This window comes from Aegilops tauschii, chromosome 6, assembly GCF_002575655.3.
Source record: "Aegilops tauschii subsp. strangulata cultivar AL8/78 chromosome 6, Aet v6.0, whole genome shotgun sequence".
In the NCBI taxonomy this organism is placed as follows: Eukaryota; Viridiplantae; Streptophyta; class Magnoliopsida; order Poales; family Poaceae; genus Aegilops; species Aegilops tauschii.
Window position 1 is genome coordinate 190,494,738 of NC_053040.3, and position 72,089 is coordinate 190,566,826.

Sequence of the window (72,089 nt, forward strand, 5' to 3'; positions counted from 1 at the left end):
CCAAGGTTAAGTCCATCACTAATTGGCTATCACCCACCTCAGTAGGAGAGATCCGCAGTTTTCTTGGACTCGCAAGATATTATCGGAGATTCATCAAAAATTTCTCTAAGATTGTGAAGCCCATGACGGAGTTGTTGAAGAAGGACACCAAGTTCAAATGGGCAGATGAATGTGAGGCAAGTTTCCAGTTGCTGAAGAAACGTTTGGTTACAGCCCCAGTGCTGATTCTGCCGGATATACGCAAGGATTTCCAAGTGTATTGCGACGCTTCTCGCTTAGGACTTGGAGGTGTACTTATGCAAGATGGAAGAATTGTTTCATATGCCTCACGACAGCTTCGACCGCATGAGTTGAATTACGCCACGCGTGATTTGGAGTTAGCAGCCGTAGTGCATGCACTCAAGACCTGGAGACATTTTCTTATTGGAAATCGTTGTGATGTGTACACGGACATAAGAGTTTGAAGTACATTTTCACACAGAAGGAGCTGAATCTCAGGCAAAGGAGATGGTTGGAGCTTATAAAGGATTATGATATGAAGCTGCACTATCATCCAGGCAAGGCCAATGTCGTAGCAGATGCTTTGAGCCGGAAGAGTTACGCCAATACCCTCGTAAGCGGAGGATTACCAAAGGAGTTAGCCGAAGATCTCAGGGAGCTTCGTTTGGAGATAGTCTCTAGAGGTTTTGTTGCAGCATTGGAGGTTCAGTCAACATTATTGGGAAAGATTCGAGAAGCTTAGAAGGATGACAAGGAAATTGCCGAGATAAAGGAGAGAATGAGTAAAGGAAAAGCCAAAGGTTTTCGTGAGGATGAGCACAACACCTTGTGGTTTGAGGACCGTGTTTATGTGCCCAATAATGCTGAGATCAGGAAGTTGATACTACAGGAGGCTCATGACTCGCCATATTCGATACACCCCAGAAACACCAAGATGTATTTGGATTTAAAGGAGCGTTTCTGGTGGACTGGTATGAAGAAGGATATTGCGAGTATGTAGCCATATGTGATGTATGTCAGAGAGTAAAGGCAGAACATCAGAAACCAGCAGGATTACTGCAGCCTATGCCGATACCCAAATGGAAGTGGGACAAGCTTGGCATGGATTTTATCACCGGATTACCCAGGACCCGGCCGGGATATGATTCTATTTGGGTAGTAGTGGATCATCTGACCAAAGTAGCTCACTTTATCCCAGTGAAAATCACTTATACGAGTGCGAAGTTGGCCAAGATATATATGACTAGGATCGTATGTCTGCATGAAGTTCCAAGAACCATCGTATCAGATAGAGGGACCCAGTTTACTTTGAAGTTTTGGCACCAGCTGCACCAGACTTTGGGAACCAGACTAGAGTTCAGTACAGCCTTTCATCCGCAGACCGATGGACAGACCGAGAGTGTCAATCAGATTCTGGAGGACATGTTGAGAGCTTGTGCGCTAGATTATGGATCTAGTTGGGATGATAATTTGCCCTACGCGGAGTTCTCATACAACAACAGCTATCAGGCCAGTTTGAAGATGACACCTTTTGAAGCTTTGTATGGAAGAAGATGCAGAACACCATTGATGTGGGATGAAGCTGGAGATCGTCAGTTGTTAGGACCAGATTTGATCAAAGAGTCCGAAGAGAATGTTGAGCTGATTCGAGATAGACTGAAGATAGCTCAGTCCAGGCAGAAGAGTTATGCAGACTCGAAACTCAAGGAGGTAGCCTATGAAATCGGAGACAGAGCCTATCTTCGTGTGTCAGCTTTGTGAGGAGTTAAACGTTTTGGAGTCAAGGGAAAGTTAGCCCCGAGATTTTTAGGACCATACCGAGTCTTGGAGCGTATGGGAGAGGTGGCCTACAAATTGGAGTTACCCGAAGGACTGTCAGGAGTTCATGATGTGTTTCACGTTTCCCAGTTGAAGAAGTGTCATGCTGAGATGGCCGATATACCTCTAAGAGATACAGTGCCACTAGAAGCAATTCAGTTGGATAGTGATCTGACCTATGAGGACAAACCTGTAAAGATTCTCGAGTTTGCGAGCCGAGTCACACGCATCAAGGTTATCAAGTTTTGCAAAGTTCAGTGGAGCCACCATACCGAGGATGAAGCCACCTGGGAACGAGGGGAAGATCTGCGGAAAGACCACCCACACCTATTTTCTAGCTAACCCGAATCTCGAGGACGAGATTCATCTTAAGGGGGGTAGGTTTGTAACATCCCAAAATTTCAATTTGGAAATGTTATACATAGGACATCATTTGCATATCATATTTTATTTGCATTTTGGCATGATTCTAAAAATCTTAAGCAACTCAAGGACCCACAGAGAGAGTTGGGGATTTTATTATTTTCATATTTTAATTTCCTCAAATATTGAAAAGGGGATCATTTTGGTTTTAATTATTTTTCTCTCCAAAAATATTTCAAATTAAAATATTTGAGAGGAGATGATATGACTTCTCCAAAATAAATGAAATATTGGAGTAAAAATGTTAAAATCAAATAAATAATTTTATCTGGATTTTATTGTTATTTTATTTGAATTAGAAAAATATGCATTTTTCAAAAATTGCATTTTAGGCCAAGAAAATGTTCACTAAGTTCTAAATATTTTATTTAGACGCTGAAAAATTGTTTTGGCATTTTTAGATTTTTAGTTTTATTTATTTAGGATTTTCTCGGCGGAATCTTAAAAAAAACTCTTCGCCTGACTGGGCCGAAGGCCCAGCCGAGCCGGCCCAACCGCGCGCGCCGCCGCCTTCCCCGCGGCGGGAGTCCGCCCCGCCGCCGCCGGCGGCCGTGTCCGCCTCAGACACGCCCCCCGAGGGCGTGCCCCCTCCTGCAAGCCGCCGCCTCCCCTCCCCCTTAAAAGCCGAGCTCAGGGCCCCCCCGGGACCCCAAGCCGAAGCCGCCGCCGCCCGCTTCGCCTCCCGCCGCCGCTGCCGAACCGCCGTCGTCGCCGCTGCTCCGCCGCCGCAGCCACCCCACCCCGCAGCCCCGCGCCACCCGTGCCGTCGCCGATGCTGCCGTCGCGCCGGATCTCGCCGGAACCACCGCCGTTGACCCCGCCCGTTGACCGGTCGGTTTTTCTTCGGTTAACCCCGGTTTTTTTAGTTTCACGGTTTATTATTTTAGATCGGTTTTCGTTCGGTTAAGTTATATAATACGTTCTTCCATTCGTTCGTTTTAACGAACGTTGTTCGCCGGTTAGGTTCAGACAGCGAACGTTCGTTCGTTAGTCTTTTCTTTTTTATTTTACTAGCAAAAAGGCCCGTGCGTTGCAACGGGAAAAAAAGTATTGATGTACTCCCTTTGTTTTTATTTACTTTGCATATTAGATTTGACTAAAGTCAAACTTTATAAAATTTGACCAAGTTTATAAAAAAATATGAACATTTACAATAACAAATCTATATCATGTGAAAGTATATTCAATAATGAATCTAGTGGTGTTGATTTGTTATTGTATATGTTACTATTTTTTTATAAACTTTGTTAAAATTTATAAAATTTGACTTTGACCAAAACTAATATGCAGAGTAAATAAAAATGAAGGGAGCACTTGCTTGTCAAAGAAAAGCTTAAAGCACCAATCAAGATCTTTCACTTGTCAAATTGAAATTCTCTTAATAACATTCCAACTCTATAAGATTAGTAATAACATTTATAACTCGTAAATACATTTAATTCAATGACGCTTCGCTACAATCAAGCACCATTCACAATGTACTTGGGTTGACCGGGTCGAGGAATTGGATGGAAGAGCGCCTTTCGTATCCCATTGGCAAGAGCAGGATAAAGATACTCCATCCTTGGGCTAATATAATAGGGAAAATTGAGGAGTTCATGTCGCTGATCTGAGCCGTTAACTCTGTTTTCCATTCGATTCCGATTCCCGCTCCATTTTCTCATGTTGTTCATCTTGTTCACACCACATAAAGATTCTATGTTTAATTGCGTATTTGCATCTCGGCTTCTGGTTCTATTTGCAATAAACAGAACAAAATATTAGGTTGACTCATAATAACTTCAGTATAGAGACCCTACTATGTCTCTGATCATCTGAAAGTCATGCAATTTTGTGCTCTCAGACACCGAAATTAAGACATGGCCAAGCATGTTGTCGCTGCTGTGCTGCAAAGGGTAGGCGCAACAAACATGTATGAGGCCACCAAATAATTATTTTGTGCTATGAGTGTACTCCAAAAGGACCAATCATACTAAAATATCATGTTAATTTTTAACAGAATGTATTCCTCTCCAACTGAATTAAATGAATATATAATTTAAAAGACTTCACGCGCCACCTTCAAACTTCAAAGAAACGATTATCATGTATAATGTTTGGTCCCATTCAATCTTGTACAATTAATCTAGTTTCACAAGAAGACTTTGGGCTTTCCCTTGGCAATGTTCTGGATCCGGTTCTTTAACATGTGTAAGACAAATATGAAAATATATGAAATTCAAGATCCAACAAATACACTAGCAAAAGTATCTGCAAAACTCCAGACTACAAAATATTAAGTTTCATCTTGCTGTCTGGACATGAAGTAAGAACATGAATCAATTTACCTGATGGGGATGTGTCTAGTTTCAGCTTATACTCTCATCGGAAAGGAAATGTTATGATTACTATGAAAAATCTCGTCATGCACCAAACCACCTGATGAAATTAGAATGAAACTTCAGGGTGTCACTACTTGAGAACTTGCCCGGCATTCCAAATTACAAACCTTACCTACACAAAATGGGTGAGAAACCCTACCCCGTTTGTCTATTATATGCTAATCTTTCGCTAGGCGATACATTTAGCTCCATCAATTAACATAAGCAGAAAAGTCTAGCCCAATTTTCCTTCAATCTGAACCACATGACGTGCAAAGGCAGCTCCTATTCAACGGCCAGTAAACAGAGTGCATGTGTGCTCCCAGGCTCACAATACCAATGAAACTCGATTGACCATGTGTTATGGGTAAAGTAGCAATGCCAACACGCTACAGCAAATCTAGAGCCAACGAAAATTCAACCTCGTCCTTGGCTAACTTGACGTACTAATGTATTTCAGAGTTAGACCAAAAAGGACCTACAGTCGCATGGCACAGGCACAAAACCAAGGCTGCTCATGGCGATGTCGAATTGCAGTGCAAATTGGAGGGATCGCAAACTCACTGTAGGGTCTCGGGCAAGCTAGTGATGGTAACGTGCCACTTGAACACTTGCTAAATCAAATCAGGATCGAGCTGGGGCTGACCCGGTTGACAGAGCAAATTCACTCTATTAATTGCTTATACTACCAAATTTCATGGAATCCTCCTGACCCGGTCGAGCTGCCGCACTCACCTTCGACAGCAGAGTGGAAGATGCCAAGCCAGCATCAGTGGACGCAGTTACTTAGCGGTGTCGTCGCATTAAGCGCCACCAGGTACTCCCCGTCGCCACGGCCTCACCGAAGATCGCTCGCGACGCACACTTGTTGTGGAGGTGCTGGGGCGCGAGTCCGGCCTCCGCATGTGCTCTGCCCCATCCCCGACGACCAAGGCCTCCATGAGCCGCTCGTTGTGCCCAACTTCCTTGCCCGGCTCGAGGCGACCAAGTGGATGCTCGTGCGCGTGCTGCATCTGGCCAGGTTGCGCCGATGGGCATCCAGCCGAGGAGAGGATGGGCTCTGGTGGGTGGCGGCGCTAGGTCGGGTAGGAGGGGATTTGGGGTTGCGGTCGAGCAAAATCCCGCTGCACCGCCGGTGAGCCTTGTGTAGCGGGCAGGAGAGGCTCTTGCGGAACCTGCGGCGCATCCGCTGCTGGTGGTGGTACGCCGCCACGCTGTCCAGCACCGTCTCCCGGATCGGCCACGGCGGCGGACGGGCGGAGAAGAACGGCGGCCGGCGGCGTACTGTACAGAATCTGGAGGGAAGGGAGCGGATAAGACACTGCGGGTTGAATATTCCGAATCACAGGGGTTTTTCTGACAAAACGAATCGTTTCTAGATCTATCCACTCAAAAACGGACCGCGGGTTCGTTGTCAAAAACTACAGGGACTTCTCTGTAAAAATAGCGCGACGGTGAACACGCCAGACTCAACCCGTGCTTTATTACTAGCGAGAGATTTTCGACCAGGGACCTATCCGCGATTATTTTATCGCAAATTAACCCCTGATCTTCAAACCCTCGCCGTTTCTAAACCGTTTGTCCAAATCCAGTGAAACCAACGCCAAAATCTTCGTCTCGAACCCCTCTTTCTGTTTAATCAACTTGAACAAGGTTTTGACAATTTAAAATTTGGTTTCAAGCAAATTTGAATTTGGGGTTCTTTTGACCGTAGTTTCAGTTCCGTAGCTACTATTCGATTGATTCTTTTTGCAGATCGAATCTTTTCAGTTGGACTTTCAGATTTGATCTTCTTATTTGAGTTTTACCTGTGCATCTTTGCTTGATTGCTTATGTATGCTATTGTTTGTTTGCGATAGAATCCCGGAGTGCGAAGTGTGCTACTACGAGTCTCTAGGGTTTGCAGATCGTTAGCAAGGCAAGTAACACCTTGATCATACTCTTTTCATACCCAATTTTTACGCATTAGTTTCACCCCTAAATCATTGCATGAGTAGGATCACTTAACATGTGGGTTTGGGAAGTAGATTATGAGGTAGATCCTATTGCCCTTTATTATCAAACCCTTGGAAGTTACTTCTACGCTATGCTTATATTGCCATGCTATGCTCGTAGACGTGGATTGGGTTTGAGTGTATCCATGACAGATGTGAGATTGTTAATTAATGGTTAACTTAAGGTGGCTACTTAAATACACATCTGGGTGGATTGGTTGCGCGCACCTGGAGAATCCAGTGTTTTCCTAGGATATCCCGGAGTACCCGTGTGATCATCCTATGGCTCGCCACCCAGGCTCAAAGGGATCATAAGATTATTCATGCTAGAAACTTCCGTGTGCAGCCACAAGTTATTATGGGCTCTAGCATAGTCAAGTAAGTTGCATGATCTCTTCCAGTGGTAGGCTAGCAGATGTAGGGGATGTAGGTTGGTACTGTCTACCCAGGGTTAGAGCTAATGTTTCTGAAAGACTGTGTCTCGGTCATCCGTTTCTCAAACACCATGTAGTGCGAGAAATCCAACGGAGGAGATCGAGACTTGTGGGAAAAAGTGCGCAAACCTCTGCAGAGTGTACAAACTAATCATGATTAGCCGTGTCCCCGGTTATGGACGTCTTGAGTATCTGGTTCTTGGATTATCATATTGATCTTATCACTCTAAATTAATTTGTTGGGTTATTAATACTGCTTAATTGGGATTGAGTTGGAGGAACCTTCTCAATGTTTAACAACTACCATGATAGTTAAACAAATTATATTCCTTTGTTGTAGGAAAAAATTGGCTTTTCGCAAAACATTGTAACCATAGAGCCTTCACCAGCCAAATATGCATGTAGTGATAGCTTTTATTCTGTTCATTGCTCTACTGTGTTACATTGCCAGCATATTCCATGTGCTGACCCGTTTCGGGCTGCAACATATCATGTTACAGACTTTTCAGACGAAGAGTAAGGTGCGCTAGGTCATTGTCGTGCACTCAGCTATGCTGTTTGAGTTGATGGACTCACTTTGTCTTCCAAGCCTTCCGCTGTTATCTTATTTAGATGGCCTTAAGCCATATTTATTGTAATAAGTTCTCTTTTGAGACATTCGATGTAATAAGTGTGTGATTGCTACTCTGTTATAAATCCTTCGAGTACTGTGTGTGTCAGCATTATTGATCCAGGGATGACACTTATGCACAGAGATTTGACCTTCTGAGGTCGGATCGCTACACCGACGCCAGCCGAAGAAAAAGAACAAGGAACGGTCGGCTACCACGCGCCGTGTCCGCCTCAAGCCGCGACATGGTGTCGACCGCATCCCCTCTCACTAAGGTCAAGGCTACGGGAGACACGGCGACAGATGCACCGGGACTGCCACTCCCGGCCTCAACGCCGCGCCGCCTGAACCTTCCTCTCAGATCCAAGGGAGACCCCAAGGAGAAGCCCGGGGGCTGACCCCGGGCCCTTCCCTTCAGCATTACCAGAAGAAGCAGAGAACCAGGAAAGAAGGAAGAGAGGGATGCAGGGGTGGATGACTTCGCCCTCCTCCGCCCCTCCTTTTAGAGGCCAGGCGGGGAAGGGCAGCTGCTCCATCAACAGGCAACCACCGCCCTCCTCCGCCAATTCAAGGCGGACAGACCCACTTCAAGATGCACTTCCGCACCACGCGCCTCCATTACCTACCCCGCTCTATGCATGCGGCATACGTGGCTAAGGATAAGAGCGCGCTATGGGAAGAGTAGTTTGGCGGTTTCTACCCCGTGCGTTAAAGTCATTCACGGGCCATCACAGCCGCGGCCCCACCACTATTGGCTTTGCACCGCGCACGGAGAAATTGGAAACCACTCCGGAATCAAGACTGCCACAGCAGCAACGGAAAACTTCAAAGGGGCCAACTCCTTCAGCAGCCTGGCATGTGCACTTATTAGGCCCTACCCCACTGATGCTCCGCAGCGTGATCGGGGCAGGCCCGGGGCCTTTTGTCGGTGCAACAGACCCCGGGTATGTTGCCCAACTGTGCACAGGCACAAGATCAAGATTGGAACACCAGCTTAAGTCAGAGGTAGAAGGCCTAAGAGACTTGAAGAACCAGCATGCAACTCAGAGAGATCGAGATCGAGCCAAAGGAACAGGATATCAACAAGAGAAGGGCTCCCTCGCCGGGCAGGCGAGCCCGACAAGGGGCCAGGCCACCAATAGAAGCAAGCAACCAAGACTCCCCGACAGCGCCTGCTGGGGCTTACGGGGCCTGAACCACCCCGCCAATCGCGCAAGTACGACCCACGTCGTCAATCAGTGTGGTGTCAAGGCGCAAGGTGATTAAGTGGCAGCATTTGCCACATGGCAGCCATCTCCTACAGAAGAAACCCACAGGTGACACCCGTCCAGCGACGTGTCAAGAGAACAGATGCAGAGTTGACAAGATAAGCCCGGCAGGCCTTGCCAGGCAGCTAGTGATGTGACACTGAGCGGTGCATTTAATGCACCCTGTCAGCCCACACGGTTAGTTATGATAGCTCTGTCTGCTATCATATCAGTGGGTAATGACTGTTTTACCAATGTGGTGACCCCTTAATCTATAAAAGGAGGCCCATGGCAATCGTAGGAGGGGGTTAGAGGTTTGGAAGCTTGACAAAACCCAAGCCACCATACGCTTGTGGTCACGGTAGCCCTGAGGCATGCCTTGCCGGGCAAGTGTACCACGCACCACCACGTTCATTTCCACCATCAATCCACCAAAGCAGGAGTAGGGTCTTACGCCTCGCGGCGGCCCGAACTTGGGTAAATTGCTTGTGTTCTATCTGCCGTGCGCTGGTCTGCTCTTTGTGCAACGCGATGTCCCCCGCCGAACCAGCAAGGGGACACCCGGTCCCATAGGTGGCTGCGGATATCCCGCGACAGGTATCAAAATTCGCAGAGCGGATTCTGAATATTAGTGCTGGAAAAAATACAACATCAGAAGGTGGGGAGATGGTAAAAATACAATGTGGCATACCACTAAAGAAAGGAAATGATAAAAATAATAATCGTGGAAAGCATATCAAAATTTGCAACAGTGGTAGTATCGAAAGCGATATTTCTTAGAAGAGCAATATTATGTCTGAGGAACGAAAACAGTTCGCGATATAAATGAGTATATAATGGATCGGCTACAATGTGAAGACAAAACTTACTTAAACTGCAACACAGTATGCAAAGCAACAACCATAAATATAGAGACGGAAATGTTATATCCAGCACAATTACTGAATAGATTATTGTTTCCCGGAATCCTAAATCACGAGCTCAAATTAAAAGTTGGAATACCTGTGATGCTCCTGCGTAATATCAACCAAAGTGATGGATTATGGAATTGTGCAAGGATGACAATTTCAACTTCGAACAAAATTCATCAAAGCATAGATAATAACAGGAACACATGTAGGGTATATGGTATATATTCCAAGAATAGTCATGTCACCAACCGAATCTGTACGGCCGTTCGTTCTAGAAAGGAGACACTATCCTATATCGGTTTGCTTTCCTATGACTATCAACAAAGGCCAGGGGCAATCTCTAAACAAGGTAGAACTACATCTATCTAAACAAGTTTTCACACATGGACAACTATATGTAGCCTTCTCAAGAGTCACAAAAAGGGATGGACTGCAAGTAATGGTAAATGATGAAGATAGCAATGAGGATGATGTGGTCAAGAACATACTTCCTCCGTTCCATATTGTCGTTGATTTAGTATAAATATTCTAATGGTATAAACAAATAACACACTTTCAGATGACACTTCTTTCACTAGCTGAGCAGACTAGCCTATTACATAAGAATTGCATATATAGAAATTTAGTGCATTGTAAACTATCCCAAAAGGACAAATTGACTTCACTATGCTAACATGATATGGAAGTACGAATATGGTCTCCAACAGTGCCAAAGTAAACATGAATCGACATTTGGTGGAAATAGTTCATTGCTACAAACCATCGACAATCTATATTATGTGATATCTGCTTCTGCATGCTTATTATTTAGAGCAAACCAATAGTGGGAGCATCGGGACATTGTAGAATGCAATCAGACCTGTTTTCATACCAATTACCATATCTTCATTTGTCTTTTGAAAATATTTAAACTATTGCTAATCACAAATGCTCTAATTTATTCTTAAGTTTGTTGAACAATAATATGGGTAGGGGGCCTAACACTGCCAACACCAGTCCCAAGGCCGAAAAAGTGGAGGGAGCATAAAAAATTAAAACTACACCTTAAGATGTATTTGGCATTCAAGACTTACTATCATCATTTAGCACCTTCACCTTAAGTCAATCCATGTGAATTCCAAGAGCAGCCAGTAGTTAAGATGATAAAATGGATATAAATATAGTATATAAATACACTCTAAACTCATAGTCAATTTAATAAAGTAAATAAATCGATAAAAAAATTATGTCAATCTTCCACAACATTAGCAAATTTTGCTAATTTTTTGGCGGCGACGCAAATTCACTCAGACATGTACTTACATTTTTTAAATTTCACGAACTTATTAGTACCTACCTCATTCAACACTTATAGATGTAACACCCGGATAATTAGGCTACAGTAAAACTCTCCTGATGATGCCATGTCATCTCTGTTACTGTTGCTAATCAAGTGTTAGTTCAAAACATTTCAAATTCAAAAAAATGAATTAGTGACAAACACCCAAAGTTTTCAAAAGTCAAAACAAAAATGTTCGGTGGGTGCCAAATATTGCACTGGTAATTATTGTGGAGAAAACATTTTTTAGAAAGTGCCTAAGTATTTTAAAGTGAAATAAAACAGAAAAGAAAAATAAAGAAAAGAAAAGAAAAAGAACCCCCCCTCACTGGACCAGGCGGTTCAGCTCACAAGCCAGACCGGCCCACCTGGCCCAGCTGGCCAACCGCCGGCCCAGCCCCCTGCCTCGTCTCCCTTCCCTGTTCCCCTGACCCGGTTCGGAACAGGGGCGCGTCGCCACCGGACCTCCCTCGCCGGCGTCGAGGAGAGGATAAGGCCGCCACGCCCCCACCTCCTCGATCCCGCCTCCCACTCGCCCCCACTCTCGCCCTCCGTTCTTGCGCCTCTCCCTCTCCCCTCAGATCCACGCCGCTCCCTCTCTCCCCACTGCCCGAGCGTGCTCGCCGCCGTTCTCTGTCGTCCCCGCGGCCACCGTCATCGCCCTGCACCCCCGACATGCCGTAGGCGTCCGTCGTCGTCCTCCACGTCGACCAGTGCCCGCCATTGGAGCCGGGAGGCACCACAACGCCGGATCCACCTCGTCCCCTTCTGCCTCGGCCGCCGGTGATTCCCGTCGACCGCGGCCTCCCTCTGCGCTCCCGTTCACTCACGGGGCCTCCTTGCGCCCGCACGGTGAGCACCACACGTCCTCCCCCTGCCTCCCCCTCGTTCTGCTGCGCATAACGTCGCCGTCGTGGACGACCGAACGCAGCTCCGCCGTGCCGCTCATCGTCGTTGCTTCCTTCGATGCCATGGCCGTCCGAGCACACCATCGTGCTCGGGGCACTCCAGTGGTGCGGCCTGGCGCTTTAGATTGTTTATGCACGTGCTAGTTCTTCGTTTTCGCTGAGCTACCGTAGACCACCGACGCCGGCGACCTTGCAGCTCCCTGTTCTGGCCATCTCTGGTCGGTCCAGTGGCACCACTCGACGCGCGGCAGCGTCAGCGTTCGAACGCAGGTGGAAACGCGTGATTTGGCGCTCTGTAGGGAAGATCCGAGCCTCTCCGGCGAACTCGCCGTCGCGGAGAGCTCGCCGGCGCAACTCCAGTGCCGGCCGCCGATGTGGCACACCTGGGGCCACCCCATGTGTCACTGCTAGTGGGGCCCCTGGTCCCCTGTTGACTAGTTGACCTGGTCAACTGTGCTGACTGGGCAGGCCCCAGCCACTGACGTGCGGGCCCCACCGCTTAATCCCCTAACAAAAATATTTTAATAATTAAAACTAATTAGTTTAGTTAATTAGACACTGACAGGTGGGCCCAGTAGTTTTACTAACTAAATTTAGATTAGTTTGAACTCTGTTTAACCCACTGTCTATGACAGGTGGGTCCCCTGTGTTAGTTTTGACCAGTCAACCAGATTGTTGACTGCTGACATCACTCATACGTCATGCTGACGTCATATTCCTTTTCTGTTAATTTAAGTAATTCCAGAAAATAATTAAATCTTTAGAAAATCATATAAAATAATCCGTAACTAGGATGAAAATACTTTCTACACGAAAGTTGCTCAGAACGACGAGATGAATCCGGATACGCAGCTCGTTCGTTCACCACACGTCCCTAGAACCTGCAACATTTCACCTCCGGTCCATCTGTCCGAAAACGCGAAACATCGGGAATACTTTCCCGGATGTTTCCCCCCTTCGCCGGTATCACCTAGTACCGCGTTTGGGCACACCTAGCCTCACGCTTTCTCATGTCATGCATCGTTATGCATCTGTTTGCATTGTATTCATTGTTTCTTCCCCCTCTTCTCTCCGGTAGACTACGAGACCGACGCCGCTGCTGGTGCCCCGACCGACTACGCTGTTGACGACCCCTCCTCCTTGCCAGAGCAATCAGGCAAGCCCCCCCTTGATCACCAGATATCGCCTATTCTTCTCTATACTGCTTGCATTAGAGTAGTGTAGCATGTTACTGCTTTCCGTTAATCCTATCCTGATGCATAGCCTGTCCTTGCTACTACTGTTGTTACCTTTACCTGCAGTCCTACATGCTTAGTATAGTCTGGCCATTTGGTCTATACGCACTAACCAACTATGCGGGAATAGTTATGGGCACTCGACGTCGTGGTATTAGCCGAAGCCTTCGTGATGTCAGCGACTGAGCGGCGCGCGCTGGATTGGACTGGAACGCCTACTAGGCTAGGTCTGCTTTCGGCCGCGTTCGCAACATGCAGGTGTGCAATGGGCGATGGGCCCAGACCCCTACGCCATAGGATTTTGTCCGGCGTGCTGACCTCTCTGTTGTGCCTAGGTGGGGCTGCGACGTGTTGATCTTCCGAGGCCAGGCATGACCCAGAAAAGTGTGTCCGGTAAATGGGATCGAGCGTGTTGGGTTATGTGGTGCACCCTTGCAGGGAAGTTTATCTATTCGAATAGCCGTGTCCCTCGGTAAAAGGACGACCCGGAGTTGTACCTTGACCTTATGACAACTAGAACAAGATACTTAATAAAACACACCCTTCCAAGTGCCAGATACTACCCGGTGATCGCTCTCTAACAGGGCGACGAGGAGGGGATCGCCGGGTAGGATTATGCTATGCGATGCTACTTGGAGGACTTCAATCTACTCTCTTCTACATGCTGCAAGATGGAGGCTGCCAGAAGCGTAGTCTTCGACAGGACTAGCTATCCCCCCTTATTCTGGCATTCTGTAGTTTAGTCCACCGATATGGCCCTTTACACATATAACCATGCCTATGTAGTGTAGCTCCTTGCTTGCGAGTACTTTGGATGAGTACTCACGGTTGCTTTTCTCCCTCTTTTCCCCCTTTCCTTTCTACCTGGTTGTCGCAACCAGATGCTGGAGCCCAGGAGCCAGATGCCACCGACGACAATGACTCCTACTACGTCGGAGGTGCCTACTACTACGTGCAGCCCGCTGACGACGACCAGGAGTAGTTAGGAGGATCCCAGGCAGGAGGTCTGCGCCTCTTTCGATCTGTATCCCAGTTTGTGCTAGCCTTCTTAAGGCAAACTTGTTTAACTTATGTCTGTACTTAGATATTGTTGCTTCCGCTGACTCGTCTATGATCGAGCACTTGTATTCGAGCCCTCGAGGCCTCTGGCTTGTATTATGATGCTTGTATGACTTATTTATGTTTTAGAGTTGTGTTGTGATATCTTCCCGTGAGTCCCTGATCTTGATCGTACACGTTTGCGTGCATGATTAGTGTATGATTGAATCGGGGGCGTCACAAGTTGGTATCAGAGCCGACTGCCTGTAGGAATTCCCCTTCCACACTCCTTGGCCGAAGTCGAGTCTAGACATTACAAAACTTTTACTAACATGGCTGTGTGTCTTACGGGCCCACGTCGCCATTGGGTGGTACTAGGATCTTTTACTCCTCGACCTTTACTCTGGGACTCTGAACTCTCTTCTACTCGGGTTAAACGAATTTACTAACTCTAACACTAGGTTCCCGTGACCGCATTCACCCCAAAGTTGGATAAGCCATAGTTATTTCTTAGAATAGTATTTTGAACAATTCCCACACTGTCATTAGACTCCTTTGAAACATCTTTGCTTTCAGATGGAACCCACGAGGCAGGTCGTGCGCCACACGACGGCCATTGGTGCCTCGGGATCACCTGCTGTGCTAGCTGAGATGATGACCTATCTAGGTTATCGCGGGCACCCAGAGCACACCGTCTACGAGGAGTACCAGGACTTTAACCAGGAGCAGTATCGTGCCATCGTCCACCTCTACTCTCGGGAGTATGACTCCACTACTGTGCTGCACACCACCCATGGTGTTGGAGTGACCATCGATATGGATGTCCACGATGCTGCTTATGCTGCTCTGACACGTCTTCGTGGAGAGTATCGGGAGTTGGACACCTCCCCTTTCAGGCACATTGCTATCGCATCTGATGTTGGTGCGGAGGGATACTATACTGCTGCCTACTCCACTGTCACCCGAGAGCCCTTCTACCATCAGAACCTGGTTCTGCATGCTGATGGGCTGGATCGAGCTAACCGAGCTCTTCGCCACGAGTTGTACACCACCCGTCAGCACCTTTACCGTGCTCTGACGCTGTTGCACCCCTTTGTCCGATCTAGAGAGCTGCCCCGTTCTGCGATCTACCCAGCCAGGACTGTGATGCCCCAGGGTGTCGGCTGGCCGGATGTGGGAGGCTACTCTCCCGCACTTGGTCCTCTTCTGCCACCTAAGCGTCAGGTTCTGCACCAGAGTATTCGCGGACCCCAGGTTGCTGACGTGGAGTTCCTGATGCGACACTACTAGCTTTCAGGCTACACCTACCTCCACAGTACCTCTTGGGACTGATGTAGGCTTGCTTGTTAGTGTTAGATGCATTCGCCACGAGCCTGTGTGCCGCCTATGGTGTTTTAGTCTATGTACTGAACTCAGTGTACTGAACTCTATGCATGACCCCTTTTGTAAGTTATGCCGACTACTATGTAGCAGCTATCGTACTCCTTTCATTATGCATGTTTCATCATGAATGATTCTTGTCTTTGCAAATTTCTCAATGCTGAACTACCCCTGTTATATATTAGCAGGATGGTTAGACCAGGTGGTCGTGGTAGTGGTGGCAATGCCCCACCACCACCTGAGTACATGGCTGGTATGATCCAACAGTTCGAACTGAACCGCCAATTCATGGAAAATATGATGGCTCAGTTTCCTCGCCCCAATATGGACCAGCAGCCAACCCCAGTAACTCTGCAGGATTTCATGCGCCTCAACCCAACTGTGTACCGCAGCTCAACTTAGCCTCTGGATGCTGATGACTGGCTCCGTGACATCACCTATGAGATGGAGTCTGCCGATGTAGCCCCTTCCAGCTATGTCACCTTTGCTTCCTTCTTCCTGAAGGGACCCGCAGCTCAATGGTGGGACAACCACAGGCGTACTCTGCCACCTGGAACAATCATCACCTGGCCAGACTTCCAAGCTCCTTTCCGTGCCCGCTTCATTCCTCAGGGAGTCATGGACCGGAAGAAGCGCGAGTTCCGCAACCTCACCCAAGGCAACAAAACTGTTGAAGCTTATCAGCGGGAGTTTCTGGACTTGTCTCGCTATGCTGAAGAGGACATTGCAACTGATGCACGTAGACAGGAGAAGTTCTGTGATGGCCTTCAAGCTGACATCAAGCTCGCACTTCTAGTGCATGACTTTATTGATTTCACCACCTTGGTGAACAAGGCCATCAATGTCGAAACTGGTCTGCAGGAATACCAGAGCTCTCACAGGCGCAACCGTGACACGGGCTCATCTTCGGGCCCGCCCTCGCAGAAGCGTAAGATATGGATTCCCAACAGCATGTACCAGCCAACTGCACCTGCCCCAAGGCAGACCTATGCTGCACCTCGTCTGCCTACTCCTCCAACTAGGCAGCCAAGGCTGCCAGCACCACCACCCCGAGCTCCTGCTCCCACTCCCAATAATGGTTTGTGCTTCAGGTGTGGTCAACCAGGACACCGTGCTAGAGAATGCAACCAGAACCAGAATCAACTGGCCCTTCCAGCAACTGGCCATGGAAGCAACCAGGCCCGCAGCAAAAATGCCAAGTCTTATGGTCGTGTTCATGCCAACCACGTTGATCTCAATGAAGCTCAAGACCAGCCTGCTACTGTGATGGGTACACTCCTCGTAAATTCAGTACCAGCATCCGTTTTATTTGATACAGGAGCATCCCATTCATTCATATCAGCAGAATTTGCATTCATGCATGGCATTAAATACGAAGAGATGAACACTCCGCTAGTGGTACACACCCCTGCGGGCCAATGTCAAACCTCTATGGTTAGTCACGACGTTCCTGTTGAAATTGAAGGACTGGAATTTCTTGTCTCTCCCATCGTACTGAAGTCCTGTAGCATTGATCTCATTCTGGGAATGAATTGGTTAAAAGCGCATACTGCTTCTATCGTTTGCGCCACTAAGACCGTCCATCTGCTACACCCTTCAGATGAAATAGTTACTTACCAAGCTCATCTGGTGCAAAATGCCGAGGCAAGGCTCTATGCATTGAATGCATTGAATGCTGCACCACTCGAGGGCATTGAGAACATTCCCGTCGTGCGTGAATTCCTCGACGTCTTTCCTGAAGAACTTCCAGGGATTCCCCCTGTTAGAGCTATTGAATTCATCATCGACTTGAAACCATGCACCACTCCTATAGCCAAGCGACCCTACAAGATGCCGCCGCATGAACTCCTTGAGCTTAAGGAGGAAATCGACAAATCCCTTCGCAAAGAATTCATCCGCCCAAGTTGCTCTCCTTGGGGAGCACCTTCTCTCTTTGTCAAGAAGAAGGATGAGACAAACCGATTGGTCCAAGACTACCGTCCTATAAACCAAGCTACCATTCAGAATAAATACCCTCTTCCTCGGATCAATGATCTGTATGATCAACTGGCGGGTTCATCAGTGTTCTCTAAGCTCGACTTGAGGTTGGGTTATCACCAGATCCGTTTTCACGAAGAGGATATCCCAAAGACCGCCTTCGTGACTCGATATGGTTCATACGAGTACACCGACATGTCTTTCGGTTTAACCAATGCTCCAGCCACCTTCTCTCGTCTGATGAACTATATATTCATGGATTACCTTGACAAGTTCGTCGTGGTTTATCTGGATGATATCCTGGTATTTTCCAAGAACGAAGAGGAACATGCTGAACATCTTCGTCTTGTGCTGGAAAAGCTACGAGAGCATCAACTATATGCCAAGTTCTCCAAATGTGAATTCTGGCTACCCGAAGTAACCTATCTGGGGCATGTCATCTCTAAGGATGGTATTGCTGTCAACCCTGAACGAGTCCAGGCTATTCTTGATTGGACTCCTCCCAAGAACGTTAAGCAAGTCAGAAGTTTTCTCGGTCTCGCCAGCTATTGCCGTCGATTCGTCGAGAACTTCTCCAAGATCGCCAGGCCTCTGACTAACTTGTTGCATAAGGGCGTCAAGTTCCAATGGACAGACAAATGTCAGGAAAGTTTCCAGGCACTCAAAGACAAGTTGACTTCTGCCCCAGTTCTAGCTCCACCTGATACTAAGAAGGACTTCATCATTTACTGCGACGCTTCCCGTCAAGGATTAGGCTGTGTCCTAATGCAAGACCGCAAGGTGATTGCTTATGCCTCTCGGCAATTGCACCCTCATGAAGAGAACTACCCAGTTCACGACCTCGAACTTGTTGCTGTCATTCATGCGCTGAAGCAGTGGCGACATTACCTTCTCGGTAATCATTGCGAGATCTTCACTGACCACCAAAGTCTGAAGTATCTGTTTACTCAGCCAGACCTGAACCTCCGTCAACAGAGATGGATGGAGATTGTTGCAGACTTTGACTTGGGTATTTCCTATACGCCAGGCAAGGCTAATGTAATGGCTGATGCCTTGAGCCGCAAGTCTTACTGCAACCACCTCCAGGTTCACAAAGTTAAGCCCTCGCTTGTTGAAGAATTCAGAAAACTGAACCTCCATATTGTTCCTCCGGGTGCACTCGCTCCCCCTCCTAAGGAGTTTCGCAAGATGAACCTCCGTGTTGTTTCCCAGGGTTCCCTCAATACCCTGGCTATCGAACCAGATCTCTTAGACTCCATCAAGAGAATACAGGGATATGACTCTGAAGCCCACAAGATTAAGCGCTACCTCGCAGAAGGAAAGCCCTCATTCTTCACTATTGCTGATGATGGCACTTTGTACTTCAAGGGCCGCCTAGTGGTGCCATGTGTAGAGAAAAACCTGGATATGACTCAGGAAGTTATGAAAGAAGCTCATGATACGCCTCTATGTATCCATCCTGGTAGTACAAAGATGTACCAAGACATCCGTCAGAGATTCTGGTGGTCTAATATGAAGCAAGACATTGCGCGTTATGTTGCTGAGTGTGATGTTTGCCGTCGTATCAAAGCAGAACATCAAAGGCCTGCTGGAACTCTGCAACCTATCTCTATTCCTGAATGGAAATGGGACCATGTTGAGATGGACTTCGTCACTGGATTTCCCAAATCACAGAAAGGTAATGATGCTATTCTTGTCGTCATTGACCGGCTTTCCAAAGTTGCACATTTTCTGGCGGTCAAAGAAACGATCACTGCTAGTCAGCTGGCAACGCTCTATATGTCTAGGGTTGTTTCACTCCACGGTATCCCATTGGTTATCAGCTCAGACCGGGGCAGCTTATTCACTTCAAGATTCTGGGCAAGTTTCCAAGAAGCTATGGGAACTCATCTGTCATTCAGTACTGCATTTCATCCTCAGTCGCAAGGGCAAGTTGAATGTGTCAACCAAGTTCTCGAAGACATGCTTCGAGCTTGTGTTATTTCCTTCGGCAAGAAATGGGAGGAATCTCTCCCGTATGCTGAGTTCTCTTATAATAATAGCTATCAAGCTAGTCTGAAGATGGCCCCCTTCAAAGTGTTATATGGGCGAAAGTGCCGAACCCCTCTGAACTGGTCAGAAACTGGGGAACGTCCACTCTTTGGTCCAGATATTATCCAACATGCTGAAGAACAAGTCTGCATTATTCGTGAGAATCTCAAGACTGCTCAGTCGCGTCAGAAGAGTCAGTATGATCGTCATCATAAAGACATGGTCTATCAACCTGGCGAAAAGGCTTATCTTCGAGTCACACCAATGAAGGGTGCTCACCGCTTCGGGATCAAGGGCAAACTAGCTCCTCGCTATATTGGCCCATTCACTATTCTCGAAAGGCGTGGAAAAGTGGCATACCAACTGGAGCTTCCGCCGAACCTTTCTCAGGTTCACGATGTGTTCCACGTGTCACAGCTCCGCCGTTGCTTCAAGGACCCAATCCGAGCAGTGGATCATGAAGTGCTCGAATTGCAGCAGGACCTCTCCTATAAAGAGCATCCGGTCCGCATTCTCGACCAAGCTAAACGCCGCACACATCAGAAGGCGATCAAGTTCCTCAAAGTCCAGTGGTCGCACCATTCTGAAGATGAAGCCACCTGGGAACGCGAGGATCGCCTGCGTGATGAATACTCCGCACTGTTTCCTTCTACCTCCTAAATCTCGGGACGAGATATCTTGTAGTGGAGGAGATTTGTAACGCCCGGATAATTAGGCTACAGTAAAACTCTCCTGATGATGCCATGTCATCTCTGTTACTGTTGCTAATCGAGTGTTAGTTCAAAACATTTCAAATTCAAAAAAATGAATTAGTGACAAACACCCAAAGTTTTCAAAAGTCAAAACAAAAATGTTTGGTGGGTGCCAAATATTGCACTGGTAATTATTGTGGAGAAAACATTTTTTAGAAAGTGCCTAAGTATTTTAAAGTGAAATAAAACAGAAAAGAAAAATAAAGAAAAGAAAAGAAAAAGAACCCCCCCTCACTGGACCAGGCGGCCCAGCTCACAGGCCAGACCAGCCCACCTGGCCCAGCTGGCCAACCGCCGGCCCAGCCCCCCTGCCTCGTCTCCCTTCCCTGTTCCCCCGACCCAGGTCGGAACAGGGGCGCGTCGCCATCGGACCTCCCTCGCCGGCGTAGAGGAGAGGATAAGGCCGCCACGCCCCCGCCTCCTCGATCCCGCCTCCCACTCGCCCCCACTCTCGCCCTCGGTTCTTGCGCCTCTCCCTCTCCCCTCAGATCCACGCCGCTCCCTCTCTCCCCAATGATTAAGTGGCAGCATTTGCCACATGGCAGCCATCTCCTACAGAAGAAACCCACAGGTGACACCCGTCCAGCGACGTGTCAAGAGAACAGATGCGGAGTTGACAAGATAAGCCCGGCAGGCCTTGCCGGGCAGCTAGTGATGTGACACCGAGCGGTGCATTTAATGCACCCTGTCAGCCCACACGGTTAGTTATGATAGCTCTGTCTGCTATCATATCAGTGGGTAATGACTGTTTTACCAATGTGGTGACCCCTTAATCTATAAAAGGAGGCCCATGGCAATCGTAGGAGGGGGTTAGAGGTTTGGAAGCTTGACAAAACCCAAGCCACCATACGCTTGTGGTCACGGTAGCCCTGAGGCATGCCTTGCCGGGCAAGTGTACCACGCACCACCACGTTCATTTCCACCATCAATCCACCAAAGCAGGAGTAGGGTCTTACGCCTCGCGGCGGCCCGAACTTGGGTAAATTTCTTGTGTTCTATCTGCCGTGCGCTGGTCTGCTCTTTGTGCAACGCGATGTCCCCCGCCGAACCAGCAAGGGGACACCCGGTCCCATAGGTGGCTGCGGATATCCCGCGACAGGTATCAAAATTCGCAGAGCGGATTCTGAATATTAGTGCTGGAAAAAATACAACATCAGAAGGTGGGGAGATGGTAAAAATACAATGTGGCATACCACTAAAGAAAGGAAATGATAAAAATAATAATCGTGGAAAGCATATCAAAATTTGCAACAGTGGTAGTATCGAAAGCGATATTTCTTAGAAGAGCAATATTATGTCTGAGGAACGAAAACAGTTCGCGATATAAATGAGTATATAATGGATCGGCTACAATGTGAAGACAAAACTTACTTAAACTGCAACACAGTATGCAAAGCAACAACCATAAATATAGAGACGGAAATGTTATATCCAGCACAATTACTGAATAGATTATTGTTTCCCGGAATCCTAAATCACGAGCTCAAATTAAAAGTTGGAATACCTGTGATGCTCCTGCGTAATATCAACCAAAGTGATGGATTATGGAATTGTGCAAGGATGACAATTTCAACTTCGAACAAAATTCATCAAAGCATAGATAATAACAGGAACACATGTAGGGTATATGGTATATATTCCAAGAATAGTCATGTCACCAACCGAATCTGTACGGCCGTTCGTTCTAGAAAGGAGACACTATCCTATATCGGTTTGCTTTCCTATGACTATCAACAAAGGCCAGGGGCAATCTCTAAACAAGGTAGAACTACATCTATCTAAACAAGTTTTCACACATGGACAACTATATGTAGCCTTCTCAAGAGTCACAAAAAGGGATGGACTGCAAGTAATGGTAAATGATGAAGATAGCAATGAGGATGATGTGGTCAAGAACATACTTCCTCCGTTCCATATTGTCGTTGATTTAGTATAAATATTCTAATGGTATAAACAAATAACACACTTTCAGATGACACTTCTTTCACTAGCTGAGCAGACTAGCCTATTACATAAGAATTGCATATATAGAAATTTAGTGCATTGTAAACTATCCCAAAAGGACAAATTGACTTCACTATGCTAACATGATATGGAAGTACGAATATGGTCTCCAACAGTGCCAAAGTAAACATGAATCGACATTTGGTGGAAATAGTTCATTGCTACAAACCATCGACAATCTATATTATGTGATATCTGCTTCTGCATGCTTATTATTTAGAGCAAACCAATAGTGGGAGCATCGGGACATTGTAGAATGCAATCAGACCTGTTTTCATACCAATTACCATATCTTCATTTGTCTTTTGAAAATATTTAAACTATTGCTAATCACAAATGCTCTAATTTATTCTTAAGTTTGTTGAACAATAATATGGGTAGGGGGCCTAACACTGCCAACACCAGTCCCAAGGCCGAAAAAGTGGAGGGAGCATAAAAAATTAAAACTACACCTTAAGATGTATTTGGCATTCAAGACTTACTATCATCATTTAGCACCTTCACCTTAAGTCAATCCATGTGAATTCCAAGAGCAGCCAGTAGTTAAGATGATAAAATGGATATAAATATAGTATATAAATACACTCTAAACTCATAGTCAATTTAATAAAGTAAATAAATCGATAAAAAAATTATGTCAATCTTCCACAACATTAGCAAATTTTGCTAATTTTTTGGCGGCGACGCAAATTCACTCAGACATGTACTTACATTTTTTAAATTTCACGAACTTATTAGTACCTACCTCATTCAACACTTATAGATGTAACACCCGGATAATTAGGCTACAGTAAAACTCTCCTGATGATGCCATGTCATCTCTGTTACTGTTGCTAATCAAGTGTTAGTTCAAAACATTTCAAATTCAAAAAAATGAATTAGTGACAAACACCCAAAGTTTTCAAAAGTCAAAACAAAAATGTTCGGTGGGTGCCAAATATTGCACTGGTAATTATTGTGGAGAAAACATTTTTTAGAAAGTGCCTAAGTATTTTAAAGTGAAATAAAACAGAAAAGAAAAATAAAGAAAAGAAAAGAAAAAGAACCCCCCCTCACTGGACCAGGCGGTTCAGCTCACAAGCCAGACCGGCCCACCTGGCCCAGCTGGCCAACCGCCGGCCCAGCCCCCTGCCTCGTCTCCCTTCCCTGTTCCCCTGACCCGGTTCGGAACAGGGGCGCGTCGCCACCGGACCTCCCTCGCCGGCGTCGAGGAGAGGATAAGGCCGCCACGCCCCCACCTCCTCGATCCCGCCTCCCACTCGCCCCCACTCTCGCCCTCCGTTCTTGCGCCTCTCCCTCTCCCCTCAGATCCACGCCGCTCCCTCTCTCCCCACTGCCCGAGCGTGCTTGCCGCCGTTCTCCGTCGTCCCGGCGGCCACCGTCATCGCCCTGCACCCCCGACATGCCGTAGGCGTCCGTCGTCGTCCTCCACGTCGACCAGTGCCCGCCATTGGAGCCGGGAGGCACCACAGCGCCGGATCCACCTCGTCCCCTTCCGCCTCGGCCGCCAGTGATTCCCGTCGACCGCGGCCTCCCTCTGCGCTCCCGTTCACTCACGGGGCCTCCTTGCGCCCGCACGGTGAGCACCACACGTCCTCCCCCTGCCTCCCCCTCGTTCTGCTGCGCATAACATCGCCGCCGTGGACGACCGAACGCAGCTCCGCCGTGCCGCTCATCGTCGTCGCTTCCTTCGATGCCATGGATGTCCGAGCACACCATCGAGCTCGGGGCACTCCAGTGGTGCGGCCTAGCGCTTTAGATTGTTTATGCGCGCGCTAGTTCTTCGTTTTCGCCGAGCTACCGTAGACCACTGACGCCGGCGACCTTGCAGCTCCCTGTTCCGGCCATCTCCGGTCGGTCCAGTGGCACCACTCGACGCGCGGCAGCGTCAGCGTTTGAACGCAGGTGAAAACGCATGATTTGGCGCTCTGTAGCAAAGATCCGAGCCTCTCCGGCGAACTCGCCGCCGCGGAGAGCTCGCCGGCGCAACTCCGGCGCTGGCCGTCGACGTGGTACACCTGGGGCCACCCCCTGTGTCACTGCCAGTGGGGCCCCTGGTCCCCTGTTGACCAGTTGACTTGGTCAACTGTGCTGACTGGGCAGGCCCCAGCCACTGACGTGCGGGCCCCACCGCTTAATCCCCTAACGAAAATATTTTAATAATTAAAACTATTAGTTTAGTTAATTAGACACTGACAGGTGGGCCCAGTAGTTTTACTAACTAAATTTAGATTAGTTTGAACTCTGTTTAACCCACTGTCTATGACAGGTGGGTCCCCCGTGTCAGTTTTGACCAGTCAACCAGACTGTTGACTGTTGACGTCACTCATACATCATGCTGATGTCATATTCCTTTTCTGTTAATTTAAGTAATTCCAGAAAATGATTAAATCTTTAGAAAATCATATAAAATAATCCGTAACTCGGATGAAAATACTTTCTACATGAAAGTTGCTCAGAACGACGAGACGAATCCGGATACGCAGCCCGTTCGTTCACCACACGTCCCTAGCATCGTGAACCTGCAACATTTCACCTCTAGTCCATCTGTCAGAAAACGCGAAACACCGGGAATACTTTCCCAGATGTTTCCCCCCTTCGCCAGTATCACCTAGTACCGCGTTTGGGCACACCTAGCCTCACGCTTTGTCATGTCATGCATCGTTATGCATCTGTTTGCATTGTATTCATTGTTTCTTCCCCCTCTTCTCTCCGGTAGACTACGAGACCGACGCCGCTGCTGGTGCCCCGACTGACTACGCTGTTGACGACCCCTCCTTCTTGCCAGAGCAATCAGGCAAGCCCCCCCCCCCTTGATCACCAGATATCGCCTATTCTTCTCTATACTGCTTGCATTAGAGCAGTGTAGCATGTTACTGCTTTCCGTTAATCCTATCCTGATGCATAGCCTGTCCTTGCTACTACTGTTGTTACCTTTACCTGCAATCCTACATGCTTAGTATAGGATGCTAGTTTTCCATCAGTGGCCCTACATTCTTGTCCGTCTACTGTGCTATACTATCGGGCCGTGATCACTTGGGCGGTGATCACGGGTATATACTTATATACTCTATACATGATACCTGTGGTGACTAAAGTCGGGTCGGCTCGTAGGAGTACCCGCGAGTGGATCTTTGTGGCGGAGCGACAGGGCAGGTTGAGACCTCCTACGCGAGAGGTGGGCCTGGCCCTGGACGGCGTCCGCGGTTACTTCAAAATAACACGCTTAATGAGTTCTTGGTATTTGATCTGAGTCTGGCCATTTGGTGTATACGCACTAACCAACTACGCGGGAACAGTTATGGGCACTCGACGTCGTGGTATCAGCCGAAGCCTTCGTGACGTCAGCGACTGAGCGGCGCGCGCCGGATTGGACTGGAACGCCTACTAGGCTAGGTCTGCTTTCGGCCGCGTTCGCAACGTGCAGGTGTGCAATGGGTGATGGGCCCAGACCCCTGCGCCATAGGATTTTGTCCGGCGTGCTGACCTCTCTGTTGTGCCTAGGTGGGGCTGCGACGTGTTGATCTTCCGAGGCTGGGCACGACCCAGAAAAGTGTGTCCGGCCAAATGGGATCGAGCGTGTTGGGTTATGTGGTGCACCCCTGCAGGGAAGTTTATCTATTCGAATAGCCGTGTCCCTCGGTAAAAGGACGACCCGGAGTTGTACCTTGACCTTATGACAACTAGAATCGGATACTTAATAAAACACATCCTTCCAAGTGCCAGATACTACCCGGTGATCGCTCTCTAACAGGGCGACGAGGAGGGGATCGCCGGGTAGGATTATGCTGTGCGATGCTACTTGGAGGACTTCAATCTACTCTCTTCTACATGCTGCAAGATGGAGGCTGCCAGAAGTGTAGTTTTCGACAGGACTAGCTATCCCCCCTTATTCTGGCATTCTGCTGTTCAGTCCACCGATATGGCCCTTTACACATATAACCATGCATATGTAGTGTAGCTCCTTGCTTGCGAGTACTTTGGATGAGTACTCACGGTTGCTTTTCTCCCTCTTTTCCCCCTTTCCATTCTACCTGGTTGTTGCAACCAGATGCTGGAGCCCAGGAGCCAGACGCTACCGTCGACGACGACTCCCACTACATCGAAGGTGCCTACTACTACGTGCAGCCCGCTGACGACGACCAGGAGTAGTTAGGAGGATCCCAGGCAGGAGGCCTGCGCCTCTTTCGATCTGTATCCCAGTTTGTGCTAGCCTTCTTAAGGCAAACTTGTTTAACTTATGTCTGTACTCAGATATTGTTGCTTCCGCTGACTCGTCTATGATCGAGCACTTGTATTCGAGCCCTCGAGGCCCCTGGCTTGTATTATGATGCTTGTATGACTTATTTATGTTTTAGAGTTGTGTTGTGATATCTTCCCGTGAGTCCCTGATCTTGATCGTACACGTTTGCGTGCATGATTAGTGTATGATTGAATCGGGGGCGTCACAATAGAGCATTTAAAAACAGAATCACATGTTTCCCCAAGTTTTAAAGGAAAATGAAGAAAAAAATTCCACCAACAGACATTTCCTAAATTACATTATAAATATGAAAGAGTCAGGATAAGGAAAAACGGGGACCTGGAGCTCGAAGTTTGAACTTCCAAGAATGTTGACGCAGTGGAGGATGACGACGACTTGCTGGGTAGCATCAAGTGGGAATAGCCACGATGCGTCTGCCTCGCACTTGGGGAAGACTTGCTTCCATCCTCATAATCGAGCTGGATCCAAGATAGTAGCGAGAGAAATAATCCACGCCCAAATCAACTACACGGACACTGATAGGGACGACACCATGCAGATCGATGATCTCACCTGCTCCCTTGCAGATATGCTCCTTGGACCTAGGGAGACCGAGGAGTTGTACGAGGAGCTAAACCACTTGCTGTAGATGGTCACCTGCGGCGGCACAAATGAGTCGAGCTGCTGTCGTGGCTGATGGTGAGGACGACCAAGCTCATCCGGTGGCAGCAATTTTGGAGTCAACGGGTGAAAGGAGAAAGGGGATCGAGACTATGTGATAGTGCAAGTGGGAAAGAAGATGTGTGGACGCTAATGTGCATCTAGGAAATCATGTTTGTCTAAATCCAAAATAAGCATGCCGGCAGGAAAAAAGATAGTTTTGCAAAAAAATCCTACTGATAACCTATGATTACGTATAGTGTACATCCCCTATAAATATAAATATAAGTAAATATATATAGGGCTGGACTATTCTGTTACCCGTAACAGAATAATATTCTGTTACCCCCCGACCCTATATACGCGACGCGCCTACACAGTAGAATCCCCCCGAGCCAGCCCGAACCCAACCCGCCTTCTTCGGCCGGAGGCAGCCGTCGCGGGCGAGCCAGCGATGGCGGCAGCCGGAGCGAGGGAGCCCGCGGCACCGTGACTGGCCGGCGACGGATCCACCGCCGCCATCACCTTCCTCACCGGGATCCTTCGCCGGGGCCATGATCCGCACCAGTCGCCTCCCTTCTTCGCCCGGATCCTTCGCTGGGGCCGTGATTCGCGCCAGCCGCCTCCCTCCCTTGCCAGGATCCTTTGCTGGGGCCGTGATCCGTGCCAGCCGCCTCCCTCCCTCGCCGGGGCTCCTTCGCCGGGCCCGTGATTCACGCCTACTGTCTCCCTCCCTCGCCGGGGCTCCTTCGTCTGGGCCGTGATCCCCGCCAGCAGCTGCCTCCCCGGACCTCATCGCTGGACATCCACCACAAGCAGGAGCGTCGTTGTCTCCCCGAGCTCCTTGCCTACATCAATGGCGCCGCCTCCCAAGAACATGCCAGTACGCCGCCCACGAGAGGAAGAAGAAGAAGTCAGATCCAAGAACATGCCACTGGAGGTGATGTCTGCTTCCCACACTAATTTTCCTCAAAAAATTGAATCAGTTCAAAAAATGTTTTCATGTCTGGGTTTGCCTGAAGAAAAATACCACATTTGTGTTCAGTTCATTAGTTCATCAGTCCTGCAATGAAGAAGATTCAGTTTAATAATTGCACACACTATGATCTGCCTACATGTTACACTATCAGATTCATCAATACTACATGTGTGCTGCATCAGTGACACATGTTCCTATGATGCAGAAGCAGATAGTACATTGCAAAATTGCTTGCATCAGTTCATTACACCCCTGCTACTTGATCCACAGTTTGGATGTCAAGGTTACTGTCAGTACCTCTAATATGCTAGCTTCAGTTCAAGCCAAAAAACATAAACTTATGCATCAGTCCAAGTAGCTACTAGGCTTTATATAAGGTTCAGCTACCACTACAAGTTGTATGATGTTATTTCTACTAGTGCATGCCGTGTAGTTGCGCCAGTTCGAACTAGTAAAAGAATGTTGTTAAAATAAATATACACTTGTTACACAGTAAGTTCAATGATACATAAACTAGAAGTACTTCTAGTGTAGTTGCATAAGTCATAGATGAAAAAAAGAGAAGACATGCATCAGTTATATATATATATATATATATATATATATATATATATATATATATATATATGCTTATCCATACATATCTGAAGTTCAATGTTCAGTTTGCAAGCAGTGCACCAAATGTTTATGCATCAGTTATAGGCAGAAAGATAAAAAACATTCCATAACAGATGAACTTCAATGTTTAGTTTACAGGCAGTGCTAAAAATCAGTACATCAGTGCTGAACATGTACGTTCATCAGTTCGACTGAAAACTAAGCCAGAAACAAAATAGAGAACAAAGTTTAATAACGGCCAGCGATGCAAGTTCAACTTGTACATTGCCTTCAGTGCATGACATGTTACCCATAGCATGTATACGAGAAAAATGCAGAAAAGATTAATCCCAAAACTGTTGAATGTCATTGCAGAAACACGCAAGGCGGCACACGCAGCGAGGGTTTGATGAGCCAAGCAGATATGGGGCACCGCCTGGTTGGGTAACACCAGAAATAGCACCTGGATACTTCAACAATACAGGCATATTTCAAGCTACACCAGAATCATCAGAAGCACGGATAGGTTCTTCTATGCAGCAAACACCAAAATCTGGGAATACAAGCTTTGCCACTGCTGGGTTGCAACAAGGTCAACAATTTTCCCAACGACAAATGTTTTCCTTCCCTAGCACATGCAGAAAGGCAAGGACACACAGGCTTCCAATCGCTCCGTCAACCTCAATCATCCGTGCTGCAAAAGCGGTTGCGACGGGAAGACCAGCCCAAAGAGACAGAAATTTTGGCCACTCTAGCCGGGTGGAAAGTACAAGATATGAGCCATATAGACAGGAGCAACCTCACAACGAATCTGAGGGGAGACGGCCGTACAATGAGATACGGAGAGCTTCTTCAACATTGCTCCCTCCAAGAGAAGCATTTTTTTGACAGAAAGATTGTAAGGGAACCCCCTACAGTATAATTGGTGCAACAAATCCAAATTGCAAGTACCATGCCTTGAACCTGTGTGGGTGGGAAGGCATCAGCCCCTTCCCACCACTAGGCTATGCCTTAGTCTGCCCAAGAGAAGCATTGCTGCATGTGCCAAGGGTGACACCAGCCGCGCCCATACACCAGGGTGAACAGCAAACACCGGAGGCAGCACAGAGCTATACACATGTAAGTATCCATTCAGAAAAAAACATACAAGAACAGTCCATACCATGGTACTATGACCACCCCATCTAACATTTTCATAACTGTGTTTTTGTTTGCTCACTGTTGCGTGCAGCCACCTAACATTGAAGCTTACGTTCTGCCAAGGCTAGAGATGTGCTTTGAAACTTTCAAAGAAGCAAAGGACTTCTACAACGTCTATGCAAAGCACGCGGTTTTTGCTGTCAGGGAAGGCCCCAAGGTTGAGACCAGAGTCTACCTTTGTTGCACGTGCTATGGAGTCTATGAATTGAAGGTGTCAGAAGCAAATAGACAGCGGAACAAGATGACAACCAGGACTAACTACGGGGCTAAAATGAGGCTGAAGAGGGAAAAGGATGGAACACTTGTCGTAAAAGAGATAGTCTGGGAACACAACCACATGCTACAACTCACCCCCCAAATGCTTGTCTTCTTGCACTCCCACAAAAACTTTGACAAAACAATCTTGGAGTACGTCAAGTACCTGTAGTTCAAATGCATTGAACATGCACAAATCATGAGCATACTGGGCGGTGATGAACCCGGTAGCTACTTCCTCGAGATGAATGCCAAAGACCTGATTAACCTGTAAGTACAAACTTGTTCTCATCCCATAAACCCCCTCCGTCTTTTTCCTCTGTCACTACAAACATATTATGCAACGCATGACCTGACGCCAGTTCAACATGCATTTTTGACTGACTGTTCACTTTTAATATGCAGCAAAGCAAAGAATTCAAGGATGGATGATGTGGACGATGTCCTAAAGACTGTCAACTTCTTTAGGGAGATGAAAGCTATAAACAGGGAATTCTTCTGTGACCTGCAACTTGATGAGTCCGACAGAGTTAAGAACATATTCTGGGCAAACACAAGCTGCCGAGGGGCGTATCAAGACTTCGGTGACTGCGTAACGTTTGACACCACATATAAGACCAACAAGTACCGTATGCCACTTGGGGTGTTTGTGGGTACTAACAACCACTTACAGACTACATTCTTTGGTTTCACCCTGATAAGAGATGAGGATGCAGATTGATTCAGATGGCTGTTCAAGACATTTTTAAGGTGCACGAGAGGGAAGGCTCCTACATGCATCCTCACAGGTACAACCGCCAAAACCCACCCCAACCACCCCCACCACCCAAAAAAGGAAAATAACATAGTAAAAATGTTGTGTCAGTTCTCATTACCAGACCAGTGCCCGGCAATGGCTTTGGCAATCCTAGATGCTTTCAAGAACAAAGTACACAAGCTGTGCCGCTGGCACATTATGAAGAAGTACAGGGAACACCTCGCATACCTGTACAACCTGTACAAAGAATTTAAGGATGAATTCACATCAATCCTCAACTGGCCCCTCATGCCAACTGAGTTTGAGGCTGCCTCGAAAAGACTCATGGATAGGTACAACCTCCATGATGATGCCACGATGGTGGGCATGTGGAACGAGCTTGAGAGATGGATATCATCCTACTTCAAAGAAATTTTCTGCGCCAAAATGACATCCACACAACAAAGTAAGAGCATGAACTATGTGCTCAAGAAGAACTTCGTAAGTGAGAGACGAAACCTCCACCGGTTTGTCAGCCAGGTAAACTCCTACGTCAAAACCAGGAGACAGACAAAGAACCAGGAGACAATGGGTAACCGGGTATAGCTCTATCACCAATCGTAAGACAAAATAACATGCTTACTAAAGTAAAACTTTATTAGTTAGACAAGTTTTTGCTGTGAGAAAACTAATAATTTGGTCATCATTCTTGCATGGGCAGAAGGAACAAAACACACTGACCTTCTATGGGTTTGACACCCAGATGGCAAAGCTTTACTCACGAGCTGTGTACAGCGAGATCAGAAAAAGGCTAAAACTAAGCGCACTCTTCATGGCGACAGAGACAGAAGAGCCCACAAAGTACCTCGTGCGCTACAACAACCCACAAAAACTGTCTGCGTGGGCTCAGCATGCGTTCCAGGTGGTTGCATACCCCGTGGGAGAAACATATGAGTGCAAGTGCAAGCTATGGGACCACATAGGTGAGGACTAAAAAAAGATGTTACATACTATACTACTTTTTTTTGCAAAGTTTTTGTTTGAATGAAATGACAAAAAACATGCACCTCTTCAAAAAAATACAGGTATTTTCTGCGTGCATGTCCTGTGCATGATGTAGATAATTAAGGCTACCAGCGTCCCAGAGAAATACATCCTCAGGATATACACCGAACGCCCGAACATCCAGCCAACATTCAACATAAATGACTTGAGGACAGTAGTGTCAAACAAGGCATCCCAATACTGCATTGAAAGCTCACTGCTGACGCTGAACATGAGGGTGCACAGAAAAATCATGAGAAGCCAAGAGAAAATGGCGAGGTCACGGGTCGTCATGGACAAACTTGAACAAGAACTCGACGCCATGCATTCTGCTGAAAACGGAGGTGTCGCGGACAATGAAGCCATTGAGCAGGATATTGCTACAATGTTATCCGAGATGAACCATCTAGGAGCTATTGACCCATTTGACAATGAGGAAGATTTGCAACAGCAACCAGAGCTTGCCCATGTGCACAATCAAGAGCAGCAACATACTCACATGCAAGATCATGAGATTGATGGTGCTGTAGGCGAATGACATGACAACAGGACATCCTACCAGTAGCAGCAAGAAAGGGTGATTAAACCACCCATATTCCCAAACACAAAGGGGAGGAAAAGTAAGACGCAAGCAGCAAAAGTAGCAGCCAAAAAGCCACCACGCCGCATCAGGCGCGTGGAATTTGGCCCAGACGGCAAACCTCTCGGGATAAGGGCATGCGGATTCTGCAACGTCGTGACCAACCATAATTACCGCACATGCCCACTCCGCACAGGTGCCACTGTCAACAAGCAAAAGCCACAGAAGCAGATTGGAGCCGCCCAGGTTTCTACCAATGGAGACGACACACGTAACAACTACACTTGCCGCAAGTGTGGGGGAACTGACGGACCTAATGCCGCACGTGCAAAGTGGGCAAGGAGGTCAGTGGTGCTGAACAGAAACAGGGCAAAGTCCAGAGTTCCAAAATAATCAAAAGAAGAGGATGAAGAAGAAGAGTTTGACGAGAATGACGACCAATCAGACGAAGACAATGAAGATGACAATGTTGGGGACGAGGAAACTGAAACTGACGATGAAGCTACCAAGGCTCAAGTAGGAAAGGGCGCCGGCAAGGGACAACATTCGGGGCCAGTTAGGAGGAGCTCAAGACTGAAGAATCCATAGTGGTTATGCTGCTGCGTCAACTGAAAAAATAAGCTTGTACTCTCAGTTGCCTTGGTACACAATGAGGAAACATATCAGAAACACTGTCGTTACCAAAACTTATTTAGCTTTATCATCGATTTCTCGATCAGTGCTATAGTTAAGATATAATTAGTGATTTGTGCCCGCTGGACAAGTGACATTATTATGTAAACCATTTGATAATCCTTTTGAATGCAGTCACAAATACATTTCAAAAAACTTATCTGGATTTATGTAACGCCAACACTACTGTCGACCAGTAACTCAGCAAAAATATGTTAAGGAAAATTTAAACTCTCATAGTACATCAGTACCGATAATTCTCACTCGTCAGTACAAGGCATAGTAACCAAACACACCCGTGAACACCTCAAAAAACATCGTTTCAAAAACAAGCTATGTCTGCTTCTGCTAGTCCTAGTTTAGAAAGTCCATCAGCACATAAAAATAATTACCTCAAGCAAAGGCAAATATAATACACCTGTACTGATGAAAAACTAATTTATCTGTAAGAAATACTTTCAAATATTATCTTGATATAAACAATCCTTTCGAATAAACAAAAAATGTTCTAAAAACATTAGCATGACACACATAGTCTGACTGGTATTCGGTAAGTTCAATTACACTACAATCACCAGTCAAAGTACCCACAGTAGAGGATTACAAACCTCCATCATCACCAACCCTGACACGTGCAAGTGGGATAAGCATCTGATAAGTACAGCTTGACAAGATGGATCAGTGCGACAGTAAAATGCCATCATCACCGACCCTGAGACGAGCAAGTGGGATAAGCAGCTGGTAAGTACAGCTTGACAAGGCTACTCAGTGCGACCAGATTAATACCCTGGCAAACAAATTGGCTTGGACGGTTGGTTCTTCCAGGCCACCGCCCGCGCCAGCCACTGGGCGGTTGCCACAAGGGACTACAAACGGCGACCCCACGCCCCCGACGAACCACCTCCCACACATCCCCGTCGACGCACTGCAAAATACCCTATTCTCTTCCATGTCCGCCTCATTCCCAGAAACCACCATTGCCGCTTCCATCTCCACTGCACACAAACCACAAACTTCTCTCTCCCAAGCCCACAATCACCGAGGAGGGCGATGGCGGAGGAACCGTCTGCCAAGCGTCATCATGGCGAGACGTCGTACAAGAGCAGCAACCTCGTCGACGTTCACGTCCCCGGCGAGAAGCGCGAGTACACCAAAACCCTCATAGGGGTTGAGCTCCACGGCAAGGAGACGCTGGAGATCATCTGCACCAGCGAACCAGACAAGGCCGACGAGATGATCTCGAAGCTCTGGAGGAAGGTTGGTGGCTCGCATCGTAGGATCGTCGGCGTTGGTGTGCACTACACCAGCGAAGACGAACCTCCCCAGATGGCAGCAGTCCTGCAGTTGTGCGTCGAGGAACTCTGCTTGGTGTACCACATCACAGCGGCCGCAAAATGGTGACCCATCCTACTCATTTGCCCTGTTTGGCTCATCTGTTTAATTAGTACCGTATCCTAAAAATTTCATCAAACTTGTTTCCCCACTAGATGTACTATTGTGGTTTGTGAAAGTGGATGCACTACTGCATTTTCTCAAGTAGATACACTATAAATGTATTTTTGAACCTGATGCACTGGATTACTATTTGGAAAATCTTGCAGGAGATTAATTTCTGAAGTTGATGTACTAGTGTAGTTTCTGATCTTGATCCGATAGTGTAGTTTATGTACTCGATGTATTAAAAAGATGTTTCTGAACTTGATGTAGTGAAGTATTTTCTGAATTTTGTCTAATGTTATTTTCATAAGCAAAAAAAACTAAGGACTTGGTGAAGCACTGGTTATGTGTTATCCTATTCAACAAAAGTAAACTAAACTACTACTAAAGCATCACATACAACATTGACTGAAACTATGTATAATCCAAAAAGAAAGATAACATGATGTACTTGAATTTAATTTCAGAACTTTGTTTACTAGTTTCTGAAGTACATTCATCCATTAATTACACTATATAAGCATCTACTTCATGGATTCATCGCTTGTAAAACAAAACAAAAATGAAGAATTCAAACATCAAAGTAATGCTAATTTTCAAAATGTCTCTCCCCTTGCAGGCCCACCGCCTGAACGAGATGCTGCAGCATGAGAGGTTGTTCACATTTGCCGGTTTCAGCATTGAAAGCGACAAAGAGAAGCTGAGGATGTCTGGTTTGGAGATCAACCGCAACAAGTACATCGACATATAGCGCCTCTGGAGAGTTCCATACACCGGAAAGGAGTAAGACTCCTTGAATTATGTTGCAGCCAACGTCATCCACCCATTCTACGAAGGCATGAAGAAGAACATCAAGACGCAAGAAGACCACAAACTGTGGGGGATCGGCCCGCTGCCAGACAACCTCATCGAGTACGCAGGAGTAGATGCGTACGCCGCATACAAGTCATGGAACATGATCGACAACATCACAAATGGTTGGGAAATTGCAAAAGAGCGGGAGGCTGACAACTACTACGACCGCCCCTTTTGGGGATGAAGATACATCAAAGCGCTGCCTTCGTTTTGCTTCCGCTTGTGCTTGCCTTTTATCTTGTTGTTTCAAATTCGTAGTTTACTCTTGTTGGGTTGAACCAGCATGATTATGCCGTGCTTGTCATGGTTGAACAAGTTTACTTATGTCATCAAGTACATTGTTTTGCTTATCTCATTATATAAGTTTGGTAGCTTCGTGTTTTGTTAATCCATCATTTCAAATTCAAAGTAGCTTCTGAATGGAACTTTGTGGCTGCTCTAAAGTACTAGTTATGAATCAACTAATCACACAACGTTGTTCCAAGTGTAGTTTCGATTCAGTATTGTATAGAAAACATAACGTTGAAAACAATCAGTATAATTTGAGTTGCTTAACAACGCTTCAAAAGTTGAAGCAGAAATTCTTAGTACTTCATGTACTATTCTCATTCATATGTAGCTGCTAGAAAATTAACAAGTACTACAACAGAAAAAGTTGAGAAGCATCAGCACACACTTATGTTGGTCACTTGCAGACTAAGAATGACAATACTAGTACACTTGATCGGACAGTACATACTTACTACAATAAAAAGTACAAAGAAGCATCAGTTCGTAACCCCCCCCAAATGTCAGACTAAGAACATAAGTGCTACTATGAATGAACTATCAGTAAAACTTAGTCTACACGCAAGTACCATAGTGCTGAAGCAGAAGACCCTTGAGAATAATCACAAAAACAAAAACAAAAAAGAAGGCGGAAAACTCAAATGAAAAAGATAACACTTACACAAAACTCACAAGAACTAGAACAAAAAGTATCAGTCCAAGTTACTGGTGGAGTCAAGTACTAGATTCAAACAAACAAAAAAAAATGACCGCCCAAGGACAGGCGCAGGCCCAGACGCTGTTAGATACTTGAACTCGAGCCCGTGGGCGAATCCCTAGTAATCCACACAACGCAGGGCCAGCTGACCAGGGCCCACAGGTCATGAGAGAGGGCGAGCGCCATGTATAAGCGCTCAGGTAAGTATTCAGAGGAGTTCGACCAATGAGCCTCGGCCACGCTTATAAACAGGTCTAGAGCCCCCCCAACTAGCGAGGTGGGACTAAACCCAGAGCACACGCACATCCAGTAGTGCCCAAAACGCCCGCGCGGGCCATTTGGGCCGGAAAATGGCCCAATAGCCTCCATCGTCTACAAACACCCCACCAATAGGCCCAGTTAAACAAACCGGAGCATAGGGCAAAAAAATAAACTACAAGAAAAAATTTCAAAACTGAAAATATAAAAGTTCAAATACTAGTTCGCAGGCAATAACTTTAAATACGAAAAATATAAATAAAAATAATTTTAGCTCTACACCACGGATGATAAAAAAAGGAAAAAATATGATACAAAAACAATGAAACTCTAAAAATCAGAGAACTTAATAGCCTATCTGTTAAATGTACATAATTTAAAACACCAAATTAAATATTACTTTCAAGTTCAACTACTAAAATGCAAGAAGTTCAAATAGATAATGTTTGTCAATTATGCCAAATTTCTTATTGATATAAAATCTGACAAGTTCAACTACTAAAATCCAAGAAGTTCAAATAGATTTTCTTTGTCAATTATGCTAAATTTATTATTTATATAAAATCTGACTACATCAACTACTAAAATGCAAGAAGTTGAAATAGTTTTTCTTTGTCAATTTTGCTAAATTTCTTATTTATATAAAACCTGTCCACACCTCAACGAACGATTTTGTCATAAATAATCTCAATCCGCCCAAAAAAAACTCTGTTCAAACATACATATGACATCAGTACTAAAAAAGCAGGAACAGTCAGGCCACTCACACAACTGTCACACCAAATTTCAAAACCGTACGCTGTATGAAATTACAATTCAGTTCACACAGCACTAAACCATAAGTGCACTAAAATGAGAATACAAAAACTATAAAGGCCTAACTTAGGTTGGGACAGATGAAAATAAAATAAGTCCCAGTTTTGAGCAACAACTCCTAGGGCACTAAAAAATGTTTTGAGATCAACTAGTGTATAAGACTTCAGTGGAAAAACAATACTTAACATCCACACGGAAAAAGATCACAAAGCATATGTCACTTAAACAGTGCAAAATGCCATCATCACCACCCCTGAGACGTGCAAGTGGGATAAGCAGCTGATAAGTACAGCTTGACAAGACTACTCAGTGCGACAGTAAAAACCCTTGGCTTGGATGGTTAGTTCTTCCAGGGCACCACCCGCACCACCCACTGGGCGGTTGCCACAAGGGACTGCAAATGGGGACCCCCACGACCACTACACCCACGCCGCCGATGAACCACCTCCCACACATCCACGTCGACGCGCTGCAAAATACCCCATTGTCTTCCATCTCTGCCTCATTCACAGAACCACCATTGTCGCTTCCATCTCCACTGCAGACAAATCACAAACTTCTCTCTCCCAAGCCCACAGTCGCCAGAGGAGGGCGATGGCAGAGGAACCGTCCGCAAAGCGTCATCATGGCGAGACATCGAACAAGAGCAGCAACCTCGTCGACGTTCACGTCCCCGACGAGAAGCGCGAGTACGCGAGAACCCTTACAGGGGTTGAGCTCCATGGCAAAGAGACGCTGGAGATCGTCTGCACCAGCGAACCAGACAAGGCCGACGAGATGATGAGCAGGCTCAGGATGAAGGGCGGCGGCTTGTATCCGAGCTTCATCGGAGTTGATGTGGAGTACACAAGCGAAGATGAACCTCCACAGATGGCAGCAGTCCTGGAGTTGTGCGTCGAGGAACTCTGCTTTGTGTACCACATCGCAGCGGCCACAAAATGGTAACCCATACTACTGTTCATTCATCGGTTGTACTAGTACTACTCCCTAAAAATTTCATTAAACTTGTTTCCTAACTAGATGAACTACTATAGTTTGTGAAGTGAATGCACGAGTACATGTTTCTCAAGTTACATGCATTTCTGAAATTGTGAAGTGGATTGTTTCATCAGATTAGCATCTGAAACTGATGCACTAGATTAGCATCTGAAAAATGTTTCACCAAATTAATTTCTGAACTTGATGTACTAGCATAGATTCTGATCTTGATGCACTAGTATAGTTTATAGAATTGGTGTATTAAAAGATGTTTGGTGAAGTGGTATAGGTATATATCTTGATGCACATGTTTCTCAAATTAATTTCTGAACTTGATATAGAATTGACGCACAAAGATGTATCAAGCACTGGTATAGTTCTTTTATTCAACAAAAAAGAAAACTAAACTTGAAGCAAGCAGCACATATATCATTGACTCTGGTAAATAGGTTACTAAATTTGGTGAAGCATTGAAGATAGCAAAAAATAAAAATAACATGGTTTAGTTGAATTTAACTTCAGGACTTTGTGTACTAGTTTCTGAACTACATTCATCCATGACTTGTACTATATAAGCATCTACCTCATGGATTATCACTTGTAAACCAACAAGCAGAAGAATTAAATCTTCAAAAAAGAGCACTAATCTTCAATATGTGTCTCCCCACTTGCAGGCCCAAGCGCCTCAAACAGTTCATGCAGGAGGAGAAATTGTACACATTTGCCGGTTTCAGCATTGGAGGTGACAAGCGGATGCTGAACAAGTCTGGTTTGGAGATCAACCCCAACAACTACATCGACGTGCAGCGCAAGTGGAAAGTTCCAACCACCAACAACTACTACGACTCCTTGGTCGATGTTGCAGGCAGCGTCACCCACCCATTCTACAACGTCATGAAGAAGAAGATGGACAAGAAGGAAGACCACAAACTGTGGGAGATCAGCCCGCTGCCAGACAAGCTCATCCAGTACGCAGGAATAGATGCGTACGCCACGTACAAGTCATGGAAGATAATCGACAACATCATGACAGGTTGGGATATTTCAAAAGAGCAGGAGGCTGACCCCTACTGCCACTACAACTTCGCGGGATGAAGAGGCATGAAATTCTGCCTTCGTGTTGCTCGCGCTTCTGCTTGTCCTTAATCTTGTTGTTTCAGATTTGTAGTTTGCTTTCGTTATGTTGAACCAGCTTCCTTATGTTATGTGTGTCAGGGTTTGAACAAGTTTGCCTATGTCTATCAAGTACATCGTCTGCTTATGTCATTCGACAAGTTTGCTAGCTTCCTATTTTGCTTATCCATCATTTGAAGTTGAAGTAGGGTGTGAATGAAACTTGATGGCTGCCACGCAGCACTAGTCATTTAGCAACAAAACCACACATGGATATTTTCACAAAAAAAACAGTGGCACACTAACTAAGGACAACAGCAAATAGTAGCTTTGGATGCTCAGTACAACTTAGACATGTACGGTAGTACTATCACACTAAAAATCTGTTTTAGTGTCAGAAGAACACCAAAAGGACTAAGTTTCAGCCGAGGACAACATTTAGTACTAACAACATCATGCTAATAGTAGTTAGAAAATTACTAAGTACTGCAATAAGAAAAGCAAAGAACCATCAGTACGTATTTCCTAGTCACTAGCATGCTAGGATTGAAAGTACTGGTACACTTGAACACACAGTACATTCATTCTACAAAAATAAAAAGGAACGTGAAGCTTTAGTTCACATTCCCTAAAACAGTGACACAATAAGAATAACAGTAATAGTACAACTGAAATCTCAGTACAACTTAGTCTATACGGCAAGTACTATGATGATACCAAACATTGCCTTGAGAAGAACCACAACCTAGAAAAAAGTAGGCCAAAACTAAATCAAAAAGATATCAGTTCGACCAAGGAGAAAAATCACAAGAAAGACAACAGAAGCATCAGCCCACATTGTCCAGTGAGGTACTAGTTTCAAACAACACAAAAAAAACAAAATGATCAAAGTACTAGTACAATTGAAATCTCAGTACAACTTAGTTTATTCGGTAAGTGCTATGATGATACCAACTAATGCCTTGAGAAAGAAGGCCAAGACTCAACCAAATAGATTACATTTCAACCAAGGACAAAAATTAACAAAAACAAACAACAGAAGCATCAGCCCACATTGACTAGTGAACTAATTATGATCTTAATACGGCTATCTGTGAAATGTAGCTAATTTAAACCAGTGCTTTAACTTTTACTATGAAGTTCAACTACTAAAATTCAAGAAGTTCAAATAGAAATTTGGCTCTCAAATTTTGCTAAATTTCTTATACATAAGTAAAATCTGGCTAGAGATCACGTAGCAACTTGGTCGTAAATAATTTCAATCCCAAAAAAAACTTCAGTTCTAATACATTATATGAAATCAGTTCTACATAACAAGGAAGCGTTACTCCACTCACGCTAGATCCACAAGTGCTACCGTGACACCAAATTTTAAAAGCCTTATGCTGAATGAGATCACAATTCAGTACTAACAGAACTATACCCATAAGTACAAGAAAAGAGGGTACATAAACTATAAAGGTCCAACCTAGGTTGGGACAGATGAAAATAAAATAAATCTCACTTTTCCAGCAACAACTCGTAATGAACTTGGAAAAGGTGTTTTCAGTTCAACTAGTTTATGAGACTTCAGTACAAAAAATAGAACTGAACCAAAACGAATTCCCGATGAAACATACACAGTGAAACAGCTATTCAACCACACTATCATCATGGAAAAAAGTTTGTTAAACATTGTGCCACACTTAAACACAACACAAAATATACCAGTTATTACATAGTACTTGACAAGACATCCAAACAATAGAAACAAAGCCTACAATGCTTTCAAGAGATATATCACACAACTATCCATTTCACTACGCAAATGATGACCATTTCTTCTATGCACCAGGAGCCAAAGCCTAAACCTCCTTGGGAAGAGCCGTCACCAGAAGGTGGTTATTCCGGTTTAACACAACTCTATGCAGATCCTCAGCGTTCCAATCAACAATACGAGGCTGCAAAACAATAAAACAAATTATCAAAAATCATGACACATAAAAAGTAGAATACACAATCAGCCAAACACAGAAAAGTGAAAAGCTCAACTAGAACCCACGTCATTATTTCGAACGTTCTCAACGATATTTTCACCATCATAGGATCCCGCATACTTCAGAGTATAATGGCCACATTCATTCGCCCCTTGAAGTGGAACCTTGACAAACGTTGGTTTCTTTGCAAAAACCTCCCATTTGGGCTGCTTGCTCGCATTGTACCGAGCATCACCATACATAGCCTTCATTACTTGGACCAATCTAGAGATCTGTAAAAAAAGAAAAGAAACCACACATTTTCAAGTCTCAAAAAAGCAGAAACAAAGACACGGAAAAATTAATCCAGTACAGATAATAAATGTCACTCACGATCTTCTCGCAGTCTTTATGATAGGTGTTCTTTGAAGGATGATGGTTCTTCGGATAAGGTAAAGAGTCAAGGATGTCGACGCTACTTCCGTACCGATTCATGACATATAAGGAAAAGTGGTTCACTTTCTTATCCTTTGGTAAAATCATAGGTTTGAATAGAGGCATCGCGATCTAAAAACAAATGACCAAAAAAGAGATACTAAATATTCAAAATAAAAACCAGCATCACAACAAACAAATTGAACCAATAATTAGCTAGTAGATCTCAGAAGGTCGGCACTCAGCAAGTCTTCCTTATCTTTAACATAGCTCTTGAAATCTCTCGCTGCACTCTCCACATTAAACTCTTTATTTTCATCACCATAAAACATACAGTCAAGCACAACCTGCAAAAAAGACAAAAAAGAAATAGACAGGGGAAAAGGATCAACAAGCAAAGTATTATTAAAACTCGTAAAACAATAGGCAGTCTTGTTTAACAGAAACAAACGATCTGATTGATTACCGTGATGAAATATGGACTCAGCAATACCCTTTTTCCAGACACAAAATTAGCATTTCTCTTGGGATCTTTCTTCCAATCATCAATGAGGAAGTCCATTACATCACCCTCCATCATTTGCCGAGGTGCAAAAACATCCCAGATGCATTTCCCAGTGAAGCTAGTTACGCTATCATCAGGCTGATGTATCATTGAGAATGTATTCCTGCAGCACAGACAAGAACAAAAAGCAGGGGAAGCAAGATAAGGCATTCATAGCAGTTCAAGTTGTATAAAAAGGAACAGTTCAGGTCATATTTATCTAGCAGTTACAAACAACAAAAGAAACGAAGAGGAAACATAATGAGAGATACTCACTCGGCATACTTCTCACATGCTTCATCACTAAGCAACATATTATACAACTTGCGAGCCTTGTGCGGATGAGGGAATTTATGAGGGTGAAGCTGTTGCATAGGGGAGCAAAACTTTATAGGAGCTCTGGGAACACGCTTCGTGCTTGTAACATTGCCAGAATCCAAAGCAGGATCCTTCCTAGCAGCACCAACTCTACGGTCCACTATTCCAGCAAGGGGAGATAAACCCTTCGCAGCAGCGCTCCTGGTGACTCTTCCCATGCCAGCAATCTTGTCAAACGCATCATCATCGCTGTCTATCAATTCCACAATGGGATTCTTGGGTGTAGAGGGGCTCTGTGCACAAGCAGCCGTAGAACCTTTCAGAGCTCCCAACTGCCCCTTCATAACACCAGATCTTGTCTTTTCGGGAGAACGCCCCTGGCTAAAATCAATAGCTACGCGCTCGAGCTCCGATAACTGGCTGCCAAAGATCCTGTAGTCAAGCTCACCAAGATCCAGCCACTCACCTGCAAAAATAAAAAAAGAAAATACCGCGTCAAGGGTAAGTTCAAATACATAATTCATGACAGTACTAATCAAGAAGTACAAGCTGCAAAAATTACAAAAGGTCATGCATACGTACAGGGTTCGATGCCAAACAAACCCCGGAAGTCAACATCAAACACATTGCTAGTTGCGCAGGTATACAACAAAGTCTTCCTAATGTCAAGAATGTCTTTGTGGCTGTAATCCAACATTTCAATCACACCATCCTCCCGGCAATGATAGGTCTTGTAGTTTTGTAGCATAAAGAATCCACAATCATGCCTGTTAACAAAAGAAAAAAACGAAAGGGTACATCAAAAATTCGAAAATACAGGAACACCATCCTCCCAGAAACAAAAACAACTAACAAAAATCATTAAAAAGGGACACTCACGTGTTTTTCTGCTGCGGCACCCGCACAAACTCGCAAGAGAAACCATCAATATGCGCCGGCGAGAACGGTTTGGCCTTGTCTACGCTGGACTCCCTCCAAAGCTTCTTTATGTTATCTGCCATAGTCCTTAAGAATCTAACTGCATCACTCCAGGTTTCATCGCATAGTGAATCAAGACACTCGAAACGACGGAACCTCAGATTCAGAACAATCAAGCACCAATGCCCAGATTCTTCGCTAGGCTTCATGGTAGCCGCAAATGATGGCGGATCCAAAGTAGGGAAAAGAAGCTGACAAAAAATCATAGAGGAAAAATGAATTTAACGAATCATAGTGAAACAAAAAATTCGGCCTCCAAACAATAAAATAAAAGAATGAAATTGAAATACACAAGTACAATAAAAAATCAGATAATCATAAGTTCTAATTGAGTAAGCAACAGACTACAAAAAATTAATTGCTACTCAAGTTTATATCCACCACCCAAACTTGCAACAAACATATCAGTTCAATTTCCTTGCGACAATAAGTGCAGCTTTAAAAAAAGAAGCACACATCATTCATAAGTACAGGGGTAAAAGCAAGCTACTCAAGTTCATTCCCCACCTCCCAAACTTGCAAGAAAACATGACAGTTCTAGTTCATGAGTACAATAAGTTCAAGTGCACCTACTTGGCCAAAACCATCAGCCCCTGATCTCGTGAACCACTGTAGCACATTGGCATCAATATTTCCATCACGGATCTTGATCTGTTGTAAAAAAAGAACAACAACAGTTAGAAAATTGCCAATACAAGATATCATCCTATCTACAAAACAAAATACTGACCGTCACCCATCTGGGAACTATCAACTTGTCAGTGTCTCGGTACTTCTGACGTAGAGAATATAAAACAACGTCAGCACTGTCTAAGTTGAGCATGCAAGTGGGGAAAAACGCTTTAGCAATAGAACCAACACTAGCATCACATTCGCTATTTTGAAACATCGGCTTGTCACTAAGAAAACACAAAAGATGACATGAATTAAAACTACTGCAATAACAACAATAGTCATATGAGAGAAAGAAAAAGAGACGAAAATGATACGGGCAAAATCCCAAACTAACCGTTTCACACGGTTCGTGCGCAACCTCGTAACAGCGAAGAAAAACAAATCAACCTTAACAACATTAGCACCTTCTGCTTGCAGAAAAAGAAGAAAAATAATAAGTTCAAGCACTACAAATGAACATGTCCAAAATGCCATAAATGAGAAGTACGCCTCATTTACAAGTCCTTACCTACACTATCAACGTTTGACGACAGGAGTTCTTGTGATGACACCAATATGCCTCCAGTTTGAAGGTTTGACGATGGAAGATCTTGTGAGGACACCAATATGGCTGTGCTTTCAGGGTCTGAAGAAAGAAAATCCTGGGACGACACGACCGCCTCCTGTGTCAAGGGGCCAGAAGAAATCGACAGAAGTAAATCATCATCCTCGCATGGCACCTCCTCCACGCTAGAGGCATCTTGCAATGCATCACCGTAATCAAGCCCTCCAGGCGGGAAATTTTCGGCGGCAAATCTTTACAATCAGAAAGATTTTCATTCCCAGCAAAACCAACACCAGACAATTTGGCATCAAGTATGCTGGCAGCACCAACATCCTCATCAGCATCTTTGGTACCAACATCGCGCCCACTACTCAATGGAACACCACGAGCATCATCTCCACCACTAACGACGGCCTCACGCTCAACATCAGTCATCTGAAAAAATAAAAATTCAGAAAAAGTGAATAATATGAGCAAAACTTGAATAATATGAGAAAAACAATCCTTAGCAGCATTCACAGCAACATCATCGATCTTTCTGCTGCTAACATTCAAAGGAACATCACCAATTGTCGAACAAGGCTCATCGCCAACAACAGGACCCTGATTCATATGTAATGAAGCAAAAACACAATGCTATTATTAGCAACAATAAACACAAGGAATTAAACCACAGTAACAAAAAGGTAGGTATCACCTGACTCTTAACGGTGTGGGATAGAAAAATGAACATGTAAGGCACATTGGTGCGCATGAAAATTCAAGAAATATGTATAAACACAATAAAAATAAAAATAACCTTGCACTTATCAGTAGATGGATCATTAACTCCACGGTCAACAGCAGCCTCAACATTATGACTGGTCTCCTGCATGAAAGAAAAATTAATAAACAGGTGAAGATGAGGAAGTTCAATTACAATACTGACAGCAGAACAACATAGTAAAAATTGCAAACACCTAGGACCGACTCACATCAACAACAGGGCGCTCCATGCCAACATCATTCGTATGGTGATCAGAAACATTAGCCTCAGTACCATCACCAACCCTGCTGTCGGTGGCAGCAGCCTCATCCTGCATGAAAGAAAAATTAATAAACAGATGAAGATGATGAAGTTCAAGTACAATACTGACAGCAGAACAACATAGTAAAAATTGCAAACACCGAGAACTGACTCACATCAACAACAGGGTGCTCCAAGCCAACATCATTCGTATGGTGATCAGAAATATTAGCCTCAGTACCATCACCAACCCTGCTGTCGGTGACAGCAGCCTCATCCTGCTCAATCTGCCTGATAACAACATTTGCACTTTCTTCATATGGCTTGCAGCGAGAGTCTTGCATAGTTTTGAAACGCTTCATGTTGTTCAACAGACGAACCGAGCTCTCAACTAGATCAGCAGCACCGTCACGCATATCAACAATTAAAATTCTCCCCATCTCAATATAGTCCACTGCTTCCTCAGCATTAAATTGATGACCTTTAGGAAGGATACCATTGATACAGCTCAGACGCTCAACTGTAGTTGGGACCTTTTGCAGCTCAGAACACACATTACTAAAAATATGCTCAGCGCGCTCCAACGCAGAAACAACAACATCAATACCAAAACCCTGCCTCTGTGAAGTACTAGCCTTACTAGGGCCAGGGGCAAGATAAGCAGCACCCTCAACACCACGACCATCTCTCAACTCATCGTGCAGAGATGAAATCTTGGGAACCTGAGACGACGGCATCTCCAGGACTGGCCGTTTATACACTTGGAAAAGACAACCTCCTCTTGAGTTTTCCACTACAAATAAGGGGAAAAAGAGTTAGTTAATCAATGCAACACACAGGGAAAAATAAACATCATATTAACAGATTTAAATCAACAGCACTATCAATCTTTATCTGTCAGTGCCAATTTGTTAGTATTTACCAACATGCCAGTTGAACAAAGATATTTAGTTCAACCACACATGAAACAACAGTACTAAAAATCGTACGTAAACATCACAAAGCTTAAGAAATGACAAAATCTAAACAGGTAACTCTGCACTACACTGATACGTCTCCAACGTATCTATAATTTATGAAGTATTCATGCTATTATATTATCCATCTTGGATGTTTATGGGCTTTATTAAACACTTTTATATTACTTTTGGGACTAACCTACTGACCCAGAGCCCAGTGCCAGTTCCTGTTTTTTCCCTTGTTTCAGTGTTTCGAAGAAAAGGAATATCAAACGGAGTCGACACGGAATGAAACCTTCTGGAGAAGTTATTTTTGGAAGGAAAGCAACCCGATAGACGTGGAGTGCACGTCAGGAAAGAAACGAGGGAGGCACGAGGCAGGGGGGTGCGCCCACCCCCTGGGCGCGCCCTCCACCCTCGTGGGCCCCTCGTGGCTCCCCTGACGTATTTCTTCTGCTTATATATATCCATATACCCTAAAACGATCGGGGAACAGAATAGATCTGGAGTTCCGCCGCCGCAAGCCTCTATAGCCACCAAAAACCTCTCGGGACCCTGTTCGGCACCCTGCCGGAGGGGGGACCCTCACCGGTGGCCATCTTCATCATCCCGGCGCTCTCCATGACGAGGAGGGAGTAGTTCACCCTCGGAGCTGAGGGTATGTACCAGTAGCTATGTGTTTGATCTCTCTCTCTCTCGTGTTCTTGATTTGGCACGATCCTGATGTATCGCGAGCTTTGCTATTATAGTTGGATCTTATGTTGCTTCTCCCCCTCTACTCTCTTGTAATGGATTGAGTTTTCCCTTTGAAGTTATCTTATCGGATTGAGTCTTTAATGACTTGAGAACACTTGATGTATGTCTTGCCGTGCGTATCTGTGGTGACAATGGGATATCACGTGATTCACTTGATGTATGTTTTGGTGATCAACTTGCGGGTTCCGCCCATGAACCTATGCATAGGGGTTGGCACACGTTTTCGTCTTGATTCTCCGGTAGGAACTTTGGGGCACTCTTTGAGGTTCTATGTGTTGGTTGAATAGATGAATTTGAGATTGTGTGATGCATATCGTATAATCATACCCACGGATACTTGAGATGACATTGGAGTATCTTGGTGACATAAGGGTTTTGGTTGACTTGTGTCTTAAGGTGTTATTCTAGTACGAACTCTAGGGCTGTTTGTGACACTTATAGGAATAGCCCAACGGGTTGATTGGAAAGAATAACTTAGAGGTGGTTTCGTACCCTACCATAATCTCTTCGTTTGTTCTCCGCTATTAGTGACTTTGGAGTGACTCTTTGTTGCATGTTGAGGGATAGTTATATGATCCAACTATGTTATTATTGTTGAGAGAACTTGCACTAGTGAAAGTATGAACCCTAGGCCTTATTTCCTAGCATTGCAATACCGTTTACGCTCACTTTTATCACTTGCTACCTTGCTGTTTTTATATTTTCAGATTACAAATACCCATATCTACCATCCATATTGCACTTGTATCACCATCTCTTCGCCGAACTAGTGCACCTATACAATTTACCATTGTATTGGGTGTGTTGGGGACACAAGAGACTCTTTGCTATTTGGTTGCAGGGTTGCTTGAGAGAGACCATCTTCATCCTACGCCTCCCACGGATTGATAAACCTTAGGTCATCCACTTGAGGGAAACTTACTACTATCCTACAAACCTCTGCACTTGTAGATCTTCATCCTACGCCTCCCACGGATTGAGGCCCAACTGTTGGGGAACGTAGCAGAAATTTAAAATTTTCCTACGTGTCAGCAAGATCAATCTAGGAGATGCTAGCAATGAGAGGGGAGGAGTGCATCTACATAACCTTGTAGATCGCGAGCGGAAGCGTTCAAGAGAACGGGGTTGATGGAGTCGTACTCGTCGTGATCCAAATCACCGATGATCCTAGCGCCAAACGGACGGCACCTCTGCGTTCAACACATGTACGGAGCGGGGACGTCTCCTCCTTCTTGATCCAGAAAGGGGGGAGGAGAAGTTGATGGAGATCCAGCAGCACGATGGCGTGGTGGTGGAAGTAGCGGGATCCTGGCAGGGCTTCGCCAAGCGCAAGCGGGGAGGAAGAGGTGTCACGGGAGGGAGGGAGGCGCTAGGGCTTGGGGTGCTGCTCCCATGCGCCTCCCCACTATATATAGGGGTGGAGGGGGCTGGTTTCTTGCCCTCCAAATCCATTGGGGCGTTGGCAAAGGTGGGGGAAAGAAATCCCATCATTTCCCTTCCCCACCGATTGTTATCCCCCTTTTTTAGGGATCTTGATCTTATCCCTTCGGGATATGATCTTATTCCTTCTAAGGTGGGATCTTGGTGCGCCTTGACCAGGGGTGTGGGGCCTTGCCCCCACTACCCACATTCATGTGGGTCCCCCCATGCAGGTGGGCCCCACTTCAGAACCTTCTAGAACCTTCCCGGTACAATACCGAAAAATCCCGAACATTTTCCGGTGGCCAAAATAGGACTTCCCATATATAAATCTTTACCTCCGGACCATTCTGGAACTCCTCGTGACGTCCGGGATCTCATCCGGGACTCCGAACAACTTTCGGTTAACCGCATACTAATATCTCTACAACTCTAGCGTCACCGAACCTTAAGTGTGTAGACCCTACGGGTTCGGGAGACATGCAGACATGACCGAGACGACTCTCCGGTCAATAACCAACAGCGGGATCTGGATACCCATGTTGGCTCCCACATGTTCCACGATGATCTCATCAGATGAACCACGATGTCGAGGATTCAATCAATCCCGTATACAATTCCCTTTGTCAATCAGTACGTTACTTGCCCGAGATTCGATCGTCGGTATCCCAATACCGTGTTCAATCTCGTTACCGGCAAGTCACTTTACTCGTACCGTAACGCATGATCTCGTGGCTAACTCCTTAGTCACATTGAGCTCATTATGATGATGCATTACCGAGTGGGCCCAGAGATACCTCTCCGTCATATGGAGTGACAAATCCCAGTCTCGATTCGTGCCAACCCAACAGACACTTTCGGAGATACCTGTAGTGCACCTTTATAGCCACCCAGTTACGTTGTGATGTTTGGTACACCCAAAGCATTCCTACGGTATCCGGGAGTTGCACAATCTCATGGTCTAAGGAAATGATACTTGACATTAGAAAAGCTCTAGCAAACGAACTACACGATCTTGTGCTATGCTTAGGATTGGGTCTTGTCCATCACATCATTCTCCTAATGATGTGATCCCGTTATCAATGACATCCAATGTCCATGGTCAGGAAACCATAACCATCTATTGATCAACGAGCTAGTCAACTAGAGGCTTACTAGAGACATGTTGTGGTCTATGTATTCACACATGTATTACGGTTTCCAGTTAATACAATTATAGCATGAACAACAGACAATTATCATGTACAAGGAAATACAATAATAACCATTTTATTATTGCCTCTAGGGCATATTTCCAACAGTCTCCCACTTGCACTAGAGTCAATAATCTAGTTCACATCACCATGTGATTAACACTCAAAGTTCACATCGCCATGTGACTAATACCCAAGAGTTTACTAGAGTCAATAATCTAGTTCACATCACCATGTGATTAACACTCAATGAGTTCTAGGGTTTGATCATGTTATGCTTACGAGAGAGGTTTTAGTCAACGGGTCTGCAACATTCAGATCCGTGTGTGCTTTACAAATCTCTATGTCATCTTGTAGATGCAGCTACCACGCGCTACTTGGAGCTATTCCAAATAACTGCTCTACTATACGAATCTGGTTCACTACTCAGAGTCATCCGGATTAGTGTCAAAGTTTGCATCGACGTAACCCTTTACGATGAACCCCCTTTCCACCTCCATAATCGAGAAAATTCCTTAGTCCACTAGATACTAAGGATAAGTTCGACCGCTGTCATGTGATCCTTTCCTGGATCACTATTGTACCCCTTGACTAACTCATGGCAAGGCACACTTCAGGTGCGGTACACAGCATAGCATATTGTAGAGCCTACGTCTAAAGCATAGGGGACGACCTTCGTCCTTTCTCTTTCTTCTGCCGTGGTCAGGTCTTGAGTCTTACTCAATACTCACACCTTGTAACACAGCCAAGAACTCCTTCTTTGCTGATCTATTTTGTACTCCTTCAAAATCTTGTCACGGTATGTATTCATTTGAAAGTACTATTAAGCGATTTTGATCTATCCTTATAGATCTTGATGCTCAATGTTCAAGTAGCTTAATCCAGGTTTTCCATTAAAAACACTTTTCAAATAACCCTGGATGCTTTCCAGAAATTCTACATCATTTCTGATCAACAATATGTTAACAACATATACTCATAAAAAATTCTATAGTGCTCCCACTCACTTCTTTGGAAATACAAGTTTCTCATGAACTTTGTATAAACCCAAAATCTTTGATCATCTCATCAAAGCGTTCATTCCAACTCCGAGATGCTTACTCCAATCCTTAGAAGGATTGCTGGAGCTTTGCATACTTGTTAGCATCTTTCAGGATTGACAAAACCTTCTGGTTGTATCACATACAACCTTTCCTCAAGAAAATCGTCGAGGAAACAATGTTTTGACATCCTATCTGCAAGATTTCATAAATAATGCAGTAACTGCTAATATAATTCTAACAGACTCTTAGCATCGCTACGAGTGAGAAAGTCTCATCGCAGTCAACTCCTTGAACTTGCCGGAAAACATCTTAACGACAAGTCGAGCTTTCTTAATGGTGACACTTACCATCATTGTCCGTCTTCCCTTTAAAATCCATCTGTACCCAACAGCCTTACGACCATCAAGTAGTTCTTTCAAAGTCTATACTTTGTTTTCATACATGGATCCTCTCGGATTTTATGGCCTCGAGCCATTCGTCGGAATCCGGGCCCACCATCGCTTCTCCATAGCTCGTAGGTTCATTGTTGTCTAGCAACATGACTTCCAAGACAGGATTACGTACCACTCTGAAGTAGTACGCATCCTTGTCGTCCTATGAGGTTTGGTAGTGACTTGATCTGAAGTTTCATGATCACTATCATAAGCTTCCACTTCAATTGGTGTAGGTGCCACAGGAACAACTTCCTGTGCCCTGCTACACATTAGTTGAAGTGATGGTTCAATGACCTCATCAAGTCTCCACCATCCTCCCACTCAATTCTTTCGAGAGAAACTTTTCCTCGAGAAAGGACCCGTTTCTAGAAGCAATCACTTTTGCTTCCAGATCTGAAATAGGAGGTATACCCAACTGTTTTGGGTATTCTATGAAGATGCATTTATCCGCTTTGGGTTCGAGCTTATCAGCCTAAAACTTTTTCACATAAGCGTCACATCCCCAAACTTTTAAGAAACGACAGCTTAGGTTTCTCTAAACCATAGTTCATACGGTGTCGTCTCAACGGAATTGCGTGGTGCCCTATTTAAAGTGAATGCGGTTGTCTCTAATGCCTAACCCATAAACGATAGTTGTAATTCGATAAGAGACATCATGGTATGCACCATATCCAATAGGGTGCAGTTATGATGTTCGGACACACCATCACAATATGGTGTTCCAGGCGGTATTAGTCGTGAAACAATTTCCACAATTTCTTAATTGCGTGCCAAACTCGTAACTCAGATATTCATCTCTATGATCATATCACAGACATTTTATCCTCTTGTCACGACGATCTTCAACTTCACTCTGAAATTACTTGAACCTTTCAATAATTCAGACTTGTGTTTCATCAAGTAAATATTCTCAGCATCTACTCAAATCATCTTTGAAGTAAGAACATAACGATATCCACTGCGTGCGTCAGCACTCATTGGACTGCACACATCAAATGTATTACTTCCAACAAGTTGCTCTCCTGTTCCATCTTACTGAAAACGAGGCCTTTCAGTCATCTTGCCCATGTGGTATGATTTGCATGTCTCAAGTGATTCAAAATCAAGTGAGTCCAAATGATCCATCTGTATGGACTTTCTTCATGCATATATACTAATAGACATGGTTCGCATGTCTCAATCTTTTCAAAAACGAGTGAGTCCAAAGATCCATCAACATGGAGCTTCTTCATGCGTTTTATACCAATATGACTCAAGTGGCAGTGGCACAAGTATGTGGTACTATCATTACTATCTTATATCTTTTGGCATGAACATGTGTATCACTACGATCGAGATTCAATAAACCATTCATTTTAGGTGCAAGACCATTGAAGGTATTATTCAAATAGACAGAGTAACCATTATTCTCCTTTAATGAATAACCGTATTGCGATAAACATAATCCAATCATGTCTATGCTCAACGCAAACACCAAATAATTATTATTCAGGTTTAACCCCAATCTCGATGGTAGAGGGAGCATGCGATGCTTGATCACATCAACCTTGGAAACACTTCCAACACATATCGTCATCTCACCTTTAGCTAGTCTCCGTTTATTCCACAGCGTTTATTTCGAGTTACTAACACTTAGCAACCGAACCAGTATCTAATACCCTGGTGCTACTAGGAGTACTAGTAAAGTACACATTAATATAATGTATATCCAATATACTTCTGTCGACCTTGCCAGCCTTCTCATCTACGAAGTATCTAGGGTAGTTCTGCTTCAGTGACCGTTCCCCTCATTTCAGAAGCACTTAGTCTCGGGTTTGGGTTCAACCTTGGGTTTCTTCACTAGAGCAGCAACTGATTTGCCATTTCATGAAGTATCCCTTCTTGCCCTTGCCTTCTAGAAACTAGTGGTTTTACTAACCATCAACAATTGATGCTCCTTCTTGATTTCTACTTTCGCGGTGTCAAACATCGCAAGTTGCTCAAGCATCATCATGTCTATCCCTGATATGTTATAGTTCATCACGAAGCTCTAATAGCTTGGTGGCAATGACTATGGAGAACCATCACTATCTCATCTGGAAGATTAACTCCCACTCGATTCAAGTGATTGTAGTACTCAGACAATCTGAGCACATGCTCAACGATTGAGCTTTTCTCCCTTAGTTTGCAGGCTTAAGAAACTTGTCAGAGGTCTCATACCTCTTGACGTGGGCATTAGTCTGAAATCCCAATTTCAGTCTTTGGAACATCTCATATGTTCTGCGACATTTCAAAACCATCTTTGGTGCCACAATTTTAAACCATTAGCATCACACACTGAACTATCACGTAGTCATCAAAACGTGTATGTCAGATGTTTCGTAACATCTACAGACGACGCTCGAGGTTCAGCACACCGAGCGGTGCATTAAGGACATAAGCCTTCTGTGCAGCGATGCGGACAATCCTCAGTTTACGGACCCAGTCCACATAATTGCTACTATCAACTTTCAACTAAATTTTCTCTAGGAACATATCTTAGTAGAACTAAAGCGTAAGCTACGGCATTAGTTGCAAAGACCTTTTGACTATGTTCATGATAATTAAGTTCATCTGATTATTTAATGAACTCCCACTTAGATAGACATCCCTCTAGTCATCTAAGTGATACATGATCCGAATCGACTAGGCCGTGTCCAATCATCATGTGAGACGGACTAGTCATCATCGGTGAACATCTCCTTGTTGATCGTATCTACTATACGACTCATGTTCGACCTTTCTGTCTCTTGTGTTCCGAGGCCATGTCTGTACATGCTAGGCTCGTCAAGTCAACCTAAGTGTTTTGCTTGTGTTCCGAGGCCATGTCTGTACATGCTAGGCTCGTTAACACCCGTTGTATGCGAACGTTAGAATCTATCACACCCGATCATCACGTGGTGCTTCGAAACAACGAACCTTCGCAACGGTGCACAGTTAGGGGGAACACATCTCTTGAAATTTTAGTGAGGGATCATCTTATTTATGCTACCGTCGTTCTAAGCAAATAAGATGTAAACATGACAAACATCACATGCAAATCATAAAGTGACATGATATGGCCAATATCATCTTGCGCCTTTTGATCTCCATCTTCGAGGCGCGGCATGATCACCTTCGTCACCGGCATGACACCATGATCTCCATCATCATGATCTCCATCATCGTGTCTCCATGAAGTTGTCTCGCCAACTATTAGTTCTACTACTATGGCTAACGGTTAGCAATAAAGTAAAGTAATTACATGGCGTTTTTCATTGACACGCAGGTCATACAATAAATTAAGACAACTCCTATGGCTCCTGCCGGTTGTCATACTCATCGACATGCAAGTCGTGATTCCTATTACAAGAACATGATCAATCTCATACATCACATATATCATTCATCACATCCTTTTGGCCATATCACATCACATAGCATACCCTGCAAAAACAAGTTAGACGTCCTCTAATTGTTGTTGCATGTTTTACGTGGCTGCTATGGGTTTCTAGCAAGAACGTTTCTTACCTATGCAAAAGCCACAACGGTGATATGCCAATTGCTATTTACCCTTCATAAGGACCCTTTTCATCGAATCCGATCCGACTAAAGTGGGAGAGACAGACACCCGCTAGCCACCTTATGCATCAAGTGCATGTCAGTCGGTGGAACCTGTCTCACGTAAGAGTACGTGTAAGGTCGGTCCGGGCCGCTTCATCCCACAATGCCGCCGAATCAAGATAAGACTAGTAACGGTAAGCAAATTGAACAAATCGTCGCCCACAACTCTAGCGTCACCGAACCTTAAGTGTGTAGACCCTACGGGTTCGGGAGACATGCAGACATGACCGAGACGACTCTCCGGTCAATAACCAACAGCGGGATCTGGATACCCATGTTGGCTCCCACATGTTCCACGATGATCTCATCGGATGAACCACGATGTCGAGGATTCAATCAATCCCGTATACAATTCCCTTTGTCAATCGGTACGTTACTTGCCCGAGATTCGACCGTCGGTATCCCAATACCTTGTTCAATCTCGTTACCGGCAAGTCACTTTACTGGTACCGTAACGCATGATCCCGTGGCTAACTCCTTAGTCATATTGAGCTCATTATGATGATGCATTACCGAGTGGGCCCAGAGATACCTCTCCGTCATACGGAGTGACAAATCCCAGTCTCGATTCGTGCCAACCCAACAGACACTTTCGGAGATACTTGTAGTGCACCTTTATAGCCACCCAGTTACGTTGTGACGTTTGGTACACCCAAAGCATTCCTACGGTATCCGGGAGTTGCACAATCTCATGGTCTAAGGAAATGATACTTGACATTAGAAAAGCTCTAGCAAACGAACTACACGATCTTGTGCTATGCTTAGGATTGGGTCTTGTCCATCACATCATTCTCCTAATGATGTGATCCCGTTATCAATGACATCCAATGTCCATGGTCAGGAAACCATAACCATCTATTGATCAACGAGCTAGTCAACTAGAGGCTTACTAGGGACATGTTGTGGTCTATGTATTCACACATGTATTACGGTTTCCAGTTAATACAATTATAGCATGAACAACAGACAATTATCATGAACAAGGAAATAAAATAATAACCATTTTATTATTGCCTCTAGGGCATATTTCCAACACCAACAACGTCTACAAGAAGAAGGCTGTGTAGTGCACATCAAGCTCTTTTCTGGCGCCGTTGCCGGGGTGGCTAGGTAAGCGGCACTCAGACCCCGTCAACTAAGCTCTTTTCTGGCACCGTTGCCGGGGGGGGGGGGATGAGTGCTTGAAGGTATATCTTTAGATCTTGCAATCAAATCTTTTTGTTTCTTGTTTTATCACTAGTTAGTCAATAAATGAAAACTACAAAAAATGGAATTAAGGGTGCCTCATATGCTTCATCTTTTTAATGTCTTTCGTGAAAATGATGGGAAGGAAAATTGTGCTCAAGTGCTAGAAGAAGAATGCATTAGAATGTTTGGCACTAAATATTTGAATGATGAGCATGATTGCAATGTTGTTAGTATGAATTCCTTGAATATCCATGATGCTAATGATATGCAAAGCCACAAGCTTGGGGAAGCTATGTTTGATGAAGATGATATTTTTTGTCCCCCAAGCTTTGATGAGCAAATTTAATATGATGAAAGCATGCCTCCTATCTATGATGATTATTGTGATGACACGTATGCTATAAAGAATAATGATAACTATAAAACTTGTCATCTTGATCTTAATTTGCAATCACATGATAGTTATTTTGTTGAGTTTGCTCCCACTACTATTGATGAGAATAAATTTGCTTATGTGGAGAGTAGTAAAATTTCTATGCAAGTAGATCATAAAAAGAATGCTTTAGGTGCTGGTTATATTGTTGAATTCATTCATGATGCTACAGAAAGTTATTATGAGGGAGGAATGTATGCTTGTAGGAATTGCAATAATATCAAGTTTCCTCTCTATGTGCTTAAAATCTTGAAGTTATGCTTGTTTTACCTTCCTATGCAAGTTGATTCTTGTTCCCATAAGTTGTTTGCTCACAAAATCCCTATGCATAGGAAGTGGGTTAGACTTAAATGTGCTAGTCATATTCTTCATGACGCTCTCTATATGTTTCAATTCCTATGTTTTATGTGAGCATCATTGAAATCATCATGCCTAGCTAGGGGCGTTAAATGTTAGCGCTTGTTGGGAGGCAACCCAATTTTATTTTAGTTTCTTGATTTTTGGTTCTGTTTAGGAATAAATAATCCATCTAGCTTATGTTTAGATGTGGTTTTGTGTTTTAATTAGTGTTTGTGCCAAGTAAGACCTATAGGATCTTCTTGGATGATAGTTATTTGATCTTGCTGAAAATTCCAGAAACTTTCTGTTCACGAAAACAATTGTTAAAAATCACCAGAACGTGATAAAATATTGATTCCAATTGCAGCAGATCAATAAACAAAGTTTCTAGGTCTTCCTATTTTGGTAGAATTTTTGGAGTTCCAGAAGTTTGCATTAGTTACAGATTACTACAGACTGTTCTGTTTTTGACAGATTCTGTTTTTCGTGTGTTGTTTGCTTATTTTGATGACTCTATGGCTAGTAGAATAGTTTATAAACCATAGAGAAGTTGGAATACAGTAGGTTTAACACCAATATAAATAAATAATGAGTTCATTACAGTACCTTGAAGTGGTGTTTTGTTTTCTTTCGCTAACGGAGCTGACGAGATTTTCTGTTAAGTTTTGTGTTGTGAAGTTTTCAAGTTTTGGGTAAAGATTCGATGGACTACGGAATAAGGAGTGGCAAGATCCTAAGCTTGGGGATTCCCAAGGCACCCCGAGGTAATATTCAAGGATAACCAAGAGCCTAAGCTTGGGGATGCCCCGGAAGGCATCCCCTCTTTCGTCTTCGTTCATCAGTAACTTTACTTGGAGCTATATTTTTATTCACCACATGATATGTGTTTTGCTTGGAGCGTCATTTTATTTTCTTTAGCTTTGCTTGCTGTTTGAATAAAGTACCAAGATCTTAAATTCTTAAATGATAGAGATTCTTCACATATCCACATAATTATTTAACTACTCATTAATCTTCACTTATATCTTTTTGGAGTAGTTTGTCATTTACTCGTGTGCTTCACTTATATCCTATGAGTAAATGGTTGAATGATTTGAATGTCATAAATCTGAAATTATATATGTTTCATATGCCTTTCCCATGGGGAGTAATACCTTCACATATAAGAAGTAGAGGTGGTAAATTTATTGAAGGTTAGCAAACATTGTATTGGTCACTTGAACAATTAATGAAAGAATATTGAAGGAAGAGAGATTTCACATATAAATATACTATCTTGGACATCTTCTATGATTGTGATCCCCATTAATTATTTTCAAACCTGAGCAAATTAGTTGAAGTTGGACAAGGAAGACAACATAATGAGTTATGCTTGGGTATATTTGTATAAGTTATATTGTTTTGGATCCTCTAACATGTGGTGCTTGCTATTTAGAATCCTTTGCTAGCCAAAATATCTGTACTAAGCGGGAATACTGCTTGTGCATCCAAATTCCTTGAACCAAGTTTCTTCCATGAGTGTCCACCACATCTACCTATATGCGGTATTTACCTGCCGTTCCAAGTAAATTTGCATGTGCCAAACTCTAAACCTTCAAATAATAATCTGTTTTGTATGCCGGAATCACTCATGTAGCGACTAGGGGCTAGCAGTATCTTCCATGCTAGGTGGGTTATTCTCACGATGAGTGGACTCCGCTCATCATTCACGAGAAAATGGCTGGTAACTGGGATGCCCAGTCCCATTATAAAAAGATCGAAATCAAATCAAAAATAATTGCAAACAAAACTCCCCCAGGTTTGATGTTAGTTGGAGGCACCCATTGTTTCGGGCAAGCCATGGATTGATGATTGTTGGTGGAGGGGGAGTAAAAATCTTTACCTTTCTGTTTGGGAACCGCCTATAATGTATGTAGTATGGAAGATATTGGGAACTCTTGGTCGTTATGTTGATAATGAAAGCATACCTCTCAAAATTAGTTTCATCTCTGTTTTTGCTTCGAGCTCTGGCACCTCTGCAAATCCCTGCTTCCCTCTGCGAAGGACCTATCTTTTACTTTTATGCAAGAGTCAGTAGTATTCCTTCTCATTCCAACCTACTCTTTAGTTGGCAAGCATCATGTGATGGAAAGATCTAGGCATATATGGCCATTCAAATATATTTGAGCATGAATTATTACTGTTGACATTACCCTTGAGGTAAAAGGTTGGGAGGCGAAACATTAAGCCCCTATCTTTCTCTGTGTTCGATAAATACTATTTGTTCTAAAAATATGCTTTGAGTGGTAGCAATCATGGAAGACTAAATGATAGTTGACTATGTGAAGTTTGCTGAATCAAAGCTCTGACATAGACTCTTCCTGAAAATAAGATGAATTCCAATTGTTTGATGACTGAGAACATAGTTTGTTAGTTTTCAAGAAAGTTTATGATCTATACTTTAACATGTGAATAGTTTGTTACTTGATCATGAAAAGTTCTATGAGTTGAGCTACAGTTATGACATATAATGATGCTAGAAAAGGTGATTGAAATTATCATTGATCAAACTTATGCACTTGCTAGCATTCACACTTCATAAATTCTTTCTTTTATCATTTACCTACTCGAGGACGAGCAGGAATTAAGCTTGGGGATGCTGATATGTCTCCAACGTATCTATAATTTATGAAGTATTCATGCTATTATATTATCCATCTTGTATGTTTATGGGCTTTATTAAACACTTTTATATTAACTTTGGGACTAACCTATTGACCCAGAGCCTAGTGTCAGTTCCTGTTTTTCCCTTGTTTCAGTGTTTTGAAGAAAAGGAATATCAAACGGAGTCGAAACGGAATGAAAATTTCTGGAGAAGTTATTTTTGGAAGGAAAGCAACCCGATAGACTTGGAGTGCACGTCAGGAAAGAAACGAGGGAGGCACGAGGCAGGGGGCGCGCCCACCCCCCTGGGCGCGCCCTCCACCCTTGTGGGCCCCTCGTGGCTCCCCTGACGTATTTCTTCTGCCTATATATATATCCATATACCCTAAAACGATCGCGGAACAGAATAGATCTGGAGTTCCGCCACCGCAAGCCTCTGTAGCCACCAAAAACCTCTCAGGACCCTGTTTCGGCACCCTGTCGGAGGGGGGAACCCTCACCGGTGGCCATCTTCATCATCTCGGCGCTCTCCATGACGAGGAGGGAGTAGTTCACCCTCGGGTCTGAGGGTATGTACCAGTAGCTATGTGTTTGATCTCTCTCTCTCTCTCTCTCTCTCGTGTTCTTGATTTGGCATGATCCTGATGTATCGCGAGCTTTGCTATTAGTTGGATCTTATGTTGCTTCTCCCCCTGTACTCTCTTGTAATGGATTGAGTTTTCCCTTTGAAGTTATCTTATCGGATTGAGTCTTTAATGACTTGATAATACTTGATGTATGTCTTGCCATGCGTATCTGTGGTGACAATGGGATATCATGTGATTCACTTGATGTATGTTTTGGTGATCAACTTGCGGGTTCCGCCCATGAACCTATGCATAGGGGTTGGCACACGTTTTCGTCTTGATTCTCCGGTAGGAACTTTGGGGCACTCTTTGAGGTTCTATGTGTTGGTTGATTAGATGAATTTGAGATTGTGTGATGCATATCGTATAATCATACCCACGGATACTTGAGGTGACATTGGAGTATCTAGGTGACATTAGGGTTTTGGTTGATTTGTCTCTTAAGGTGTTATTCTAGTACGAACTCTAGGGCTGTTTGTGACACTTATAGGAATAGCCCAACGGATTGATTGGAAAGAATAACTTTGAGGTGTTTTCGTACCCTACCATAATCTCTTCGTTTCTTCTATGCTATTAGTGACTTTGGAGTGACTCTTTGTTGCATGTTGAGGGATAGTTATATGATCCAACTATGTTATTATTGTTGAGAGAACTTGCACTAGTGAAAGTATGAACCCTAGGCCTTATTTCCTAGCATTGCAATACCGTTTACGCTCACTTTTATCACTTGCTACCTTGCTGTTTTTATATTTTCAGACTACAAATACCCATATCTACCATCCATATTGCACTTGTATCACCATCTCTTCGCCGAACTAGTGCACCTATAAAATTTACCATTGTATTGGGTGTGTTGGGGACACAAGAGACTCTTTGCTATTTGGTTGCAGGGTTGCTTGAGAGAGACCATCTTCATCCGACGCCTCCCACGGATTGATAAACCTTAGGTCATCCACTTGAGGGAAATTTGCTACTGTCCTACAAACCTCTGCACTTGGAGGTCCAACAACGTCTACAAGAAGAAGGTTGTGTAGTAGACATCATACACATGTTCACTCTAGCAAAAATAGCTATACCTAAATAAAAAAGGTCTGCAAGACACGAAAGAAATAAAACTCACCGGAAGCTTCCCAAACACCCAAGTCTTTGGATCTGCGTTGCCTTTTTTTTTACAAATCTGCATCAACCAGATCAGAAAGCTTGAAAGGATCCATGAAACATATGCGGGGGACTTGCATGTCAGGCTCCGTAGTCTTGCCACGGATAAGGCAGTCAAGGTACATTAGTACATGCCCTCTAGCACAACCTGTGATTGCCTTCCCCATGGTAACACCATCTTGGTACCTGACAACAACCCTTCTAAGCTCATCAACCATCAGCTGGCAATAATCCATATTAAGCTGCCATTCTGGAAACACGCGGGGCGGCACCAGGCAACACAACCTTCATAAACACAATAATGAAGAACACTTTCAGAGGAAGGTCATCTTTGCTAGGATCCTTAACAAGCACCTTGAGCCTATCCCTCAAATCCTTTGTCTTGATATCTTTGTTCCAGCTAATGTCAAGCTCCGATCTTAACTTCATCAGAGTGTCGTCATATCCGTCCTCTGACGGCCTTGGTGCAGAATGACCACCACTAGGGAACCCAAATAGTTGATGTATACCATCGCTAGTGATGCGAAGCTGCTTATTAGCCTCACCCATGTCAAGAGTCATCGTATCAGGATCTATCCTCAGGTACAAAGCTCCCATCAGAGGGCGGAAAATGTTAGACTTCACCTTCCACTTGAAGATAGAACCAAAACCAGCTGCTTGAACCCTAGCCACATGGCGACTCTCAAGCAATTTAGCACAAGCATCAACCTCTCCCAACGAAGAGCTAAGTTCAATCGGTGTTGGTCACCTTCATCCAAAGCAACTTTTCCGGCATTGCCTCTCACAGGCTTGACCGGACTCATAATGCTAATAGGCTGTAAATGAAAATAAAGAAGCCACATCTTAAATAAATGAATATAGAAAACAAAACAAGCATATGAAGGAAAGTAGAAAAAAAGAAAAGATTGCACTAGTTCAACTCTTAAAACAACATCAGTACCACCCTCAATTGATGCAAACAATAACCAGCCTCACCTGGCCAACATACCAGCCCAGACACAATTAAATCATTGCAAGTACAACTAGTAAGTCACATATAGTACAAACACGTACCACTGCAAATTCATCTTCAGAATCAACTTCGATATCATCTTCTTCAGATACAGCATCTTCAGCTTCGACACGAGCACGCTTCTTCACACCTTTGTTCACCTTCGCAGGAGCAACTTTACGCTTCTTATTTTCTTTCAACAAAGAGCGCTTTGGAAGAGGAGACGAAGAAGGCTTCTTATTTGTCAAAACTCGTGGACTCCGATGAACAGGGGAGCCACCAAGTGTGATTGGACCAATCTTCACAGCAACACTATCTCCATTAGCTTTGCTATTACCAGGTTGGGAACCAGCTTTCACACGTGGGCTACGCCTCTGTGTGCCATCAGGATTTCGATCTGACATCTTCCTCTTCAAAACAACTTTCTTCTCCTTAACTGCATCACGAGTAAACACTTGCGTCAAACGAGTCTGCATCAGGTTTGTCTTCACAGACATGTTACTTCCATGAGATCCAGCATCAACAGTTGAAAAGGCCGCGTCACCACCTTCATCACCTACACCTTTAGGAGCTTGAGCAACATCCTCATCACTTCGTTGCACACAAGCAGCCTTTTGACGCTGTTCCAACTCCTTTCTCCTCTAGAAATCACACTTCTTCTTTCTTATCCTTTCATCCTCGAGTTGTAACTGCATAGGAACATCCTCGGCCTGAGTAACAGGCTCAGTGCCATCAACACTCTGTGACTGAGTAAGAGACAACTGCAAGCTCCCATCACCATCATCAACGTTAAGAGAATACATTCCATCATGAATATCTTTGACAACATCAGCAATGTCCTCAGGAGCACCATGGCTGTCATTAACTGCATAAACCAATAACATAAGCACGAACATATAAAATTAAAACACAATTAACATTGCAGAGACAATATAAATAAAGCGCATAGCATCAGACACAAACAAAAGGAACAACTGATGTAGCTAAGAATATTTATGTATTCAAGGCTGATAAAAAAGAGCAAATATAAGGAAAACACGAGCAACACTCGCAAGTTCTTCTAGAGGATTGGTGTCTCAAAAATAACATTCACAAGATCTTGAAAGTGTTCTTGTTTGTGAGAATCAGGAGGCACCGGAACTCCAACATCTGCAACAACATGATAATCAGCAAAAAAGTACATGAACAAGCAATCAGTTCAACTATATGAACACTACAAGTGCACCCAATAAAACAATATCAACCCACCACTGGCACAACAAACTTCAAAATGACAACTCTTTCAACATCATAGTAGTTCTTCACTGACTAGATAAACTATTCAAATGCCAGGACAGCAGTTCAAACTACACATGGTGATCTGTACTACAACCTGTCTGCAGGTCACATCAACCTAAAACCTATATACACCACACATTCCAGGGCAAAATTAACAGCTATCAAAATACATACAACTTATAAAGTCGATACGACAACACCTATACAACCTAAAAACCAGATCTGTTAAAACATCATCCAAATTACAGGGAAAATTACCTGCATTCAACTTGTCCGGACTGGATGATGTACCCATTGAGATCTACGAACCTAAAATCTGCCGAACCAGATCTGCAAGACACAGGAACAAAAATTAGGGCTCTATCCTATTTCAGAAACGAAGTACGCCATACAAAGCAAAACTCTTACTAGCAAACACAAAATCCGCCACGAAATCCAGTATCACTGTAGCGAACCGCTCGTTCAAGAGCAAAGGAACCCTAGCGAATCCAGCCTGAGACAGCAATAGAGCAATAGCTTAGAAATATAGGGAAAATCTGTACATAAGGGGACACAAGGGCAATCAATGGAAGAGCAAAAGGAGCAAACAGAGCACCCAGACCTCCACCCCTGGGGTTCAACCCGCCGGCCGATGCTCCCGTGGTGAAACAGGAGAAGCAACTTTTATGCGAGAAGAGAAGAAGAGGGGAACGAAGAAGGAATCGATTTGTGGAGGGGATCGGAGCGGAACGGGGGAGAGGAGAGGTTAAAAGGTGAGTGGGAGAAAACCGACAGCTAAAGCCCACTATCTCTAGGCAGTTACTAAAGATAATAGCAAAAATTAAATACAATAAAAAATTAAATACAATACAAAAATTAATATAGAGGGAGAAAACAACTGGCTAAAGTACAAATAATAACTCACAACAGTACAATAAAAATCATCAAAAAAGTATAAATGAAATAATACTTCATAACGATGCTGGTTTTCCCATAAACAAAAGATAAGATAATGGGGCAAGGCATGTTACGGACTCGCCTCCGCGTGCGATGCCACGGCACGCCGCGGCACGCCGCGTCGTCGCCTGTTACGGCTCGTTCCTGCCTCGGCCTCACCGGGATGGGGGAGGGGGGGTCCCGACCCACCTCCCCCCCGGCTCGGCCTCGCGCTAACGCGGCAATGCACTCGTTTGACAGGCGCAGTGCTATTATTCTGTTTCCCCCCCACACGCACCCACACACCCCTAAGATAGATAATGGGGGCAAGTCCATACAAGGAAGATGTGTCAGTACAACTATGCCCCACGGTGCGGGAGCAAGTCATGTTACGGACTCGCCTCCGCATGCGACGCCGCGACACGCCGCGTCATCGCCTGCTACGGCTCGTTTGATAGGCGCAGTATGATTATTCTGTTCCCCCCACACGCACCCACACACCCCTAAGATAGATAATGGGGGCAAGTCCATACAAGGAAGATGTGTCAGTACAACTATGCCCCTCGGTGCGGGGGCAAGTCATGTTACGGACTCGCCTCCGCATGCGACGCCGTGACACGCCGCGTCGTCGCCTGCTACGGCTCGTTTGACAGGCGCAGTGCGGTTATTCTGTTAACCCCCCACACGCACCCACACACAGCTAAGATAGATAATGGGGAAAGTCCATACAAGGAAGATGTGTCAGTAAAACTATGCCCCTCGATGTGACGTGGTGCGGGGGCAAGTCATGTTACGGACTCGCCTCTGCATATGATGCAGCGGCACGCCGCGTCGTCGCCTGCTACGGCTCGTTCCTAGCTCGGCCTCGCCGGGATGGGGGAGGGGGGGTCCCGACCCCCTCCCCCAAGCTCGGCCTCGCGCTAAGGCGGAAGTGCGCTCGTTTGACAGGCATAGTGCGGTTATTCTATGCCCTCCCCACACGCACCCACACACCCGTAAGGTAGATAATGGGGGCAAGTCCATACAAGGAAGATGTGTCGGTACAACTATGCCCCTCGGTGCGGTGCAGTGCAGGGGCAAGTCATGTTACGGACGTGCCTCCGCATGCGACGCCGCGGCATGCCGCGTTGTCGCCTGCTACGGCTCGTTCCTGGCTCGGCCTCGAACTAACGCGGTAGTACGCTCGTTTGATAGGCGCAGTGCGATTATTCTGTATCCAACCTTCACGGACCCACACACCCCTAAGATAGATAATGGTGGTAAGTCCATATAAGGAAGATGTGTCAGTACAACTATTCCCCGCGGTGCGGTGCTGGTTTCCCCCCTAAAAATATAAGATAATGGGGCAAGTCCATACAAGGAAGTGTGTCAGTATAACTATGCCCCTCGGTGCGCTGCGGTGCGGGGGCAAGTCATGTTACGGAGTCGCCTCCGCGTGCGACACCGCGGCACGCCGCGTCGTCTCCTGCTACGGCTCTATCCTGGCTCGGCCTCGCCGGGATGGCGGAGGGGGGTCCCCCCTCCCCCCGGCTTGGCCTCGCGCTAACGCGGTAGTGCGCTCGTTTGACAGGCGCAGTGCGGTTATTCTGTTCCCCACCCCACACACACCCACACACCCCTCAGATAGATAATGGGGGCAAGTCCACACAAGGAAGATGTGTCAGTACAATTATGCCCCTCGGTGCGGGGGCAAGCAATGTTACGGACTCGCCTCCACATGCGACGCCGCGGCATGCCGCGTCGTCGCCTGCTACGGCTCGTTCCTGACTCGGCCTCGTCGGGATGGGGGAGGGGGTCCCGACCCCCCTCCCCCCGCGGCTCGGCCTTGCACTAACGCGGCAGTGCTCTCATTTGACAGGCGTAGTGCGGTTATTCTGTTCCCCCGACACGCCGCGTCATCACCTGCTACGGCTCGTTCCTGGCTCGGCCTCGCCGGAGGGGGGGGGGAGGGGCTGTCTCGGCCTCGCGCTAACGCGGCAGTGTGCTCGTTTGACAGGCGCAGTGTGGTTATTCTGTCCCCCCCACACGCACCCACACACCCCTAAGATAGATAATGGGGGCAAGTCCATACAAGGAAGATGTGTCAGTACAACTATGCCCCTCGGTGCGGGGGCAAGTCATGTTACGGACTCGCCTCCGCATGCGACGCCGTGACACGCCGCGTCGTCGCCTGCTACGGCTCGTTTGACAGGCGCAGTGCGGTTATTCTGTTAACCCCCCCACACGCACCCACACACATCTAAGATAGATAAATGGGAAAGTCCGTACAAGGAAGATGTGTCCGTAAAACTATGCCCCTCGATGTGACGCGGAGCGGGGGCAAGTCATGTTACGGGCTCGCCTCTGCATACGATGCAGCGGCACGCCGCGTCGTCGCCTGCTACGGTTCGTTCCTAGCTCGGCCTCGCCGGGATGGGGGAGGGGGTCCCGACCCCCCTCCCCCCAGCTCGGCCTCGCGCTAAGGCGGAAGTGCGCTCGTTTGACAGGCATAGTGCGGTTATTCTATGCCCTCCCCACACGCACCCACACACCCGTAAGATAGATAATGGGGGCAAGTCCATACATGGAAGATGTGTCAGTACAACTATGCCCCTCGGTGCGGTGCAGTGCAGGGGCAAGTCATGTTACGGACGTGCCTCCGCATGCGACGCCGCGGCACGGCGCGTCGTCGCCTACTACGGCTCGTTCCTGGTTCGGCCTCGCCGGGATGGGGGAGGCGGGGTCCCGACCCCCCCCGGCTCGGCCTCGCGCTAACGCGGTAGTACGCTCGTTTGATAGGCGTAGTGCGATTATTGTGTATCCAACCCACACGGACCCACACACCCCTAAGATAGATAATGGGGGCAAGTCCATATAAGGAAGATGTGTCAGTACAACTATGCCCCTCGGTGCGGTGCTGGTTTCCCCCCTAAAAATAACAGATAATGGGGGCAAGTCCATGCAAGGAAGATGTGTCAGTACAACTATGCCCCTCGGTGCAGTGCGGTGTGGGGGCAAATCATGTTACGGACTCGCCTCCGCATGCGACGCCGCAACACGCCGCATCGTCGCCTGCTACGGCTCGTTCCTGGCTCGACCTCACTGGGGGGGGGGGGGTGCCGACCCCCCCTCCCCCATCCGGCTCGGCATCGCGCTAACGTGGCAGCGCGCTCGTTTGACAGGCGCAGTGCGGTTATTCTGTTCCCCCCCCACACGCACCCACACACCCCTAAGATAAATAATGGGGGCAAGTCCATACAAGGAAGATGTGTCAGTACAACTATGCCCCTCGGTGCGGGGGCAAGTCATGTTACGGACTCGCCTCCGCATGCGATGCCGCGGCACGCCGCGTCATCGCCTGCTACAGCTGGTTTGACAGGCGCAGTGCAGTTATTATGTTTCCTCCCCACACGCACCCACACACCCCGAAGATAGATAATGAGGCCAAGTCCATAAAAGGAAGATGTGTCAGTACAACTATGCCCCTCGCGGCGGGGGCAAGTCATGTTACGGACTCGCCTCTACATGCGATGCCGTGGCACGCTGCGTCGTCACCTGCTACGGCTCGTTCCTGGCTCGGCCTCGCCGGGAGAGGGGCAGGGGAGGGGCCCGCTTGGCCTCGCGTTGACGCGGCAGTGCGCTCGTTTGACAAGTGCAGTGCACTTATTCTGTTTCCCCCTCCCACACGCACCCACACACCCCTAAGATAGATAATGGGGGCAAGTCCATACAAGGAGATGTGTCAGTACAACTATGCCCCTCGGTCGGGGGCAAGTCATGATACAGACTCGCCTCCACATGCGACGCCGTGACACGCCGCGTCGTCGCCTGCTACGGCTCGTTTGACAGGCGCAGTATGGTTATTCTATTTCCCCCACACGCACCCGCACACCCCTAAGATAGATAATGGGGAAAGTCCATACAAGGAAGATGTTTCAGTACAACTATGCCCCTCGTGCGGGGGCAAGTCATGTTACGGACTCGCCTCCCCATGCTACGCCGCGGCACGCCGCGTCGTCGCCTGCTACGGCTCGTTCCTTGCTCGGCCTCGCCGGGATGGGGGAGGGGGGTCCGGACCCCCCTCCCCCGGCTCGGCCTCGCGCTAACGCAGCAGTGCGCTCGTTTGACAGGCGTAGTGCGGTTATTCTGTTTCCCCCCTACACGCACCCACACACCCCTAAGATAGATAATGGGGGCAAGTCCATACAATGACGATGTGTCAGTACAACTATGCCCCTCGGTGCGGTGCGGTGCGGGGGCAAGTCATGTTACGGACTCGCCTCCGCATGCGACGCCGCGGCACACTACATCGTCTCCTGCTACAGCTCGTTCTTGGCTCGGCCTCGCCGGGATGGGGGAGAGGGGGTCCCGACACCCCCCGGCTCGGTGTCGCGCTAACGCGGCAGTGAGTCCGTTTGATAGGTGCAGTGCGGTTATTATGTTTCCCACCCCCACACGAACCCACACATCGTAATATAGATAATGGCAGTAAGTCCATATAAGGAACATGTGTCAGTACAACTATGCCCCTCCGTGCGGGGGCAAGTCATGTTAAAGACTCGCCTCCACATGCGATGCCGCGGCACGCCGTGTCCTTGCCTGCTACGTCTCGTTCCTGGCTCGGCCTCGCCGGGATGGGGGAGGGGGGTCCCTCCCCCCTCCCCTGCTCGTTCTCGCGCTAACGCGGCAGTGCGCTCGTTTGACAGACGCAGTGTGGTTATTCAGTTTGCCCCCCACACGCGCCAACACACCCCTAAGATAGATAATGGGGGCAAGACCATAAAAGGAAGATGTGTCAGTACAACTATGCCCCTCGGTGCGGTGCGGTGCGGGGGCAAGTCATGTTACAGACTCGCCTCTACATGCGACGCCGCGGCACGCCGCGTCGTTGCCTGCTACGGCTCGTTCCTGGCTCGACCTCGCCGGGATGGGGGAGGGGGGGTCCCGACCCCCTCCACCCCTGCTCGGCCTCGCGTTAATGCGACAGTGCCCTCGTTTGACAGGCGCAGTGCGGCTATTCTGTTCCCCCCCACACACACCCAAAGACCCCTAAGGTAGATAATGTGGGCAAGTCCATACAAGGAAGATGTGTCACTACAACTATGCCCCTCGGTGCAGGGGCAAGTAATGTTACGGACTCGCCTCCGCATGCGATGTCGCGGCACGCCGCGTCTTCGCCTGCTACGTCTCATTCCTTGCTCGGCCTCACCGGGATGGGGGGGGGTCCCGAACCCCCTCCCCCCGTCTCGGCCTCGCGCTAACGCGGTAGTGCGCTCATTTGACAGGCGCAGTGCGGTTATGCTGTCCCCCCACACGCACCCACACAACCCTTAGATAGATAATGGGGGCAAGTCCATACAAGGAAGATGTGTCAGTACAACTATGCCCCTCAGTGCGGCGCGGTGCGGGGGCAAGTCATGGTACGGACTTGCCTCCGCATGCGACGCCGCGACATGCCGCAACGTCACCTGCTATGGCTCGTTCCTGGCTCGGCCTCGCGCTAACGCGGCAGTGCGCTCATTTGACAGACGTAGTGCGGTTATTCTGCCCCCCCCACACGCACCCACACACCCCTAAGATAGATAATGGGGGCAAGTCCATACAAGGAACATGTGTCAGTACAACTATGCCCCTGGTGCGGGGGCAAGTCATGTTATAGATTCGCCTCCGCATGAGATGCGGCAGCACGCCACGTCGTTGCCTGCTACGTCTCGTTCCTGGCTCGGCCTCGCCGGGATGGGGGAGGGGGGTCCCTCCCCCTCCCCCTTGCTCGTTCTCGTGCTAACGCGGCAGTGCACTCGTTTGACAGACGCAATGCGGTTATTTTGTTCCCCCCCACACACGCCCACGCACCCCTAAGATAGATAATGGGGGCAAGCCCATACAAGGAAGATGTGTTAGTACAACTATGCCCCACGGTGCGGCGCGGTGCGGGGGCAAGTCATGTTACAGACTCGCCTCTACATGCGACGCCGCGCCGCTGCCTGCTACGGCTCGTTCCTGGCTCGGCCTCTCCGGGATGGGGGAGCGGGTCCCGACCCCCTCCCCCCGGCTCGGCCTTGCGCTAACGCGGCAGTGCGCTCGTTTGACAGGCGCAGTGCGGTTATTCTGTTCCCCCCACACCCACACACCCCTAAGATAGACAATGGGGGCAAGTCCATACAAGGAACATGTGTCAGTACAACTATGCCCTCGGTGCGGTGCAGTGCGGGGGAAAGTCATGTTACGGACTCGCCTCCGCATGCGATGCCACGGCACGCTGTGTCATCGCCTGCTACGGCTCGTTCCTGGCTCAGCCTCGCCGGGATGGGGGAGGGGGGTCCCGACCCCACCTCCCCCTGGCTCGGCCTCGCGCTAACGCGACAGTGCGCTCGTTTGACAGGAGCAGTGTGGTTATTCTATTCCCCCCACACGCACCCACACACCCCTAAGATAGATAATGGGGGCAAGTCCATACAAGGAAGAGGTGTCAGTACAACTATGCCCTTCGGTGCGGTGCTGGTTTTTCCCCTAAAAATAAAAGATAATGGGGGAAAGTCCATACAAGGAAGATTTGTCAGTACAACTATGCCCCTCGGTGCGGGGGAAAGTCATGTTACGGACTCGCCTCCGCATGCGACGCCGCGGCACGCCGCGTCGTCGCCTGCTACGGCTGGTTTGACATGCGCAGTGTAGTTATTATGTTTCCTCCCCACACGCACCCACACACCCCGAAGATAGATAATGGGGCCAAGTCCATACAAGGTAGATGTGTAAGTACAACTATGCCCCTCGCGGCGGGGGCAAGTCATGTTACGGACTGACCTTCGCA

The 72,089-nt window shown here is 45.9% G+C and overlaps 3 protein-coding genes and 1 long non-coding RNA gene across 4 annotated transcripts; 3 read left to right on the forward strand and 1 right to left on the reverse strand.

The window, feature by feature from the left end:
* Nucleotides 1-3,577: 3,577 nt before the first annotated feature.
* Nucleotides 3,578-5,938, reverse strand: LOC120966357 (uncharacterized). The gene is made up of 2 exons (XR_005759874.2): nt 5,337-5,938; nt 3,578-4,659 (listed from the first exon to the last, which is right to left on the reverse strand). It is a non-coding gene; the product is annotated as an uncharacterized lncRNA (long non-coding RNA).
* Nucleotides 5,939-28,199: 22,261 nt separating this feature from the next.
* LOC123494483 (protein FAR1-RELATED SEQUENCE 11-like) lies at nt 28,200-31,095 on the forward strand. Its single transcript, XM_073501884.1, has 4 exons — nt 28,200-28,226; nt 30,151-30,426; nt 30,547-30,644; nt 30,780-31,095. The coding sequence occupies exons 1-4, from the start codon at nt 28,200-28,202 to the stop codon at nt 31,093-31,095; spliced, it is 717 nt and encodes a 238-aa protein (XP_073357985.1).
* A 3,361-nt stretch (nt 31,096-34,456) lies between these two features.
* On the forward strand, nt 34,457-35,882 carry LOC141025953 (uncharacterized). The gene is made up of 4 exons (XM_073501885.1): nt 34,457-34,803; nt 35,008-35,029; nt 35,463-35,556; nt 35,653-35,882. Exons 1-4 carry the CDS (start codon nt 34,457-34,459, stop codon nt 35,880-35,882), a joined length of 693 nt encoding a protein of 230 aa, XP_073357986.1.
* Nucleotides 35,883-38,351: 2,469 nt separating this feature from the next.
* On the forward strand, nt 38,352-39,830 carry LOC109765112 (uncharacterized). Its single transcript, XM_020323893.1, has 2 exons — nt 38,352-38,698; nt 39,410-39,830. Exons 1-2 carry the CDS (start codon nt 38,352-38,354, stop codon nt 39,828-39,830), a joined length of 768 nt encoding a protein of 255 aa, XP_020179482.1.
* The last annotated feature ends 32,259 nt before the right edge of the window (nt 39,831-72,089 follow it).

What these genes read in the sequence shown, in the direction of transcription:
- LOC123494483 (XM_073501884.1), top strand. Translation starts at nt 28,200, where the DNA reads ATGGCGCCGCCTCCCAAGAACATGCCA. An exon ending in CGCCTCCCAAGAACATGCCA is followed by an intron (nt 28,227 to 30,150) that starts GTACGCCGCCCA and finishes TGTTGCGTGCAG; the next exon opens with CCACCTAACATTGAAGCTTA. An exon ending in GCCAAAGACCTGATTAACCT is followed by an intron (nt 30,645 to 30,779) that starts GTAAGTACAAAC and finishes TTTAATATGCAG; the next exon opens with CAAAGCAAAGAATTCAAGGA.
- LOC109765112 (XM_020323893.1), top strand. Translation starts at nt 38,352, where the DNA reads ATGGCAGAGGAACCGTCCGCAAAGCGTCATCATGGCGAGACATCGAAC. An exon ending in ATCGCAGCGGCCACAAAATG is followed by an intron (nt 38,699 to 39,409) that starts GTAACCCATACT and finishes CCCCACTTGCAG; the next exon opens with GCCCAAGCGCCTCAAACAGT.
- LOC141025953 (XM_073501885.1), top strand. Translation starts at nt 34,457, where the DNA reads ATGGCGGAGGAACCGTCTGCCAAGCGTCATCATGGCGAGACGTCGTAC. An exon ending in ATCACAGCGGCCGCAAAATG is followed by an intron (nt 34,804 to 35,007) that starts GTGACCCATCCT and finishes AAAATCTTGCAG; the next exon opens with GAGATTAATTTCTGAAGTTG. An exon ending in AGAGAAGCTGAGGATGTCTG is followed by an intron (nt 35,557 to 35,652) that starts GTTTGGAGATCA and finishes ATTATGTTGCAG; the next exon opens with CCAACGTCATCCACCCATTC.